This window comes from Dermacentor andersoni, unplaced genomic scaffold (assembly GCF_023375885.2).
Source record: "Dermacentor andersoni unplaced genomic scaffold, qqDerAnde1_hic_scaffold ctg00000079.1, whole genome shotgun sequence".
In the NCBI taxonomy this organism is placed as follows: Eukaryota; Metazoa; Arthropoda; class Arachnida; order Ixodida; family Ixodidae; genus Dermacentor; species Dermacentor andersoni.
This window is the reverse complement of record NW_027314790.1, coordinates 125,975-198,063: the sequence shown is the minus strand read 5'-3', so window position 1 is coordinate 198,063 and position 72,089 is coordinate 125,975. Positions and strand designations below refer to the sequence as shown.

Sequence of the window (72,089 nt, the reverse complement as noted above, 5' to 3'; positions counted from 1 at the left end):
GAATACGCCTGTGCCGTATGGAGCGCTCATCAAGCATATCTAATCAATGCACTTGAATCGGTGCAAACCCGTGCCATAAGGTTCATCCGTTCAACGTATTCATACGATGTCAGCGTATCATAATTGGAAAAAGAATCCGGATGGTTCACACTCGCTGATAGCCGTCGCATCTCAGCTCTCTCTTTCTTTTTCATAAGTTTTATCACACCTCACTTAATCAACCACAATACATTATTCCCGCTGCCCGTACATCACTTCGCACTCGGCACGTGTACCAAGTTGGCCGCCCTCGAACTCATACTACTACTTTTTCAGGCTCATTCTTCTTTCGCGCAGTAACAGATTGGAACAACCTGCCCCACCAAATCACCGCCATAAGCTGTGCACCTACATGCATGCAAAAACTAACACACCATTTTTTCAGAATAAGAAAAATGTACGGGATATGCTATCTGTGTGTGTACTATATGGAATGATGTACCTAATTTTCACGGGTGTTGTAGCTTATGCTCTGTTATTCTAACTTATGCTCTGCTATTTGTAAACTAATGTATAATAAATATATGTATGGCCACCCGTTATGTAATGCCCCTGTGGGGCTTTTAAGGTAATAAAATGAAAAATGAAAATGAAAAGGGTCGGCAACTGTTACGATTGTGATATTGCGACCGTTATGACACAGCCAATGACCGATACGGTTGCGGTTGTCAACAACCGGTGACGAGACGTCCGTGCTCCCGTCTGCAGACAGCCCAGGGCGCAGAAGTGCCATTCCATGCGCACAATTAGGATGGCTGTGTTGGTTGCACCCAAGTTCGTGAAAATTTGTGCAGTGTGCCTTGCGAGGCTGTTTTCATTTCATGTGGTTGATTCGCTGTGCGTTTGTGCGCAGTGTAAAACTGTGCAAGATGGATTCACTGGCAGGCGACGACTTGTTAATTGAAGAAGCGCGTCAGCGACCCGTGCTTTTTGACCAGCGTCTGAGAGCGTACAGGGACAAACAACGTCAACAAGACGCATGGGAGGAGTAATCCACAGTGCTGATACAAAGCGGTAAGATTTAATTTAATGTTTGTGGGCTTGATGGTGACGTTAGTAGAACCGCTGAAGTGTATCGAAACGAGCCTCTTATTTCGGTGAGAGCGTCGCCCGGGAGTGTCTGCGCGGCTGCGATCTGCCGGGTTGCTCCGTGGCGCGTGCGTCAATTCGCTGAGCGGCATGCTGTCTCCCTGGGCGCTTTCTTATGCTAGCGAGTTTTCAACCATATGACATCTTGTAAAGATTGTGACACGGTCTAAATAGTGAAGGCTTATTCAGACAAGGCCGACACGACACCGATTTTATTGTGCCGACTGTGGACGACAGAAGTTAACAGGACGGCAAACGCGTGGCCAACGGTTTAAAAGAAGGAAGAAGTCGGCAGACCGAAATTGGTGTTGTGTCGGCCTAGTGTGAATCAGCCTTTAGGAATAGTATATACGAACACCATTGTGTCTGATCGCTGCAAGTGAATTTGGTATATGCTATGAAAGCTATCCTGCACAAAACACAGCGTTAGACTACCAAATGGGATTAATGAAGTGTGCATAATGCGATATGACTTTCAAAGTTGTCACATAAATATTGTATTGATACTTTCCCATTCGGTGAAATCATGTTTTCGTCGTGTTTGAAGTATTTGAGATTTCGGATTACATTTCACGGATAATGTTCGCTCCGTTTCTTGGAAATCAAAATGGCGCAAGACCCGGGAGCGTTTTGGCAAGTGTAATACCGATCTTCACAACAAAGCGGAGCTAGCGGGCTGTATTGTTTTTCTACATCCCGCCAGTATATTTTAGTACATTTTGTCTCTTTTCTTCAGATGGACAACTTTGAATTGTAGTGTGCCGATGAAGTACCCACTGGCGAATAAATTCATTCGTTTTTAGGAAATCAGTAACAGAGTACCGTGTATTTTTCTCTTTTCATCCACGCAGTGCCTGATAGTCAACACAGATGGCAGAGCCTGCGACAGAAATTTCTTCGGCTGCGCAAGGCATACGTGAAGTCTGGAAGCAGCTCCGACGCCGTAAAGAAGAAATGGGCACTCTTTGACAACCTGACATTTCTGAACGATGCAATTCAGAGCTGAAGGTAAGCTACCTGAAGTTTGCGTTTTAAATTGCTCATTGCAAGTCGGTGCGCTAAGCGCCTGCTATGCAGTGCTATATCTGTGCATGCCCCGATACTTCTCTCGTTTTCTCTGCCCCCCTTCTCTCTGGAATAGTATTCTATTTCAATTCATGCTGTTCCTGTGCACATGTTTGTTTGGCACGCTGAAGTGGAAAAGTTGTTTTCAGCAGCCTCAACATGTCGTTCGACACTAACAGTTTATTTTAAAAATATAATCGCGTCCATTTCAACGTCAGTTTAACTCAATGTTTATGTTTGAATAATTTTGAAATCCTTCAGATCCAAAAAAAAATTGCACATGATGCATAGCATCTTTCTATTTTGAGTGGACACCTAATGCTGGCGGTCACAGCTGTTGCTCTCATTTTGTTTGAAGCAGCGCTGTGTCCAACATAGAAAGAGGACCCAGCCATGTGGCACCGGAAGTACGACGTCCGCGTACCTTTATTCCAAGCAGTGATTCGAGCATGTCGGCAGAGGCACAGTTTCAGTCATTGTATGTGGACAGCAGCGAAGATACCAATCTAATTGAAGGCGTTCCCATTGTCCAAGCTGCAGACGTCACAGAAGTCGGCGACACACTAGCTCCGTAAACCTCACTGTCCGACAATGATTTCGCTGAAGGTAATCACCAAGGACCTCCTCCAAGCAGGGCCGGTTGAAGTCCGTGTGTCGTTGCACGCCCCACCCCACATAGAGGCCACAAATAAAGGACTCTCCCAGAAGAGGAAGCAAGCCAGCGTTGATGAGCTAATGGTCACGGCCTTATAGAAAATAGGGAGCGGCTAAATGAACTAAAACCATCATGGAATACCGATCCAGACGAACTATTTTTTTGTTCAGCATGAAGCCGCTTTTAGCGAGACTGGAGGACCGCAAGAAAGAAATGAAAAAGCTCCGAGTTCACAAGTTGTTAATGGAAGCTGGTTTCCCATCTTGTGTGCCGGGAAGTGGCAATAAAAATATTTGAAAAAGACACAGGAAGTGCTGCAAACAAAGTATTTTATTGCCATGTCTTTGTTTCATGGAAATTGTGATATGTTTTATGCATGAGCTCAGCTGCGCTCTTCTACAAAATACACACTGCTTCTTTCTTCTGCGGTTCTTTTGTTGTGAGCGAAATAAATAATTGTTTCTTGAACGCATGAAAATAATTTACCATGCGTTCACGGTGAAAGTAGACAGCACTTCTTCATTAAAGGAAACTGCCATGGCAGGGCGCCAGGTCTATGGAAGTGGGTGACAAAGCTGTCACGCACGTCTGCTGCCCTCCTAGAGTAGGTATTAGAACCTTGCGGTACGCTTGGGGGAGTGGTGGGGTGGATTTCCTCCAGTCACCTGAAATAAGCTCTCCTGAGCTTCCACTGGTGTCTGTAAACTGCAGAGGACAGTAACCACCAGCCTGTCTTCCCTCCTGTAATAGGAAATTGTTCAGGCAACAGCAGACAGCTACTGCTAGGACGGCATTGTCTGGTAGAAGGCTCATCCGGTTCCTCAACTCCCTCCAGCGCGCACACTTAACGCCGAAAGCATTCTCAATGCACCTACGAGCTCTTGAGAGCCTGTAGTTATAAATCCGTTTTGCACTGCTGGCCGCTTGCATCCCAGGGTACGGCTTCATCAAATTTGTCTTCACAGAGAAGGCGTCATCGGCCACGAACACATAAGGGAGCACTGGGCCTCCGTTTGGAAGTGCACAAGGGGCGGGCAAATTCTGGTGACCATTATCTACAAACTTCCCCAGCTCTGACGCCGCGAATACACCACCATCACTTTCACGTCCGTAGCATCCTATATAAAGAGAAGTGAACTTGTAACCGGCGTCACAGGACGCCATCAAATTCACTAAACCCTTGCTTATAATTGAAGTACAAGGTACCGGAGTTCGGTGGTGCATCTAAGTGAATATGTTTGCCGTCAATTGCGCCCCGCGCAGTTTGGAAAGTTCCACTTCCAGCAAAATTCTTCGGCAATGGCCTTTATGCTTTGCTCATTTACTGGTTTCAAAAATCTAGGCTGAAGAACGATCCATACCGCCAGGCACACCTTCAGAACAAGTGTCGAAACTCTCGATTTTCCGACCTTGAAGATGTATGACCGAGACTGGTAGCTGTTTTCAGTGGCCAGGAACCTAAAAAGAGAAAGTGAAAGCATGTATGAAGGTGGGAAAAGTGGTAAAAGAAGGCAAACTTCAATATAAGTAACAACACACGCAAACGATTTAGCGAAACAGTGCTCTGTAGCGAAACGCATATGCAGCGCACAAACTCTTGAGCGGCTCGGTACTATGCCATGATGGAGGCTAGTGTGCCGACTACAGTGTGTCGACCGAGATGGATTTATGTGCGCCGCAATATGATTCCTACACGCATCTCCTTTTGCTAGAGGAGTACTGCCTTTAAAGTAAAAAAGGAAGGCTTTGCCTGAACTCCCACACCGCAGTGAGTTCTGTTTCCACAGAAATAGTTATCGTGATACTGGTACTCTGCAATATTGTCGTACAAATGCCGCTGCTGATGAACGTCGACACCAATTATTTTCAGAAGTATGATAAGATGTCGGCAGAAAATATTGAGGAGCTCCGTGCTCTTGTTGAGGGGCCGCTCACGAAGCCCTTCGTTGTATGGGAACCCATGCCGTCACGCGCAAGACTTGCAATGACTCTCAGGTAGTTCACCACTTTCCATTGATGAACTGCAAATGCGAGTAAGCCAAGCTGACATTACTTCGGCGTTGCCCCCCAGGTACATGGCAACAGGGATGCAAATTCAAGAGGTCGCCCTGGCAATCTGTGTGGCCATCTCCACAGCTGATACTAGCAAGTAGCAAGTAAATAAATATCGTCCTATGCGCGGGCTTTCCCGCGCTAGACGTCCATTGGTCACGTGGCGAGGCGGGCCGTCATTGGTCCGGAAACGGTGCTGCCCCCGTGATGCAATTCCAACTTGCCCAAACCTCGCCGCTCTAGCCGCTAGTGTCGCCGCTGTTACTCGAAAGAGGTTTTTGTGTCGCAGCGGCTGGAAGCGCGAGCATTTTCGCTTTCATGTGAAACAGGCTCTAGGCTTATCTTCCAACAGTCTTCAATGGGAGCGAACATTGTCGGATTTTGTGAGGTCGTCTACGGGCACGGATGTAGCCTTGGCTCCTATTCTTGCAGGCAACGCTAACCGAAGTCTATACCTCTCCTACTAACCGTAGCAAGTCCGGTGACGTGGATGTGAGCGCAGCGTCGACCAGCAGCGGCAGCGTTGCTTTCACACTGTGTGGTACAGCGCGAAGCGAGACAGCGCACACGTACAGGAACAAAACGGGGAGAAGCGCCTACTGCCAACTGAAATATTATTGCCTCCTAGAAGGAGTTATATAGAAAAATGGTCTGATTGTTGTGTTCATATGGAAGGTTGTGGCCAAGTACTGCACCAGGGTGGCCAATCCTGCTCTGGTGAGGGAGTGCGTTACCGATTCTGGTCACCGGGATCAGGCCGCACTTCAGGCCTGTTTGTGCAATTTTATCAACACACGGATTTTTCTTTCTTTCATTTTTTTAAATCCTGTGGAATATTGCGCGGCGCCGCGACTCGAACCACCGTCCGCTTGCACGCGAGGCGGATGCTTTACCTCTACACCACCACTGGAATCTGAACCTGGCAACGTTTAACGCTAGAACGTTATCTAGTGAGGCGAGTCTAGCAGTGCTATTGGAGGAATTAGAGGGTAGTAAATGGGATATAGTAGGGCTCAGTCAAGTTAGGACGACAAATGCAGCATATACAGTGCTAAAAAGCGGGCACGTCCTGTGCTACCGGGACTTAGCGGAGAGACGAGAACTAGGAGTCGGATTCCTGATTAATAAGAATATAGCTGGTAACGTACAGGAGTTCTATAGCATTAACGAGAAGGTGGCAGGTCTCGTTGTCAACCTTATTAAGAGGTACAAATTGAAGGTCGTACAGGTGTTCGCCCCTACATCCAGTCATGATAACCAGGAAGTCGAAAGCTTCTATCAAGACGTGGAATCGGCGATGGGTAAGGTCAAAACAAAATACACTGTACTGATGGGCGACCTCAATGCCAAGGTAGGCAAGAAGCAGGCTGGTCACAAGGCAGTGAGGGAATATGGCATAGGCACTAGGAATAGCAGCGGAGAGTTATTAGTACACTTTGCTGAACAGAATAAGATGCGGATATTGAATACCTTCTTCCGCAAGCGGGATAGCCGAAAGTGGACGTGGAGGAGCCCGAATGACTAGACTAGAAATGAAATAGACCTTATACTCTGCGCTAACCCTGGCATCATACAAGATGTGGACGTGCTCGACAAGGTGCGCTGCAGTGAAGCAATGAGCGACAATATTGTGGGCATCATTACGGAGTCTGCAATAGAAGTCGGTGGCAACTCCGTTAGACAGGATACCAGTAAGCTATCGAAGCAGACGAAAGATCTGATCAAGAAAGGCAAATGTATGAAGGCCTCTAGCTCTACAGCTAGAGTAGAACTGGCCGAACTTTCCAAGTTAATCAACAAGCGTAAGAGAGCTAACATAAGGAAGTTTAATATGGATAGAATTGAACATGCTCTCAGGAACGGAGGAAGCCTAAAAGCAGTGAAGAAGAAGCTAGGAATAAGCAAGAATCGAATGTATGGATTAAGAGAGAAAGCCGGCAATATCATTACTAATATGGATGAAATCGTTCAAGTGGCTGAAGAGTTCTATAGAGATTTATACAGTACTAGTGGCAACCACGACGATAATGGAAGAGAGAATAGTCTAAAGGAATTCGAAATCCCACAAGTAACGCCGGAAGAAGTAAACAAAGCCTTGGGAGCTACGCAAAGAGAAAAGGCAGCTGGGGAGGACCAGGTAACAGCAGATTTCTTGAAGGATGGTAGGCAGATTGTTCTATAAACTGGCTACCCTGTATACACAATGCGTCATGATTTCGAGAGTACCGGAATCTTGGAAAAACGCTAACATAATCCTAATCCTTAAGAAAGGGGACGCCAAAGACTTGAAAAAATTATAGACCGATCAGCTTATTGTCCGTTGCCTACAAAATATTTACTAAGGCAATTGCAAACAGAATCAGGAACACCTTAGACTTCCGTCAACCAAAGGACCAGGCAGGATTCCGTAAAGGCTACTCAACAATAGACCACATTCACTCTATCAATCAGGTGATATATAAATGCGCGGAATATAACCAACCCCTATATATAGCTTTCATTGATTACGAGAAAGCGTTTGATTTAGTCGAAACCTCAGCAGTCATGGAGGCATTGCGGAATCAGGGTGTAGATGAGCCGTATGTAAAAATACTGAAAGATATTTATAGTGGTTCCACAGCCACCGTAGTCCTCCATAAAGAAAGCAACAAAATCCCAATAAAAAAAGGCGTCAGGCAGGGAGATACGATATTTCCAATGCTATTCACAGCGCATTTACAGGAGGTATTTAGAGACCTGGATTCGGAAGAATTGGGGATGGAGAATGGAAAATACTTTAGTAACTTGCGATTCGCTGATGATATTGCCTTGCTTAGTAACTCAGGGGACCAAATGCAATGCATGCTCACTGACCTAGAGAGGCAAAGCCGAAGGGTGGGTCTAAAATTAATCTGCAGAAAATTAAATTAATCTTTAACAGTCTCGGAAGAGAACAGCAGCTTACCATAGGCAGCGAGGCACTGGAAGTGGTAAAGGTATACATCTACTTAGCGCAGGTAGTGACTGCCGATCCGGATCATGAGACTGAAATATTTATAAGAATTAGAATGGGCTGTGGTGCGTTTGGCAGGCATTGTCAGATCATGAACAGCAGGTTGTCATTAACCCTCAAGAGAAAAGTATATAGCAGCTGTGTTTTACAAGCACTCACGTACGGGGCAGAAACCTGGAGGCTTACGAAAAGGTTTCTACTTAAATTGAGGACGACGCAACGAGCTATGGAAAGAAGAATGATAGGTGTAACGTTACGGGATAAGAAAAGAGCAGAGCGGGTGAGGGAACGAACGCGAGTTAATGATATCTTAGTTGAAATCAAGAAAAAGAAGTGGGCATAGGCAGAACATGTAATGAGGAGGGAAGATAACCGATGGTCATTAAGGGTTACGGACTGGATTCCAAGGGAAGGGAAACGTATCAGGGGGCGGCAGAAAGTTAGGTGGGTGGATGAGATTAAGAAGTTTGGAGGGACAACATGGCCACAATTAGTACATGACCGGGGTAGTTGGAGAAGTATGGGAGAGGCCTTGGCCCTGCAGTAGGCGTAACAAGGCTGATGATGATGATGATGTTGATGACGATATAGAAAAATTGAGGGAAAACGCCATAAAAATATATACGTAAACTTCAAACAATACGGATGAAAAAATAAAGAAGAAAAACACTATAACGGTGTCATCACCGCTCACTGCTCGCGCTGCCATTTTATAAGAATTCGAACTCCCTTCGCGATAAGGCCTGGGATGGCTAACGTATGCACAGGTATTCTTCACGCGCCATGCTAGCTGATTCGACAAAGATGCGCGTTCGATCATCCCTGTACGTAAAAAGCCCTTTTTTTCTTCAAACAGATTGATGCATCCACATGCGCTGCAATGCAGGGCTAAGAACCGTTGCTTTCGATTCTTAACATTATTCGCATGTTCACGCAGACGATCGTTTAGACACCTCCCTGTCGGATGTACGTAGCATGCGCCGCATTTGAACGGGATTCTGTACGCAACCCCCTGCATATACAATCCACGTAACGGTTGCGGTACCTGACTTAGCACTGTGCTTTTTGTTTCTTGATAGGGGTGCTGTTGCTTGATATCGAACAAAGTTTGTGTGGGACAGAGAAAACTACACGTACACCAACCCGCTCACCGATTCTTTTAAGTCGATGGGCCATTTGATGCTTGGGTGGAATCACCGCGACCTTAGGGTCCTTTGATGCTTGTGTGGGCTACTCTTCGGTGACCATGGTTTCGCCGTTAGGTTGTCTTCTTTTTCTGTGGATTGCGTCAGCTACTGAGACAAGTAATCCGTCAGTATAGCACGAGGTTTTCAGGCGTGCAATATGAGCTTGGAAACTGCCATTTAGTCTGTGGTGGAAGGACCAGTCTAAAGAGTTAGAGAAACATGCCTGAACAATAGCCATCTGTACTAGCTTTCTCTGTGCTGAGAAGTGCAGGAGACGTTTGTGCGCACGAGTTCATATTGCTACACGCGTGTGGCAGTTGATTGTTTGAACGAGGCGCGTGGGCGACATCACCCGAGATAAGAGAAGGAAGAACGAACTTGTCTCGCGCGGTGAATCTAACCGGTCAGCGCTGCAACCGCTTTTGTAAACATGACCTGTAAATAGTTGCTCGCCTTACTGACTCGTCCTTCGCGTAACAATATGTCCAGCGAACTTGATCATTAGAAAACACAAGCTTGAGGACGAGGAAACGCATGGAATCATCTTGTGGCTTTTCCTGTGTTGAGACCAGGAGGGATAGACATACTTAGAATATGCCGACAAGTTGTGACGAAGCGGGAAACAACTCCGAGGCAACACAGTGCAAAACTACCAAAAAGTCGTCCACGCATCAGAAGGTTCTTAGAACCTTAGTTCCTTCTAGTAGTTGCTCCAAGACTCTGTCGAATTTTGCCAAAAGCAGGTCGCTCAACAAAGGCGCAATACAATACCCGATGGACACACCTTTGTTCTGAAGATATATTTCATCATTGCATTTCCCGTATGTGGATTCAAGGTAAAACTGTACCAAGCTGAGGAAATTTTCGGAGCTCAACTCTGCTCTGTTTTCATAGTCAACCTCACCTAAATGTAACACGCAGTTCCATTTAAAGCAACACTGCCTCCCTGCGAAAACCTACTACCCGACAGAATACAGACGCACGCCGCATAAAGATACCAAATAAGCAGTTCAACAAAGGTGTTATTAGTGCTCATTAAAGGGAGTAAATATTTTCGGAACCTCTGTCCAGTTATCCTATGAAGTTCGTATTTGCTATTAAATTGTAACGATTTGCACTCTAATAAATAAATGATACGGTTTAATCCACTGGTACGTTGTTCAAATTATACCCGCCGTGGTTGCTCAGTGGCTATGGTGTTAGGCTGCTGAGCACGAGGTCGCGGGATTGAATCCCGGCCACTGCGGCCGCATTTCGATGGGGGCGAAATGCGAAAATACCCGTGTACTTAGATTTAGGTGCACGTTAAAGAACCCCAGGTGGTCGAAATTTCCGGAGTCCTCCACTACGGCATGCCTCATAATCAGAAAGTGGTTTTGGCACGTAAAACCCCATATTTATTTTACGTTGTTCAAATTATGAATACTGTCTACGCGTGAAAACGTTGCTCATCGCCACCACAACCCGTGCATGAGCTATGCACATATGTAAAAGGCGCGAAGCAGAAGCAGCCCTGTGGCTACTAACGTATGCTGTCTACATAGTTGGTACATGGCTTTTAGAAACGGTTTTAGGTGCAAAAGATAGGACACAGACAATCGACAGGCGCACACTCGCAAGTGATTTTTATTTTCCCTGGTGATTCACCTATATACCCTAAGGCATGCGCACAAGAACATACACAGGTGAGGTCACGTGAGATACAAACCAAACCTAATAATACCCTATCAGCCAGGAAAATAAACTCGTATCGTGAAGTGACAATGGCTTTGCTGAAACAAAGCTTTGTTGAAGAAATTTTGGCGTGAGCCTACCAATGCTTCAGAAGAATTCGAAACGAAGCAGAAAACGCGCCTTGCTGCCGTTCCCTATATACACAAAGTTGCTCATTCGCCAAGGAAAGCAGCTTCTAGGTTCGATCTACGGGTAGTGTTTTCGGCGCCTCTGAAACTTTCGCACATTTGTGCGTACCTGTCTTCCGTAAATATGGTCGAGTGTGTAAAGAACCACTTAGAGTGTTTCTTGAAAAAATGCTCCGCTGGCGTCGTGTATAAGATTTCTTTAGACTGCGGCAAGGTATACGTCAGCCAAACTAGGCGTTGTATAAATGATCGCCTGCAAGAGCGTGTGCTATCACTGAAGAATGGGACTGGCTCACATATTCCCTATCACTGCAATGTGTGCAAGTGTGAACCTTTGGTTGAAAACACATGCATGTTACGAAAATTAAAGATACGATGGCAGTGGAACTAGTAGAGGCGAAGTATGTATGAGAAAGTGTCACGACCAGTGTATCAGCATCGCGCCAGTGTCTCTTAACGAAAGTGACTTTAGTTTCCTGGCTGATAGAACATGATTAGGTCTCGTTTCTATCTCATGTGACTTCAACTTTCTACGTTCTTCTGCACATGCCTGAGGGTATATACGGGAAGCATCGGGGAAAATAAAATTCACTTGCGAGTGTGCGCCTGTCCGTCTTCAGCTCGCATTTTTCAACCAAAAAACGTCGCAACCTTTCATCCGCCGGCCGACCAGGACTATAATGCAGGTACGTGAATGAACCTACGAAACCACGAACACGTACTTTCACGCAGTCAAAAGCTGAAACTAAAGTAGTTACGCACTTGTTTGAGCACACCGTGTGTATGCGCCGTGTTTCAGCAACACGAAATCTCAACGTACGGGCGTTTACGCCTTAAAAAGTAGTCCTTTTCTCTATATTTTTGCGGAATTCCAACGCGACATTATTAACGCCATTCACCGATTGACGCCGCAAAGTCTCGCCCCAAGTGCTCAGCACGGCTCGGACGAACTTTTCCGCCGATTTGCTTCGGTAACCCGGCAGTCGTCATGCGCTACGGTAGGGACAACATAAGCGGCGCCATTGTCGAGGTCTCGCCAAGCGCGGGAGTGGAGCGGAGATAGAATGTGGTTGCCGCTAAAACCCCACAAACTTCGTAAACTAGCGACATCCTCCGCCTTCACTACCCTCAGTTCTCCTCTCGTTCATGCTGCTTCCTCGACCACGGCGCCGCTTACGCCGCTTTAGCGTAGCACACGGCATTTCGCAGTGTAAATGCACGCGTGGCAAGGCGGTGCGCTTTAATTATTTGCGGTGGCTTTCTAGCTCAGAGTAACTTCGTGTACAGCATATATTTTCTAAACAGATGGTTATGCAAATTAAGTGACGACAGCTTTTTCTAATCTTTTGATAGCTATTTTTCGAAAACAAAAGTATCCAAACGAGCATTCACGCTATGCAGCGAAGACTCCGAATGTATCGCGCGCGCTTCAATTCGGTAACTAACCTCTGTGATGTACTTGTCGCAAGATTTTGTTTCGAATAGTTGTGAATAACACATGCACGATCGAATGCCAACATCCTGACCTCTAGAAAGCCCTCAGCAGCCTAAGTATTCCGCGCCATGCTTACCGCGCGAATTCACAGCGTGTATGAGCTATGACGTACAAAGGACGACAGAAGGCACGAACGAAAGCTGCTCTGAAGGTTCGAAAAAGTATTACAAGCTACAGTGCCGCCAACGTGCGTGCTTGCCCATCTTCAGAGCACGCGCAAAGGCTCAGAGCTGGGCCATTGGCCCACCTCTGAGGTGGGCCAATGGCCATTGGCTCAGTGGCGCTACCTTACCAAGTTTAAGGGGTTTTAGTTGGCGCTACTTTTAGAGATCGATGGGTTTTAACAAAATGCACGCACGAGCGCAGCAGACAAGTCGATTGTCATGGCGATGTGCAGATGGGCTACTTCGTTGCCATGGCGTTCGGGCTTCTGCGATGGCTTTTCGCTGCCGTAGTCGCTGCGCTGCGGTTCGCGTTGCGCGGTGTCCGCAGCGACCCCTTCAACGTGGCAGCCGAAGGCCAGCTGTCGGCGCCAGCCAACACCTGCGACGCAGCTGAGGAGCCCGACGTCGAACTACTAATCAGATTGAACAAGCACAACAAGAGAGCCCTACAGTACCTGCGAAATGCCATCGCATACGATGAGGAGAATGGCGGTGAGTCTGAAAATGCTGCCAGCGTGCTTTGTTTGTGCTGACCTGCGAGCAAGCTGCCCTTCGGAGGGCAAACGGGCGCGTCGGAGCGTAGGGCTAGTCTTTAGCGGAGCACTTTGCTCACACGTTGATTAACACTGTGGTATAAGATACTGTCATATGCACGTCTCTTCCTGTTCGCTTACTCGCGGTCCTGTAGCCCGTCTCGGTTCTTTGCCTCAAGGGCTGAATCTGCGCATGGCTGCCATTGGCTGTTTTTAAGCAGACGCTCTTCCGATGCTAGTTCCAAGGCCCCTTCAGTTACGGCCCTAGCAGGAGGGCGATACTTTGGTAAATTGGCGGCGCACAGGAGCCGCGAGTCGCTTCTTCGCCCTAGCGCTGTTTTTTCTTTTTGCTTTATTATTACGGCCAGCTACGTTCCCTTTCCACCAATACCATGCCCCTCTCCTCATTACTTTTGCTTTCTTGCTGCCTGTCAGCGGCGCGTATTGTTTTATGTCACGTGCGCGCTCTACGCCCGGCACTGGCATGGTAAACTGGTGCGTGGTGTGCCACTAGTTATTTATATTGTCGCACGCATGCAGCTTTGTCCATACTTTGAGTATGCCAGCATGTGCACCAACACTCATAAATTCCACTTCCAACACAACAGATCTTTGGCCTCATTTTATTGACTTCCGTTTCGGGGAAAAATTTTTTTCGCATAACTTCGTATGATACACCCTCCGAAAATGAACAAAAGGGAAAATGCATGACATGTACATTATAGACACGAAAGTTCAGACAGTAAAATAGGGAAAAAAATAACTCAAGCAAACGCGAAGGCCCTTTCATGTACCAGCAAATAAAAAGAACATTTTCCATTATGCCATAAAGACAAAAGTATAGAACAGCTTCCGATGTACTCTCGATATATTGCAGAAAACTGGACGATGTTTAGAGCAGGCATGACGCCTAAAGAAATCGCTTCTAATGGCGTAAACAATAACGCGCGAAATGCAAAGACTGTCTTACTGACAGCTAAAAAGAAAAAAGGAACTTACACAGGTTGTCGCTCATAAATTGAGCCAATGTTCTAAATATGACAGGCACTGCGGACGCGTATGGAACCGCATGCGTAAAGATTGCACTGGCCTAGAATTACTGGCCTAGTTAATTTTTTATTTTCCCTGTAATTAAAGCATTATAGTTTTGTTTAACTAGCAATTTCACTGTTGGTTGCAGACCCCAAGTGTGATAGCAAAGTTATAGGGCACCTTGAGAAACCTCTGAATAAATTGTTTCTATCGCGATATATATCACTTGGACCTTTCCTCCGCGTTCCAAGGAAAGCCGAGAAATATGAACTTACCACGTGACGGGCGATTGTGCACTGTTGTGCTGCTCTCTCGCGTGTGATGGATGAACAAGGTCTGCTGCTGCGAGACTAGCCCGGGCCAGGGCGTTATGCCTGGCTTAGGTATCTGGACATGCAGCTTTTATCGGATGACGGCGCAAATGCGTGCTGCTGGCTGAGAGGCAGGGTTGCCATGTTTGGTGATTGTTCTCCGAATTTACTATTTGAGGGGCTCCTGGGGACTGAAAATCGTGATTGGCAAATTGGCTACTTCCTGGGAACATTTGGAGTTGGTAATTGGTATAGGCAGAACCCTAATCACACTCCTCCCCTGACGAGCAACAGCTGCAAACGCCACATCAGGAAGGTCGTGCCTTTGTTTATTGGAAGCGCCTGAAGCAAATTCAGGAGCTGAAGATATATCATAGCCGCCGTGTGGTCCGTCCTTCCTGGGCTGTCCAGGACTGCCCGAGATGCGACATATGCAACACTCGTTGGCTCACATCAACGTTTCGTGCAGTCTGCAAGTGTTGTGGACGCATAAATTGAACAGGCACAAGCAGGCTTAAATAGTCTTCAAGGAAATTCTTTTACGTCCTTCGTAAAACTGAAGTCATATATGGGGTACTAATATAACTACCAGTGACTCTTACATCTATAGAGTACCTCGAAGACAATGGTTCTTAGTACCAGAAGCGGCTGCAACCGGAAACGCGTCAAGGCAGCTATGACGTTACAGATGTCGATCTCTGACTATGCAACTGTGTTCAAGGGATAGAAGCATCTGACGTCACACACTTCACACGGTGACGATTGAAATCAAGTCGTAGGTGTGTCATCATTGAAGCAGGAAACTACAGATCTTTCTCGTTTTTTTTCATTTTTCTATTGTGACAAGTTCGCAATTGTTAGTTTTTCGCTCCGCGCCTACTTCTTTGGCTACCAATTAATGCTTCGCTGCAGTAGGCCACTTTTCTGGCTACTTTTCGTAATATTTCAGCACCTTTTCTCCCGAAGACCTGGCAGCCCTGCCGAGCAGTTCCTGCCTGTTAGTACCAAAGCGATAAAGCGTCTATGGAGGCTAAATAGAACAAGAACATTGCTTTATTTCTTGGTGGTTGAAATGGGCAATAGGTGGCCGCTTGCCGATGGAGCGTAATGAGGGTTGGGTGGGGAGGCGACGTTAGGGCTGGAAGGATTTTCCAGTGATCTTAAATCCGAAAATCGCCCTTTGATGACAATGTGTCTCCGAAGGGATTCCCATATGCTGCAATGCACATTGCCGGGACATTTTCCGGGACAATGCACATTTTCCGACGAGTCCGTGATCGTGGTATCGTGGATGGAGTTGCAGACTTGTTTTATTTTCCTTTTATGTTATCTGATGTTGTGGTTGGCGTCTTTTACACTTGATACATGACGTAGCCCTAGAAAAAGAAATCGAATGCAATTAAATCTGGTGACCATGCCGGCCAAGCAATGGGTCCATGCCTTTCAATCCACTTCTGTGGGAATACTTCATGCAGCCATTGGCAAGCTTGGCTGCTGCCATGCGCGGGAGCACCACCTTGCTGATACAAAATATCCTCGAACCTAGCCAGTGGAACTTCACAAAGAAAATCTTAAAGCGCACCATCAAGGATGTGGTTGACGTATCTTTCAACCATAAGCACGTTATCAAATAAAGGAGGTGCCAGTGATAGTGCCACCGTAAGTTCCCCAGCACTCGTTACCCGACCGTTGATATTGCTAATATGACTTCGAAACCCCTTGAGGGTTTTCGTCGCTATAATAGTGAGCGTTGAGGATGTTCACTTGGCCATTAGAGGAGAAGCTAGCTTCATCGGTTCACACTTCACTTCACTTCACTTTTATTTCCTTAAAGACCCCTCAATGGGGGTATTACATAAGGGGTGGGGTTTACAAATGTGCATTTTAATTGGTGGCCCCATGAGTTCAATGAAGAATATTAGTATTAAGCTTATCAGCAAACGTCGTTGAACAGGTGATTTCGGTTATGTGATAGGGCAGGCCGTTCCAGTCGCTTGATGATCGGCAAAAGAAGGATGCAGACAGGGTTGTAGTTCGGCTGCGTGGACGGGTTACTTGCAAGGAATGCCCTGTACGCAGGGAATGGCGAGGGGGTGGGGCCAGCACATATGGTGCATGATGAAGCGAACTGTAATAGAACTTGTGAAAGAGGATTAACGAATCAATGCGACGCCGGGATGATAGCGTGTTTAAGGCGGACTGTGTTTTAAGTAGTGATACGCTAGTGTTATAAGAATACGAAGAATGAATGAATCTTGCCGCACGATTCTGAATTCTTTCAAGTGCATTGATAAGGTAAGTTTGATGTGGTGACCAGATGGGGGATGCGTATTCAATTTTTGGACGTACGAGAGTCTTGAATGCTAGTAGTTTGACGTGTTGCGGTGCATGATGCAGATGGCGTTTTAGGAATCCCAGTGTTTGGTGAGCGGATGCAGTAATGCGCGTTACATGAGCAGACCAGTCTAAGTCGTATGAAAGGGTGACGCCGAGGTATTTAAATGTGTCCACTTTTTCTAAGGTAGTCTTAGTAATATTATACGGTGAGTATAAGGGCTGATGGCGGCGAGTGAAACACATTACTTTACATTTATTGGCGTTAAGGGTCATTAAGCAGTCGTTGCACCAGCCTTGCACTTTGTTAAGGTCATTTTGTAAAATACCGTGGTCAGAGTCATTAGTAATTGTGCGGTAAATGACACAATCGTCAGCGAACATACGGATTTGAGAGGAAACATTAAGGGGAAGGTCTTTAATATAAATAAGAAAAAGTAAGGGGCCTAGAACGCTACCTTGTGGGACGCCAGAAGTTACAGGGAGGGGCGCGGAGGTGCGATTGTTGACATGCACTGACTGTGATCGGTTAGTGAGAAATTCAGTAACCCAATTTAAGACGTCAGGGTGCAGGTTCAGCTGAGAGAGCTTGAGTATTAGACGTTGGTGAGGTAACTTATCAAATGCTTTAGCATAATCCAGAAAAATGGCGTCGATTTGGGTGTTAGCATCAAGATTAACGTGTAAGTCATGGACGAACATAGCAAGTTGCGTTTCGCACGAGAGACCTTTGCGAAAACCATGTTGGGATGGGTGAAAGTAGTTGTTAGTGTCAAGGAAGTGCATAATTTGGGTGAAAATGACGTGCTACATTATCTGGCAAGGTACGCTGGTTAGGGAAATTGGTCTGTAGTTAAGAGGAGAGTTTTTGTTACCTGATTTGTAGATTGGAACGACCTGCCCTTCCTTCCAGTTGACGGGGATGCTACAGCAAGATAAAGACTGTGAGAAGATTAATCTAAAGTATGATGCGCAGATGAGTTTAGTATTTTTTAACAGTTTAGAGTTGATGCCATCCGCCCCCAGTGACGATGAAAGCTTTAGCTTTTCAATTATTGCCGTTATGCCATGTTCAGTGAATTCGATGGGTGCCATAACAGATTGCACAGCTGACGGTGGTATAGGTAACAGAGCATCCGGTTCAGTGGTGAATACTGATGAAAACGCGCGGTTAAATGCATCAGCACACTCTTCTTCGGGGATTACTATATCGTTATGGTCGGCGATAGTGATAGCATTCGGTGGCTTGGGGTTTAGTAATTGCCATAATTTCGGGGGGTTAGTGCTTAGTACGCGAGGCAACGTGTCATGAAAAAATGAGTGTTTTTCGCGGCGTATAGCCGAGAGATAAACTTTCTCTGCCTGGTAATATTTTTCCCAGGCCACAGCACAATTGGTTTGCTTTGCCGACCGAAAGAATCGTTTCTTCCTGTTTTCTAAAGTTGATAATTTTTTTTTGTGAACCAAGGTTTATTGCTGTTAGTCGGTACTGAAACAACTGGAATGTGGTTATTAGCAAGGTCGATGATTTTTTGTTGGAAGATCGACCAATTGGCTTGAATTGTGCGGTTGTGGAATTCATCACTGAAAGTGGGGTAGAAGAGCATTAGTTCGTTGTTAATGGCTTCGTAGTTGCCTTTATCGTATAGGCGTATTATTTTATTCCACGATTCTCGCTTTGGAAAGGTAAAGTTAAAGACAGTGTGGATTATTTTATGGTCGCTAATTGCCGGGAGATAGGATATCGAAGATAGGCTAGACGGATTGTTAGTTAATATGAGATCTAAAATGTTGGCCGAGTCGTTCACTACGCGTGTTGGTTCTAAGACTAGCTGGGTCAAGTTGAAATTTAAGCAGACTTCGAGGAAATCATTTTCGATTGTACTATGTGACGAAGGAGGACATTTATCCCAATTGATATTAGGGAAATTAAAGTCTCCAAAGAGCAAAATCTGAGCGTTAGTGTATTTATTCATTAGTACGTCTAGGACGTGGTTGAGCTTGTCAGTGAAGCTAGTGTCTGCTCGCGGGGAGGCGGTAGCAAACGCCAAGTAAAGTAGTTTTCGGGGTTGCACGAAAGAGTAGCCATAATATTTCTAGGTCACTTGGGTTGTGAACAACGGATCAGGGTATCGTATTACTAACGGCGATGAGCACCCCGCCGCCTCTAGAGTGCTGGCGATCGTTACGGAAGACGTGGAAACCGGGTAGGTCATCCATGACCTCCGTGTCGGATACGTCAGCGGTTAGCCAGGTTTCGGTAAGTATCAACAAGTTACATCCAGATGATAAAACCAGATTAGGTACAACGTCACGTTTGGAAAGCAAGCTACGTATGTTAGAATATATTGCTGAAATAGTACTGTTAGGGCGGGTTGTCGTTATCGAACGGTGTGTTGGATGACGGCGATGCAGCGATTGCTATTGGATTTCTTTTACACATTTTGTGGTTTCGTCGTACATGTACTTAGCAGATCCTATAAACAGAGTTTTGTAGCGTAATAAATATGCAGCTGACTTGGTCCTTGCAAAAGCCAAAAGATGTTTCCGGGCATTCTGCACAGTACGAGAGTAGTCTTCGCGAATGCTATAGTTAGTCCCTTTCAACTTGCGGCCGTTAGACAGAATTTTTTCTTTTGTTTTATAAAAAAGGAACTTTACGATTATAGGACGGTTTCGGTTATCAGCATGGCGGCCGAGACGATGCGCACGTTCAATCGCCTCAGGATGCACGGTTATGTTTAATTGGTCGGCGCAAAGCCGAATGATTTCTTCCTCTGCCTGAGCGGCGGATGCAGACGCACTTGGGTCGGGGATACCGAAGAAGACAAGGTTGTTGCGGCGAGCTCGGTTTTCTGCTTCATCGATGCGCGCTTCTATATCGGAGATTGCCCGTGTCGTCATGGCCGCAGAAGTCTTAAATGTTTCAACCTGTCGCTGCACGTCCTCTATGTGTTGACAGTGGCTGTCGACGGCATGCATTCTTCTGTTTAGTTCAGAAATCGAATTGTTAGTCTCGTCTAGTCCTCTTTTTAAACCTTTAATCTCGTTAATTAACTGTGATTGCCCAGCGGATAGCTTCTTTAGTTCAGTTAGTATAGCGTTAGAGTCAGGACCGGGATTATTTTCTATGTCGCCCGACAGTAGCAGCAAAGAGCGCGAGACATGAATACAATTCATTGCTATGGCAAACAGACACTGGGGGCTCGGCTGCAGTACCAAAACATAGTTGCTTGATTTCTTAGCGTAGAGACTATAGCACTGACTAACCTGCATGTTAAACAGCAGCAGTTTAGTAGACTGTATCGTGGCACAGCCACCGAGCCCACAGGTTGGCGCGTGAAGGCGTTGGTCTTTTATAGGTGATCTGCCAGATGTTGCTGACGCAGGCAGCTCCCTGGTGGTAGGGCTGATCACGCTCGTCACAGGCGGCGCTAGTAGAAGCGTAGGGGGCGCTAGCGTGACTTGGCGATAGAGAGCAGGGGCACGGCCAAGGCATGGTTCCCGGCAGGTTGAAGTTGCGTGTGCGACAGCCGAGATGGTAGCGGGCAGAGCTGCGCCGATCAGTGCGATGATGAGCACCTGCATGTTAAACAGCAGCAGTTTAGTAGACTGTATCGTGGCACAGCCACCGAGCCTACGATTTTGTTTACGATGCCTAAGTGCTCTTCCTTCTTGATTATAAGCCAGTTTCGGAAGTCCTTTCGATTATAGGAATGGCGGCGCTCGAACAACTCGTGCAGCTGCTTGTGGCTCTACACACTCTACACACTGAGGGTTTGGCAGTCCAGATTTAGCACTCGCACTACGAACACTTGCGCGTTGGTCTCAAGAAAACTTAGACAAAATATCAGTCTCCACGTCCTCGCCCAGTATTGAAGATATATGTTTCTTCGTAAAAGTCCCAATCTGTCTCAGTGTTTCGTATGCACGCCCAATCGTAATTGACTTCCGACGCTTATCTGGATGCCAGCGTTGAAATACTTCAAATGCACGCTTTCTATGTCGTTTTTACGCACATAAAGCCAAAACTATATCTGCATTTTCCTCATTGGAGCAAGCCTATCTGCTGATCAACGGCGGGCACGCCCAAATAGCGTTGCTGTGTGGGACACTCAGGAATACGGGCGCCTCGGGAGAAGTGAATGTGTTACAGTTCACTGGGATTCGTTTATACAAGGAACATAAGGTATGGACTACAACCGGTAAACTGCAACAGCCTGTGGGCGCACTCTCTCAGGGACTGACGCACCGGTTGCGCTGCACAAGTGTGAAGCCAGACGCGGCCACCGGATACTGCGCCCGCGAAGCGGAGTGCGATATCAAAAAGAACGTCTGGTAGACAGTAAGTGTGGGAAGCAGAGCAGATGGTGCCATTGCGAAATGAGTCATCGTGGGAAGGCATGCGCAACCTTCTTTGAATATGGCCAAGATTTTTTTTTTAGCATTAGTTAGTTTTGTCCCCGTGGTATTATGCGCCATTATTGGAGTCCTAAGGTCTAAAGTTGTAGCATCCTCGTTCCATTCAAAAACCACTACACGGTCATATGTGTACGACGGCAAATTTTTAGCAGCCGTCATCGCCTTCCGTCGTTCTCACGGCCTTCGCAATTTCATTCTTTCAAGCAGAATCGAAATGCTGCTTTCGACTTTTCTTTTTCGTGGCCTTAGATGCTTAATCACCTCGGCAACGCTTGGCTAGGAGCATGTGAGCACCAGAGCACCACGTGATGTATATCATGTTGGAAACAATTTATTGAAAGGTATCTCAAGGTGCTCTGGAACATTGCGTATCGCACTTGGCGACAGCAAGCAATACCTACGAAGTTGACTAATTAAACATTACTACTCCATTATTTAAGGCAAAAAATAAAAGCAATGGCCTGAATAACTCTAGGCCAGTGCCAGCATTATGCATTTGCTTCACCTTGTGTCCAGAGTGCCTTCCATTCTTTAAAAGATGACTCGACGTATGTGGGACAACGTGCATAACTACACAAAAGTATATGAAATACGCGACATGTTCATTACTTCTAAACAAAAAGAATAAAGACATGGCAGAAAGAAAATAACATTGTACTAAAAAGATAAATGCACATTATCACATTATTTTGCAATTGTCCAGAACTGGAGTAACGGTGGCAAGGGGGAGGAGAAGGGAGTCGGCTTTTGCAGCAGCACATAGGTCTCATTAGCAGACAGGCCTATCGCTCAATCAAATACCAGCGGAATAAGCCAATTACACGACTTTTCTTTCACCACGAATGCAATGCTTAAAAGTAAAATTGCGTCAAATATGAGCGAACTGCTGGGCTAGGTGGTTATCCGACATAATAAACGAGGTTTGCGCCAAGCCACACAGAAAGAGCCCGTGTTCTCTCCTTTCTTCTGTGGGTGGTCGTGGTGAAAAACTCGTTTATTATGACAGTTAACGCACTAAGTGATACCCACTAGGTACTCAGTTGTGTAAAAATAGGAACTGCTAAAATCTGCATATAGGACACTTGCACTGCTCATGCTTTCAACAAAAAAAGAAGCGTGTCGTGCGTTCACATTTACGTTGTTTGCGCGGATTTCCGATCTGCAATTACTGAGCTAATACACAAACATGTGCATAAATTTTTCAGCTGTTTGTACGTTGGTACAACGCTGACACGCGGAAAAAGCACTGGGAGTGGAATGGAAACCCTGGCGAGGTACTGAAGTTGCACAATGAGACTTGGACCCAATCGGATAAATCTAGGCGATTCTACAGGTCCCTATCTTCTAAGGATTGGTGCTGGTTAGGTAGCACCGGTTAATACAGTTGCCTAATTAAATCTCGGTACCAAAGAATATTACTGGAAGCTACTCCACTAATTAAGGAGAAATCGCACATCCACCCGTTCGTAGCAATTGCTAGATAGGAAATCCAAAGCAACCTACAAGGGTATTTTTCAACTGAAGCTTTTCTTTCGAGGAACTCGATTGTGTTTCCCTTGTAGCAGTTACTACGAGCGGGTAGATGTCTGGTTTCCCCTTTATTAATTATCGCCACCTGGTGGGCTTCCGCAGAACTATTACTTCATCTACTCCACTGTACTGTAAGCAATATGCGCCACGTTTTCTTCCAGTAACGCATTTCTCCTCTTTTTAAATCTTGGTGGGCGATTGTTAATTGGGACACGCTGTATATATTTGACAGTTGAATGCTACTGACGGCGTTTCCATCCCTAAGAAATGTTGTAAATTGTTAGAAATTTTTTCTTGAGTCATTGGCATTGCTTACTGGAAAGTGAAGGAATACTGACTCGCAACGTGCACGTGCATTTCGCCCACTGCTGAACGGATTACTGAAGTCTTTGTGTTTTTCCATGGTAAAATAAAAGCACGCAAAGCTGTTCGACGCATGGGGAACATACAGCAATACATTCTTTCTCTAGGCACATGCTACCCATATCTTTAAAAATAATTTTTATTCGCTGCATAAGTCTCTTTAGAATATATATTGCACTTTGTCTTGTGCGTGTATTTAAATATATTGTGTGTGTAAGCTGTTTACAGTGGAAATTTAAAACCATATTGGAGTTAAAAATATACGTATGAGGCAGCCGCCGCTAGTGCTTCTAATACGCGTGTCCTCCGATAATGAAGAACCCTCAAATGATGTAGGCGACAAAGCCGTGGTAATGTCACTTCAGTTGTGACCAATGGGCTCAGCGCTCCCGGAAAACTCTGGAGGGGGATCGGGCCCCGGAGCATTGTCAGCATTGTCAGTGTCAGCATTGTGACACTGAGTGCTTCCAGTCATGAAGTGATAGCCAAATGTGCCTGTGCATCCGTGATACCATGCTTAATTAGCGTTATTTTAACCATTGAATGTGTACTGCTACCCTATTTACTATAATCTAGGCCAGCCCCGATTCGAAGCTGAGCCCCGAATGTCCAAAGCCAGAAGAAAGCTTACCTGAAATGTAGGGTGCACGAAAAAAGTTCGGACAGCGTCCGCGAATTCATAACAGCATTTACTTATTATGAACATGCCGAGCTCACTCTACGTCATCCCCACCATCAGCCTCGTCCCTATACCCAGACCACGCGTACCCTTGTGGACGCGCGCGCAATTGAGCGTCCACGCCCATGCATGCGCAGACAGTGCGGCGTCGCATGCGTCAAAACGCGGCGTGATCTCGGTGAACAGCTCCTCACTGTAATTGCGCACTTATCCTCCTTAACTCTGTGGTCTACATGTTGCGGCACACGCAAAAGCGCCTCCCGTTGCTCCTTCCACCGACGGGCGTTCTTGTTTTAGGTGATGAACTCCTGCCTGGCTTGCTATGCATCTGCTGCTTGTAGTAGTAGTTGTAGTAAACTTTATTAATAAAGGAATCGGGAAGAAGGGTTCGAAGAGCGATGTGTGGCTCCCATAGTCCAGGGCTCCACTGGCCTTGGCCGCCTGCTGGACTTGTTAGAGGAGCGTCCTCTGCACCCCCAGGTCCGAGCTAGCGAGTTGTACCTCCCACTGCTCCGCTTATGATTGTTGTTTGTTTATGCTAGGCTGAATAGCTAACTCCGGCCGGCACTCTTTCACATGCCTGCGAGATGTGGAAAAGGGTTGGTCTACCACCACACTGCGGGCATCTATCTTGATATTGCCTAGGGTAGCGTGCGTGTAGTTTTCGGATGTGTGGATAAACATCGTTCTTGATGTTTCGGAGGTTTGTGGCCTCTTCCCCGTTGAAGGATCTGTGCAGGGAAGCGTATTTTTGGCCTGTTAATCGCTGGTGTTCCAACATTGTTTCGGCATAGGCAATGCCTGTGAGCTGGGCTGCTCCGCTTGGTTACGAAAATCACGAGCTAGATCATCAGCCCCCTCGTTGCCTACGAGGCCTGAGAGTCCTGGGCACCATATTACAGCCTGGTAAAGTTGTAGCTTACGACCTAGCAACCTAAGGGTAGTAGAAGGTGAACGGCCTGTCATAAATAGACGGCACGCCTCTTGAGAGTCAGGTACTATTGTTGAAAAGTGGCGTCTCCTCTCCTGATTTTGGATAGGTAGGACTGTCGCTGCAGTCTCCGCAAATGTTATGCAAGGTGTGGTTAGGAATACGGTGACAAGGGGCTAGTGGTTTTGGCTACAGGTACTGCTGTGTAACGTTATTTTGCGTATGTAGCAGCATCTACATATGTTGCATGTGGTTTGAGTGCCAACTGGTGGCGTAGCCATTTGACCCTGGCCGAACGACGAACTTGGCGGGTATCATGATGCATATGCTTGGAAACGGTATGGTGCATATGCGCTTGCGATACTCTTTCGTCATATCTTCTAAAGCATCCTCTATACATATAGAGGGTGGCACTTTTATGCGGGCTAACATAGTCCTGACTTCAGGGGTAGTGCTGAGGTGGTCTCTCTGCGAAACCAGTACCGCAGGTTAAAGCTCCGCAAAGTGTCATGTAGGCCCAAGGCCTAAAGCCTCTTAGCTGGAGTTTGTATAGGGCAGCACTAAGGCAGCTTTATACGCGCTGGGAATTATAGCTTCTACTTCGTATTCTTCGGCCTTGCCCAGGGGGTGGTAGTGAAGCCCGTACGATATTAGATTAAGGACGAAAGCTTAGACTGGCCGTACGGTGTCTCATTCCTTTATGGTGGTCAGTCCAGCGGCGTATCATCTTACAGATCTGTTTAGCTCTGCTGCATAAACTTTTGATTGTGCGTCTAGCCTTGTCATTGCTTTTACTGAGAAACGCAGAATTCGGGCTTGGGTGACTTCAGCAATGGTGCGGCGGTCCACGCTGAGACTTATTTGTCCACTCGTTCTATATCGAGGATTGTGAACACCGATAACGTCTTACTTTTGAGGGGCGCACATAAGTCCGCTGTTCCTAGGGAAACTAGACTATGTCGGCCGCCTCCTGAAGCGTTTGCTCTTTTTGCGCTTGAGAGCCCTATGTAGCCCAAAAAGTTATATCGTCCGCATATCAGGTGTAGCCTAATTCCGGGACTTACTCTAGGGTATGAGCAAGTCTGCGCATAGCTGTTAAATAGAAGTTCGATGCTATTCCTCCTTGAGGAGTTCCTTTGTTAGGCATGTCTATAGGATCGGACCAGGTCTGTCCAATGCCTGTTGCTGTTTGGTTAGTGAGGAAGGACTTGGCATATGCAAATATCCGCTCACCGCACCCTATGGCATTGATTTCGTTGTGTATAGCCTTATATAAGATGTTATCGAAAGGCCCTTGAGGTCGAGGTCAAGAATTAGGTGCTCGCTACCCCTAGGTATGCAGTATTAGATTTCTTTTAGAAGAAGAAAGGCGTCCTGTGTGGACAGTCCTGATCTGAAGCATAGCATGGTAGGTGGGAAATGTAATTTAAATGTGTACCGATGTAATTTTAAAGGCGGTTCTATATGACTCTTATAGTTTGCCCATGCAAGAGGTGAGCGAGATGGGACGCAGGACCTCAATTGCTGGAGTTTTTTCCTGCTTTAGGTATAGTTATATTTGCTTTCTTTCACTCTGGAGGTACGCAACCTTGCTCCCGGCAGTGTTGGTTGAGGTAGTCGGTAATATAGTCCAAGATATCTCCACTGAGATTCCTAATAATTGCGTTTGCAATTTTATCTGGCCCCGACGCCGTGGTTCTTTTTCTGCTTGTGCAGCTGTAAGAACTTCTGCTTCGGTGAGCGGAGTATCCAGTTCTGGGTTGGGTGCCCCACTATACTGAGCGTTACAAGCGGGTGAGGTTGGTCTCTTATATAGCTTGCGACTAAGGCTTGGATCAGCTCTTGGTCTGTACCCGGGAACTCGTCCGCTATTCTTTGTAGTGTTCTACTCGTAGCTGTTTTGGATTTGTCGCGATCCAGCTTGTTACGCAGAACGGTTCAGGTTTGTGCTGTGCCAACAATGTTCTGTGAAGAGCTACAGAATTGTACCCATCCTTCGGTAACTTCATGGGGTGCATAGGCATCGGCTTCTTATTTGAGGGCCGCTAACCAGCGTAACAGGGTGCGTTTGAGGCCTTGGGCAAGCTTTTGCGGCTCTCCCACAAATGAAGTAGGTCGTGGTCTGCTGCTGGTGTTTCCAACGAGCGTTCGAGCTATTTGTGTTTGGTCGTGGGTCTCTTTCATATGTTTCATGTTTGTTTCATTCCTGGACATTGCTCGGCATGTGGTCAGGTAATGGGTGGGAGCGAAAGGCAACCCAGTCCGTTAGAATGGCGTCACCTATGGCTCTACGGAGCTTAGAAGATATGGATACTCTAAGGATTCGATGATCGCTTCCCAAGTTCTCTCCTAGGTTGATCCAAGTTGCTTATTTAATGTTGTAAGTGAAGGTGAGATCTAGAAATGTGTATCTACTTATATTGTTGCCTAGGCGTATGGGTGTTGTCGGTATGATAACTGTTTGTAGTCTTAGCGTTTCCTCCATGTTGAGGAGGTTGTCTTCTTTGGCCGAGTCCCTATGATAGCGCCACGTGGTGTGGGGAGCGTTGAAATCTCTGACAACCACTCTTTTGTCTTTGGCGCCAGTAATAAATTTAGTGGGGTTTAGGAAGGTAGTAAAGTGTCCGTGTTTCACCTGTGTCACATTTGAGTTTTTTTTTGCGACTGTACACATTTAGAACGACTGAAAGGCTCTGCCACTTTTCTCGGGCGTAACCACGATTGTTTGGTGATTATTTTCTTTACGACCATAGGAATAATGGGCAGTGGCAGTTATAGTTTTGAATACCAGCGTAGCGACACAATGGTATTTTGCATTGAAGAGCGTATAATAGCACAATAGTGTTCCTGGACGGTAGTCCACTTCTTGCAAGCAGATTACGTCCGGTGGGCTTAGGGAATTTTATACAAGGTATAAAAGGTCGGTGACATCTGTAGCGTTTCTAATGCGGCAGTAGGCTGGAGCTGTAGAGTTGGACAAGGGTCCTGCATCTGTGCGCTTACGAGCTTCACGTCGTGCGGTCAAATAAGAGTCGTTAAACATAGATATTTGCTGTTGTATTTCTTGCTGCAGTTGCTGCATCTGTTGCATTATGCTTAGCAGCATGACCTCCGTGCCTGATGGGGGTGCTATGGGTTGTGGTGGGGTAAGATTAGCTGCTCCCTCCAGCTTACTAAGCCTCGCACTGAAAACACTCTCTTATTGCAAAGTGTTGCTAGTTCTTCTTAGCTGTCTATTCTCGGCTATGATTCTCTGATACTCAGGGTGTTCTGTAGTAGGAGCAGTGCGAGATACAACTTAAGCCCAGCTCACCTGTTGGGTGTCGTGTGGCCCTGGATCTATCTTCTTAGCTTGGATCTTCAGTTTCTTCAGCAGCTGCGGCGGCCCCGGGGCTCTAGTCTTGGAAGAGAAGGGCGACTCCGTTGAGGTCACGCGTTCAGAGCTGAACCACCTACGTCCTTGCTTTCGTCAGGGTGCTTGGTCCTTGCGACTTGGTAGGAACCTTGGCTTTCTAGCCTATAGCCTTGAGGTGACGTATACATATCTTCGCGCCAGCAGCGTGGCCTTGCCAACGTTTAGTTTGAAAGTGGTACGCCACGTCTCATGCCGATAACAGAACAAGCTTCGATACGACACAGGGGAAAACAACTTCGCTGGTGTTATTCAGTTGGCGACTGGCCGGGCTAGTAGCGGCTACGATACTGACTTTTCTGGATGGTGCTAGCTATGGACCACATTAATAAAAACAGGGGCGTTTTTTTAAATCCTCGAGACTCAGACATACCTAGAGTTTTGTATATGAATATTTGTAAAAACGGCCGGCCTAGATTTGAATATATATGGTATATATAACGCTTACATATCTAGGACCCTTACTTTGTGTAGTTGGCTGCTACTTTGCAATCACTATGAATGCTTCGCCCGTGAAGTGAAACTATACCTTTTTCTTCACTGAGAGCCTGGAGGAATCCAGTGTTACAAAGTTCGCTTCTGAGATATATCTTGGCAAATGCAGGTCCTACCTGGGAGTGGGCAAATACCCTGAAGGAGAAGATGAGGGCCAACCTTGAGATCGCCCAGGACAGGCTCGACTTTCTAGGTTGGTGATGGTCCCTTCTATTGGCCCTAGTTTGTCTAGTGATCCTGCAACTGCCTCGAGGCACCAAAAATTGCAGAGTTTCTTGGTGTGCAGCTTTATCCAGTACGAGGGATGTTAAAGTCTTCATGAAAATTTTGTTTTCATACCTTTACTATTGATTTAGGTGTGATTGCGGAAAACAAAAAGGGTACTTCAGAACGACTTCCTACTTGGAAATTCGAAGACATTAGAAAGAGAATAATTGTGAATCAGGCTCCTGTTGTGTACATGGCATTAGGGCTCAGTGGCCACGTAAATTTTTAGCGGGGCATGACGGCAATCACATTCGGGTGGACATGGAATGCAAAAAAAAACTTGTGAACGAAGATCTGGCTGCTTGTAGATAAAGTGGTCAATCTTAAGGTGCAGCCCTCTGCGGCAGCAGGTCTCGTAGACACTGTTGCTATGAAATGTCTGACCGAATCAATCAAAAATCCCCATTTGCTGAAAATTGATCAATTGGTAGTCTCTGGCCTTCAATAGTACTTGTGAAGCTAACACAACTGAATGATCACAATCTCTCGAGCTGTCTACTTCGAGGCTTGTGTGCCTGATATTTAGTTGTGTTCAGTGCTGAATGTGTTGCTCTCTCTCACCTTTGTGGTCACGAATGTGAACTTGTCCGCACACGGTGTATTTTTGCCTCTTTACTGCATGTCTTTCCTCATCTGATTGTGTGTGGTAGGACTTGGCACTAATGACTTCCGTGTGAGCTGGTAGTCAGTTTGCATGAAGCGAAGATTTCATTGTTGAAAGCCTGCAGTACATACACACAGCACCTACTGTACCACTCACTGCACGGAAATGTTGTGAAGTGAAGCGTGCTGTGCAACTTTGTACAAGGGTGGCCCAGCTGCACCTGTGCATTGCTTTCACCAAACATTCAAAAACAAAATTGGTACGTAGTGGATTGCCGTGAAGTGCCATTGAAGCCCAACGCTTACCAGATTAGCAATGCGGCGCCATGTCACGTAAAATTATTCACAAATTTCTGCACGAAACGGGCCTCGCACCAAATTTGAGATTCTGATAGCTTTGTCTGGAGTTCTTATAATTCAATGTATCACTGCATAGCTTGCGAAAGGTACTGCAGATAGAAATTTTGAACTGATTGCTGCGTACCCAGACGTAAGCCTCTGTGGCCCGTAGACTTCTGTGGGCAGCATCATATTACTGGCTATCTCTGAGGCCCCAGTGCGACACATTCAGAGTAAAAGGGGGTTTTCAGCTGCTTAACCGGCACATTTAAATATGGACCTTAACTGTAAGCCCTTCATCAAACCACAATACTGGCACTTGACTGAAGAGAGTGCTGTGCTTCAACAATGCCCAGGGTGCCCCAATGCGCTCTTTGCCCGCTGTTGCGGACAGGAGGGGGCGACAACGGTGTCGTTTGCTACGGCGCGTACTATGTTCAGTCTCGCGCCACAGTACTGTGCGCCTAACACGCGAGGTGGTGTTTTTGTATATATACCTTGCTGCACCTAATAACAGTGCGAAACTTTTGAGAAGATATGTTGCGTTACGTTTTGCAGTTCAAGTTATCTGCCTGTCATCTTCGTCTTTCTGTAACTCGGAAGCAGCTCAATTTGGCTCTGGTGACTTTGTTTGTCGAGTGCATCAAAAAACGGCTGGCAGACAAAGGTTTTGTTTTCATTGACTGATCTGACGCTGACTACATCTACCGTTGATTTATGCCTATTTTTAACCTATGATTGGTTACTGAATAACACGGGTGCCTTCGACCTTTCTTTTAGAGTTTGACCAGGGGATTTGCCGTAAAGAATATGCATAAATGATTTAGTAGAAGTCAAAGTATTATCAAACACTTTACGCATTTCGAAACTTAGAGATTGATAATCGATTTTTAACGAGTGGTGGTGGTGTTGACGGTGGTGTTGACGGTGGTGTTGTTGGTGGTGTGTGGTGGTGGTCGTGTCGGTGCGGTTGACATCTGCAGCGCGGTACTTCGAAAGCGTGTGAATATTTAGTAAGGATTTTTGGACATCAGCAGCCCCTAAAAAAATGTCCCACCTCCAGCAAAGACAAAATTGTCAGCGTTGTTGACAGCCTGGCTCACAAATTGCGAAATGTTCTGCATGGTTGGTTCTGCATTCACAGGAGGAATTGTAACTGCGCTTAACTACCTATACTTTGACCTTTACGACCCCATTTGAAAACAAGAAGGCGGGCGAGTTATGGCGTGTTGGGTCCCATTGTCGCTCTGTCAATAGACGAGTCAAGCTAACTCGTGAGACACGAAGGCAGCACCACTTTTCTGTGCACTGCAAACAAAGGCTTATCTGCAAATTGCAATACTAAAAAAAGACCAGGAACTGTGCAGACAAGCAGGTCACGTGGACTCCTTACGCAGCCTAAATGTTTTTTTTCCGTTCGGGCTGGCAAAGGTTATTTTTGGTGACTTTTAGTGAATAAGTAAAAATGTAAATCAACGTTTAACGCAATAACATGGCTTGTTTTAGCCACTACGACAGGGAATCATTCCATCGGCAGGATTATCTCGATTCATATTCTAAGCGGTTGTATGTTCCGTTGTTCTTGTACCTCTCTGAGGGTGGTAAACATTCAATTAACTGCACAACTGATGCGCGCAAAGACAAGCAAAATCAAATATCTGCAGTGCGTTTAAAATGGTGCTCAACGGTCTCTGGTTAGGTACGTAAGCTAATCCTGCTTTATTTGTAGTAATAAACTCTAAGGCATGGACAGACCCACTTGACAAGTCTTTATGAGTTCGAGTAATACTAATTGAGTGCGATGGAGATCATCATCGAATCTCTTGGCATTCAGTTTGCACAGGACCTGTTGACACTAGATGCTCTCAAAAAAGTAGAGCGCAAGATTAAAGAAAAAATACGCGTAAAACAAGCAATCTTTGGTCCCACGAATATTCTGGACCAGGTAGATCGACAATATTGTTAGGTGAGAAGACGCAGATGAAAAGCTATATACAAGTATATTTACAACGTAATACGCCGCACTTGGACAAGAGGCAACAGCCCGCGCTAGCCTAGCAATAGCAATATTCCGTAGCAATATGAGCTAAAGAAATTGTAGCTGCAGCTGATCTTTCGTACCAGGGTCCTTCCATTAGTAATTCATATTCCACGGCGAACGTAAGTCTGAACTATGGAATTCCGATTAAAACGAATGTATCCGAAACAGATTTCTTTTACGTCTTAAGACCCCCCTGCAACAAAGTTCTCGATTCATTGGTACATGCACTTCGCTTATTTCTGGCATTTTCCTGCTGCACGCCCATGCAACGACTTGAGACGTTCGACTCAGATCTGCCTGTGAAGGCTTCGAAGCACACGGCACATTAGCATCCAATTTAGAGTCGCTGTTTCACGGTGGTAGAACTTGCACAATTATTTTGTCATCGTTCAGTACGGCACACTGCGACACCACGCTGTAGACCTCTGCTGTCTTCAAATGCAACAGTGGCTCACTGCAGCCTTTCAGGTCATCAATGGTATCCGCATATGAGCACGTTGTGATAGGCGGTAGGTTCAGGCTGTTCAGTTGTGGAGTCATCTGGGCTGCGGGGCACCGTTGGTACCATTTACGCGGCCTTTCAATAAGTTCACGAGAAGGACTTCCTGGAGCCTGCAGTGCGCTATCTTGAACGCAAAGTAAACAAACACACAATAGTGGAACGCTGTTCCAAAGGCAAACTCAAACAGTATGGTGAGAGTAGCGCATGGGTGGAGTTGCTGTGAAATAATCTCATGATCGCGATGTTGACGTGCCGTACAGTTCACGCAAAGCCTCAAATATAGGCATTGCAGTTAACTCTCTAGCCTAGTGCTGCGAACAAGGCAAGGCCTCGGCGACGGCAGTCTAACGTGCAATCTCTGATGCCATAATTGATGTCTCGGATCTCAGGCCGTACTTAGTGCCTTGTCAAGGGTGCCAGAGGAGGTAATGCCAGCGAGCCAGCGTAGGCTACATCCATGGAGTCCAGATAACCGAATGTAGAGCTGGCTGCTGTACGAAATATCGGTTGTCTTTACAAATGAACTCTACGAGGCCATTGGCAATTCCGCGATGCTGTATGAATTACCGTGTCGTGTCTCCTTTCTTGTCGCTGTCAAAATACGCGCTCTTCTGCTTAAAATGGCTTACCAACTCGTCCAAACATCCGTTTGAACGAATTAGTGATCACGTCCGGATTATCGGTGTCCGATATATTAGTCGGCACCCGTGTTAGCAATGTCGACATGCACGCACAAATGTAAGAACTGACAATTTACTTGACTGGCGTTTCGCATTGACATTTTAGTCAGCTTGTTAGAGTGATGGCATGTTGCCTGCGCTCTGTATTGCTGCTACATTTGTCTTGCATTTGTATGCTGCGCAGAAACAATGGTGAAGATACAACACCTCGGTGATCATCTGCCCTGGCATGCGGGCGTGGCCCGGCGCCAGGCCACACCAAAGCGGCGGCAGTGGGAAAAGGTAGCCCGGAAAGGCGCCGTCAATAGTGATGACGGCCCCTCGTGGCTAAAGAGGGCCATGAACGGCGTCAGAATGACCAGCCAGGCAAGTGGGACAGGCGGCGCATGTCACCAGCGCACTTGCCCAAGACACAACTTGGGGGTTTAGTGCCTTTGTTATGCAATCTGAACTGCCTGGCACCTGAAAGTAATTCGTTGCTTTGCAGCAGCAAAACACATGTCACCCTTCATTAGGAATGGTAAATGAGGCCTTGATAAGAAGTGGCCAGTGTTTGTGGTTCATTGGCAATGAAAAGAAATGAGTACTAGTGACCCGGTATAGGCGAGGTAATGTAAGGAAAAATGGCGATGCATTTAACATCTTTGCAGCGAGAGTGCCAGGCTGTTTCCACTTTTAACACTCAAATGTTGTTGGGTAGACAAATGCACTTTTGTATGGTCACCATATGAATGCAAGTTGCAACATGACTGCTGTAATACTGCTCTTGTGAATAGCTACCTAATTCCTCTGTATCACTAGCATTGTAAGAGCCTAAAGTGTTATCTGCCTATGCTGCACTGTCAAGCGCACCGTCGCTTGACTATTCTGGTCTCGTGCTAGACTTTTTATTTCATTGGCGCTGTAACAATGCCCAGCCATGTGGCAAGCACAGAGGCTCTCTCCCTGTCACCTGTATTACCATTAGAGCATTTCCTTGTTGTTACTTAGGTGTTCCCTTTACTAGTGGTCCATACTTGGACGCTACAAGGGAGTCCACCGTATTCCAGAGCTGTAGTAGTGCTGTAATGTGCAATGGGCATTCTCAATCTGGTGAATTCACATGTGCTGGTGCACACAAACGAAACCTATTTTCGTTAGAGAGCCTACGCTCATTACAAAGGACCCATGTACAACAGACTTTCGATTATAACGCGCCATACTTTCACATTAGTGTGCTCTACCTATCTCATTAATGCGACGAAGATCGCTTTTAACGGTCAGCACTACAACGAACTATCGGCTACAGCCAAAGAAATTAGCGGTATTGTTCTTCAAAATCGGCGGTATAAAACGGACTTTGCCGTGTCGATACGGCTCAATATTGTGCCAGTGAGGGAGGGGGTGGGAAGCAGGGCAGAAGTACGCCGTCTTTCCTGCGTGATGCACGGGGTTGGGGAGCGATGTGGTTCTGCTCTGGCGGCTGCTGTTAACGGTGCAGGCACTGTATATTGAAAGCGAACTGTGATGCGGACAAAGTGTACCCAGTGCCGCTAGCTTCGTAGGCCTTGAAGGGAGACAGCAGGAACGTGAATTCGCTCACTGTTGCTGCCATGTTTCCTCGCTCCAACGTTTCGGCAGTGACCTTCCGCGGTCATCGGGTGTGATGTGTTCTTCTTTACATGTGCGCACGTGACACCGTGCTTGTTAACATAGTTGGTAAGCTAATCTTTGCAACTTTACGGGCTATAAAACTACTCTCCTTACTTCGAATAGCCGTCTACTAATTTGCTACCGAAATCGATGCTCACCTTTAAGGTGAAACTGGCTTTATTTATTTATTACTTAGGACTTTCGTCACTATATTTTTACCGTTGTTACGCATCGCGACCAAAGATATGAAAGTGAGGCGTTTAGGATATTACGAACTTCGGATAGCACAAACATTTTTGTAGCAGTATCAGGGTCCATTCTAATGATAGCCGTGTATTTGTGGTAAATACGTTTGATATGTGATGTGCAGCCGTAGTGTTGCCCATTCACTCACTTCTTTCGAAGCAAAGGGAAATGTAACCTTCGAATGAAATGCTTGTTTCGTTTACCAGGGTGAGCAGCCGCCTTCACGGATACCGCGACCCGTCGGGAGGCACGGGCCAAGGTTCTAACTTTTCCGTCTAACTACTTTTCCGTCTAACTACTTTTCCGTCTAACTACTTTTCAGTCTAACTACTTTTCAGTCTAACTACTTTTCAATGTTAGTTTTCAGCGTTATTTTTCAGCGTTAGTTTTCAGCGTTAGTTTTCAGCGTTAGTTTTCAGCGTTAGTTTTCAGCGTTAGTTTTCTGCGGTAATGAGGGGGGGGGAGGGGTCAAACAGGTTGAACTAATGGAGCAACCGTGATGCGCCGGATCGTTGAAATGGAGGGTGAAAACCGAACGCATCTCGAGTTAATCGCGCGGGCACCTAATTGATGTCAAGACGCGTTCACGCCACTGGAGATGCCGATAACTACCACCATCCAAAAGGAGCGAGAACTGCAGCAAAATGTTGAGCGCTGAATAGCTGTCAAGTCTCAAATTGATTTGGCAGTGCTTTAGTAATGTTTGTGAGGTGTGGCGGCACACTTAGGAGGGGCATGCCTCTGTTTCGGGAAGGGCGCCGTGCCCCCTCCTTACCCCCCTTGGCCCGTGCCTGCCCGGCGGAGGCTCCTTCCGTGGCAAATAAGAGAGGCGAGTGTCGTATCAGCGCTGAAGGGTGCCGACTCTCAGCTGGCGCACATCATCCTGGAGGAGATCGTGGATGGCTGTCCCGAGGTGCTGTTCAGCGACATTGCTGGCCAGAAAGAGGCCAAGCAGGCACTCAGCGAGATGTTCATACTGCCTACAGATCAGCCATAGGTGAGTTGGCAGCGGTTATGTTACTAAGGATGTGGACAGCAGAGGTACTGCGGAATTTTGCTTGAACTGTTTGGCCGAACGTGCTAGTATAAATACGTACTATACCACGCACGAAAAATTGCGAAAGAAGATACATGCATTGTCATGTTATAAACCAACTAACGCCAACTAATTTTATTGTGCTAAACGCTCACCTGTTTCTAGCAATGTAAGGAATGAGTGTTATGGAGCAGCTGTGGGGCTCTTTGGTGAAAAGTGAGAATATGTGCCTCTGCTAGCATGTCAAATGAATCAAGGAATTGCACAGAAGAGTATTTACATCGTGTATTTACAAAGATAGTTATAGTTTTGTGCAACTTGGCTGACAGCTCATCAAAGGGCCACTTTCTCTTCTTTGGGTTGACTGTGCTCATCTTTGAAGAAACACACGTAGAATGAGTCTAGCAATATGTAATTGTGTCGACATGTTGCATTATGTAATTTCCTCCACATACACATTCCTTACGTGACAGCAGATTGGAAACTGCGCTACTTCAACATAGAGGTAGCCGTGGAATCCTACCCTCAGAGGCATGCAGCTGCAAACACCTGCTTACTACAGCCAGATGACTACGTCGGCACAGGGACCATCGCAAGGCTACTTAAGCAGGGTGCATCGCTGTGACGTGCAACTTGACGGCAGCGGGGCCGCTGAGAAGCACGCTCGCTAAAAGTTATCTCCCCGTTCATGCAGGTTTGGATTTTTTTACATATTTCAGCCTATTTCTTTCTGTGTTTTATTCTTGCTGCCTTTGCTGTTGCCATTATCTCTCCATGGTGTGCCTCATCTATGTTCTTGTTCGACTGCACTGATTGAAGTAGAATGACTCCCGGTCTAGATAACCTCTGGGAGGAACTTAACAACGAAGTCAAGGAAATAAAATAAATAATTGATAGACCTAAGAAAGGAACTCGGAGACATGAAGAAAAGTGGTGCTTTCTATGACAATGTATGAGAAAAAGGAGGAAGTGAATGAACGACTCGTAAAAGGAAATGTTGCGCTAAAGAAAGCATACCCAGCTGTAGAAAACCAATGCAAAAGTATGAGAACGATGCTAGAAGATTTGGAGCAGAGATTCGCAGGTAGTAAGCAGTATTCCAGGAAGTGCAATTTGGAGAGTAAAGGAATTCGGCAAGCAGATCATGATCTAATAAAGACTGTTTGTCGAATTGGCATTCTCGTTAATGAACCACTCATGCCAGATGAAATCGAAGTGTGCCATAGGGCTATGGGTCGTAACAATTCTAAGCACCAAACATAATTTTTCAGTTGAAAAGACTTGTATGAATAACGTGTAATGCACATCACATCGAATGCTTTCTTTTCGTCTACCATAAACTTGGCAGTAGTTCATCGCCCACCAGGTGGAAATGTGGATAACTTCTTTCTCTCAATAAAATTTTTGTTTAATTATGTAAAGCAAACCAGCATATGCTTGTTCAATGCGATGATCCCAGCCACGGCGGCCGCATTTCGATGGGGGCGAAATACGAAAAGACTGATGTACTTAGGTTTAGGCTCACGTTAAAGAACCCCAGGTGGTCAAAATTCCCGGAGACCTCCACTACGGCGTGCCTCATAATCAGAAAGTGGTTTTGGAACGTAAAACCACATATTTTATTGCGAAGCAATACTACATTAGGTCGCACTTCAGCCCGTTCCATGGCGAGGCGGTGGTAGGCACCATTGACCTTTAGCGTGACCTCGCTGCGTGACGCTACACCACGTGACCTAGAGTGACGGCACACCAGCTGTGTTAAAAACGGGGCTCCATCTCACGCCGTTGCGAGGCGAGGCGGTAGCCACCAACGGCGGCCTAACTCCCGCTCCTCTCACCAGGGGCGCTAGGGTCGGTGTGACGTCACACCAGCTGTGTAAAAACGGGGCCCCATCTCACGCCGTCGCGAGGCGAGGCGGTAGCCACCAATGGCGGCCTCACTCCCGCTCCTCTCTCCAGGGGCGCTACGATCAGAGTGGGCATATCTTACGACGCGGAGAAAATGGAGTGTTACCGCACCGTCGGCCAATCGATACTGGAAGATTTTGCAATGGGCACGCTGGTGAGGGAAATGTTTGTCGGCATACACGGATTCGACGGATGACTCCCTCTTAGATGATTCATTGTAAGCCGTAACACTAGCATAACCCAAGACTGCCACCAGCCATACTACCAGCTGATCCGAGAATAACACACTATTGCTTCGCAATCACCAGGCTTAACCAAGCTAAGCCACGGCCGTCTTTTCTCAATTATGACACACAACTTTAAAACACTTCTATACTCACATGGATTTAGTAATGTTATTTAAGACGCCACACGGACCACAGAATGGAGAAGTACCTTGATTTACCTTTTTAAAGCCAACCAGCCACCCGACACAGTTGACACTTGCTCGCGCGCTTGATGTAAGCAACGTTCTTTTTCATAGGTTTGCACGCTCAGGATTAAAGCCATTACTATACGTGTCTTTCTTAGCTTCTACTTTTTCAACCCGACGGGATGTCGTGTTGCAGAGACGCCCTCCAGGTAATTGCAGACGTGTTACATTGCTGTGGCTCAAAGTAGTCTTAGATGTCAACGTAGACTGCCTACAGAATAAGTCAGAATGGGAGCACACCCATACTACTCACGCAGTCATTGTAGCTTGCTCACGAAGACGCGTAAGCCACTTACATTCAGCTGAGTGTACTGCTCTCTTCTGCAGCTCCACACTGGTAGTGAAGAGCGGATTCTCGTAATGGGTGCCACAAGCAGGTCTCAAGAGTTGGATGCTGCTGCACTAAGGTGAGTACATAAATATCTTATCAGTGGCATCAGCACAGACTTATTTGAGAAATGGTGGTCTATAGTTACGTTAGCATCGGTCACTGCAGCGATGGAGTAGACGTAGAGCATCCAATTCGCGCGCAAGATGACCGTGGTTCAAATAACGGTGCCCCGCAATTTTCCGCCTGGAGGGCAGGCCTGGAGTGCGGCCTGATCCCGATGACCGGAAACGCACTCCCTCACCAGAGCAGCATTGGCCCACCCTGGTGCAGTACTTGGTCACAACTTCCTATATGAATACAAAAAAGAAACCCCGCAACTCAGTCCCCAGCAACTACGACGCAACTAGCCCCGGCGGCGGTCACACCGGTGACGTAAGAAAGGGTGATAAGAATCTCTGGATCCAGACAGGCACCATTAGAATCTCAACCTGGCAACGTTCAACCCTACAGCGTTATCTAGACAGGCCAGTCTAGCAGTGCTCTTGGAGGAATTACCGGGTATTAAATGGGATATAATAGGGTTCAGTGAAGTTAGAAGAAAAAATAAAGCATATACAGTGCTAAAAAGCGCGCACGTTTTATGCTACCGCGGCTTAGCGGAGAGACGAGAACCAGAAGTAGGATTGTTGAATAATAAGGATATAGCTGGTAACATGCAGGAATTCTATAGCATAACGAGAGGTTGGCCGGTCTTATAAAACATAATAAGAGGTACAAATTGAAGGTCGTACAGGCCTACGCGCCAACATCGAGTCATCATGACCAGCAAGTCGAAAGGTTATATCTGGAGATGGGTAATGTCAAAACGAAATACGCTATACTGATGGGCGACTTCAATGCCAGGGTCGGCAAGAACCAGGCTGGAGAAAAGTAAGTCTGTGGGCGAATATGACATAGCTTATAGGAAAGGCAGGGGAGAGCTAGTAAAGTCTGCAGAACGCAATAATTTGCGGATAATTAATACCTCCTTCCGCAAGCGATATAACCGAATGAGGACGTGGAAGAGCCCGAATGGAGAGACTAGAAATGAAATACACCTCATACTCTACGCAATCACTGGCATCATACAAGATGTGGACGTGCTCGGCAAAGTGCGCTGCAGTCACAGTAGGATGGTAAGATCTGGAATTACCCTAGACCTCAGGAGGGAACGGAAGGATCTGGTACATAAGAAGCCGATCAATGAGTTTGCGGTAAGAACGAAAATGCAGCAATTCAGGAGCAAGCTACAGAACAGGTATTCGGCTTTCACTCAGGAAGAGGACTTTAGTGCTGCAGCAAAGAACGACAATCCTATGTGTATCATTCAGGAGTGTACTAAAGAAGTCGGTGCCAATTTCATTAGACAGGATACCGGCAGGCTATCGCAGGAGACGAAAGATCTGATTAAGAAACGTCTCTTTTTGAAAGCCTCTAACCCTATAGCTAGAATAGAACTGGCAGAACTTTCCAAGTTAATGAACAAGCGTAACATAGCTGACATAAGGATCTATAATATGGATAGCACTCAGCATGTTCTCCAGAACGCAGGAAGCTTAAAGGCAGTAAAGAAACTAGAAATACGCAAGAATCAGGTGTATGCGTTAAGATGAAAAGCCGGCAATATCATTACTAATATGGATAAGGTAGTTCAAGCGGCTGAAGGGTTTTACAGAGCTTTACACAGCACCAGTTGCACCCACGACGATAATGGAAGAGGGAATAGTGTAGAGGAATTTCACATCCCACTAGCGATGCCGGAAGAAAAACAGAAAGCCTTGGAAGTTATATAAAGGGGCAAGGCAGCTGGAGAGGATCAGGTAACAGCATATTGTTGAAGGATGGGGGGAGATTGTTCTAAACAAACTGGCCACCCTGTATACGCAATGCCTCAATACGTCGGGCATACAGGAATCTTGGAAGAACGCCAACATAATCTTGATCCATAAGAAAGGGGACCTACAAAGTATTTACTAAAGTAATCGCATTTAGTCAGGAACACCTTAGACTTCCGTCAACCAAAGGACCAGGCAGGATTTTGTAAAGGCTACTCAACAATAGACCACTTTCGCGCTATCAATCAGGTGATAAAGAAATATGTGGAATATAACCAACCGTTTTATATAGCCCTCATTGATTACGAGAATGCGTTTGACTCAGTCGAAACCTCAGCAGTCATGCAGGCATTTCGAAATCAGGGTGTACACGAGCCTTATGTAAAGATACTGAAAGATATCTATAGCGGCTCCACAGCCACCGCAGTCTTCCTCAAAGAAAGCAACCAAATCCCAATGAAGAAGGGCGTCAGGCAGGGAGATACGATCTCTCCAATGCTAGTCACAGCGTGTTTACAGGAGGTATTCAGAGACCTGGATTGGGAAGAATTGGGGATCAGAGTTAATGGAGAATACCTTAGTAACTTGTGATTCCCTGATATTACCTTGCTTAGTAACTCAGGGGAACAATTGCAATACATGCTCACTGACCTGGAAAGGCAAAGCAGAAGGGTGGTTCTAAAGTTAATCTGCAGAAAACTAATGTCTCGGACAAGAACAGCAGTTTACGATATGTAGCGAGGCACTGGAAGTGGTAAGGGAATAGATCTGCTTAGGGCAGGTAGTAACCGCGGATCCGGATCATGAGACTGAAATAATGAGAATAAGAATGGGCGGGGGTGCGTTTGGCGGGCATATTCAGGTTATGAACCGCAGGTTGCGAGTATCCCTCAAAAGAAAAGTATAACAACTGTGTCTTCCCTTTATTCAGGTACGGGGCAGAAACCTGGAGGCTTACGAAAAGGGTTCTCCTTAAATTGAGGACTACGCAACGAACTATGGAAAGAAGAATGATGGCTTTAACGTTAAGGAAGAAGAGCAGATTCGATGAGGGAAGAAACACGAGTTAATGACGTATTAGTTGAAATCAGGAAATGGGCATGGGCAGGACATGTAATGCGGAGGAAATATAACCGATGGTCATTAAGGTTACGGACTCGATTTCAAAGGAAGGGATGTATGTGTAAGAGGATTGCATGGACAACATGGCCACCATTAGCACATGACCGGGGTTGTTGAATTATGGGAGGGGCCTTTGCTCTGGACTGGGCGTAGGCAGGATGAATATGAGTTATCTTCGGTTGCTACCAGTGTTACGTTTAGCATACGACGCGCGGTATAGCCGGCGCGGACGCAACGGACGCCGGGGCTTCGTTCAAAGCGGCGGACATTTTGGCCCGTTCAGCGCTGCCGCAACGCCTCCCCGCCAAGCGCGTCCAGGCATGTTTCAATGCCACGTGTCTTCGGGTGCGCGTGTGTGTGTGTGTGTGTGTGCATGTTGGTGCCCACGCTTGTCAAAGCGTGGCAGCCGGGGAGAGGAGCTCTCCCAACTGTGAAGCGAGGAGGTCTGACCGGCGCCGGCCCGGCGGATGCGTCACCTACTCGTCCCAACGTGCCCGAGCGGCGCCGTCACGTGCGCCTCTATCGAGGCGTTCCCTCATGCCCTCAACTCCGAGAGTATAAAAGCAGCTGCCCCCCGGACGCCGAGAGAGGCTCCGATTTCTTCTGTTGAGTAACGTGCTCTCCCTTTTCTCCACTTCGGTTGGCCTGACCGGCCGCTCTTTTGCGATGCTAGAATAAACAAGTTGTTCTGTTAGCAGTCGACTCATGCTTTGCCAGGACCTTCGGATGCTTCCAGTTGTGCCCCAGGCCGCCAGGCCAACGCTACCCTTGGGGCTTACTACCCATATGCAACAACTCGTGCCAGCGGTGCGATTGCAACACCAGGTGGAATTCAAAACGAGATTAATGCTGCTGGCAAATACCATAGCCGTGGTGAGAAGTCCCAGCAGGAACCGGTTCATAGTCACATTTCTAGTCAGTCCACATCACGAAACTGACCTAGTGAGCTTAATACCCTCCCTGTTTGCTTTGGTTACCTTGTCAGGAGGTAACAGTGGCAGTGAAATTCTTCTGTAGGCTGTTCTTTTTCTTCTATATTTCAAATTGTATCGCAGCAGTATAGGTGATCCAAAACAAGCCCCTACAAGAATCATAAGGCAATACAAAAAAAGAGTTACCAGTCCCAATAAGAACCAAGCTTGTGCTTCTTTATTTAAAGCAACACGGTTAGGGAAGCGCGGTTTAACAAAATTATCATCCTTGCTATATCCCATGCATTATTTATGGGTAAGGTTAGCATGGGTACCTAAGCAACAAATGCAACAATGGGTACCTAAGCAACAAATCTCAAAGTGGAAGGTGCTGCAAATGTGAACTGAAAATGGCCATGCGTGATGGTGTTATCTGTATTACTCTTTGCAGGCATTTTAAGAAGTGGGTGTATGTCACGCGTCTGGACGTGAACACGCGGATGGTACTCCCAGAAAAGCTGCTGAGTAAGCACAGAGAGAGAGAGAGAAGGGAAGAGAGAAAGGCAGGGAGGTTAACTAGACTGAGTCCAGTTTGCTACCCTACACGTGGGGAGGGGAATGGGGAGTGAAAGAGGGAGAGAGAGAACTTAGGTATAGGATGTCTACAGTCTGGCACTCAAGTCTGTTTCCCTCAGGTAGCGAAAAAGCGCTCGAACTGCTTTCTGGGCCAATGAACTATGAGGCCAGGCCCCCAAGATCTTCGCTTCCGAAAATAGCCTGTCATCCAGTCTATTTAAGGCACACTGGAGAGTCTCGCGTTGATTATCGAAGCGAGAACAGTGGCACAGAAGGTGACTGATGGTCTCTTCACACTTGCACTTCGCGCACATTGGTGAATCCGCCATTCCAATTCGATAGCTGTAGGAGTTGTTGCATGCTACTCCTACCCACAGCCGACACAGCAGTGTTGCGTCACGTCGTGGAAGGTTCGCTGGTAATGTAAGTTTCAGTGATGGGTCGAGGCTGTGTAAACGACACTTAGAGTTCTGAGGTGTATGCCAGCAACCTAACGTGATTGTACGAGCGAGACTGCGAAGCTCTCTTGCAGCGTCGACTCTGGATAAAGGTATAAGGAGTGTCAGTGAGCCAGCCTGGGCACGTCGGGCAGCGTCATCGGCGAGGTGATTACCAACGATGCCACAATGTCCCGGCAGCCACTGAAATATGATATTATGTCCTCTTTCAGAAGAGCAATGGCAGGTTTCGTGGATTTGTGACACCAGCTGTTCATAATTGCCACGTCGTAAACTTCTCAAGCTCTGGAGGGCTGCTTTCGAGTCACAAAATATTGTCCATTTGTTGGGCGGTTCTTTTTCAATGTATTCGACAGCAGCGCGAAGAGCGGCCAGTTCAGAGCCTGTAGATGTCGGTACGTGTGATGTCATAAACTTGATGACGACCGATTGAGATGGTAGAACAACGGCGCCCGTAGAATTTTCCGAGACGGAACCATCCGTATAAACATGAATTCGGTTAGAGTATGAACAATGCAGAAGTTCCAATGTGATCTGCTTGAGAGCCGCGGTGGTCAGGCTAGCTTTCTTCACTATTCCTGGAACAGCAAGGTACACAGGAGGCTTCTTCAAGCACCACATAGGGGATGGCGTTCTTGTTGCGGGTGAGTGCCTCAAAGACAAAGAGTGCCGGTTAGCCGCAATTGATCTGGAGAACGCTGCCCTGGGTCTTTTCTCAGGCAATCGAGCGAGATGGTGGTCAGGGACTCGGGATATATGGCGAACATGCACCCGGAGCGCGTCGATATCTATATAGGTCCTTATTGGGTGGTCTCTCGCGGTGGCAATTGTTGCCACGGTTGAAGCATTTCGAGGTAGCCCCAGACATGTTCGAAGGGCTTGGCCTTGAATGCTCTGTAGGACATGGATGTTAGTTTTGTTAGCGTTCGACAGCACTGGTGTGCTGTATCGCAAGTATCGTAGGAAGAGCGTCCTGTATAGTTGAAGCATAGATGCCACGGATGTGCCCCACGTTTTACCGGCGAGAAACCTTAGTATATGCGAGATAGAAGTAAGCCTCTTCTTCAAATATGTGATGTGGGGGCTCCATGAAAGGTCTCTGTCTATAATAACGCCTAGGAATCGGTGAGTTTTTGCGTAGGAAATTGGTTGGTGGTCAATAGAAATGGGGTACCAGGTCATGGGCTTGTGGGTAAACGCGACTAAGGCGCACTTCTCGGTCGAAATGCTGAGGCCTTGCGCACGCAGTAAGCACAATAGCCTGCTGTCTCTAGTCGAGCTGAAGTACTTGGGCAGGTATGTACGGTGCGGTTATGCTTTCTTTAGTGTTGCCTCAGTTGGCTAGGGGTGTGCAAGTATTGTCAAACGAATCGAACATTGCCTTATTCGATTCATAGTTCCCATTGAATATTCGCTTTATCTAAATACGAATATTTGTTGGAGTCGTTTTCTCAAAATATAAAATGTGAAGTTTGCCCGATCAAACTTAGATTTCGAGCAAAAGTACAACAATTGTCATCCCCAAGGGATGAAATTGATATAGTATACACTATTGTATACTATAGGCATAAAGCATGAGGACTTGCATAGTGCCGCGAGCTAGGACACTCAATGAGCCGTACTTAACGTCTATCTGGCGATCTCTCATCCTTGCAAAGAATTTCTTGCGATAAAATAAGAACACAATGAGAACAATATAAAGTTTCAATTTGCCCAGTATCAGCTTTGTTTGATTGAAGTTCACTAGAAAACGTGATATAATTTCGTAAAATCATTATGTAGTCAATCGTTGTGTTAGGTGGAGTACATTTTGTTGTAGCTTAGGTCACAATGCGAGCATGCATGTGTACTGACCTAAGTGAAATGCGAACATGCATGCGTACTGACCTTTAGGTGCACGTCAAAAAGCCCCATGCGGTCATAATTGAGTCCCCCACTACGACATGCCTCTAACATGTCCACGTTTTGCCATGTACAATTTCAGATTTTTTTTTTTGATGGGTGGGTGCAACAGGAAGAAGCTGAATATATGTTATAATACCGAGAGCGACCCAGTTGTCCAACGCTGTTTTTCAAAAAAAAAGGCAACACCCCAGCTCATGGGCGAAAAAGTAGCACAGGAAAAAGGGTGATGGCTATGTACAGATCAAATCGACTAAGTACGCTAATAGTGCTTACACAAACTTCCCCCCGTCATGGAAGTGACCAGCCTGGCCGCAGATTAGAGATAGCGTAAACGGGGAGTGAAGGGCTTAATCCGCGAGACGTGAACAATTTCGGCATTCCGGCGTCGCTGGTCAGTGACGGAGTGTGCTGGCGGGACGAGATAGTTCACTGTAGTTGTTTGCTGCACAACGGTGTATGGGCCAATGTACCGTTGCAGGAACTTCTCACAGAGGCCTGGAGTGCGGACTGGAGTCCAAAGCAGGACTTGGTCTCCAAGGTGAAAACGTAGGTCGCGGCGGTTGTTCTCGTAGCGACGTTCGCGCTCAGCTTGGGTAGCTTCTGTATTTTGCTGGGCGATTTGACGGCAATGTGGAACTCGGGCACCAAAATATTCTGGAAGCGACGCGTCAGGCGAAGAAGGCGCTAAAATGAATTCTCTGTCGAATATGGTCGAAGGAGATCGTCCATACACAACGAAGAAAGGGCTGTAGCCCGTAGTCCATTGAGTAGCTGTATTATATGCGAATGTCACAAAAGGAAGAATTTAATCCCAGTAGTGTGGTCAGGACGCATGTACATGGAAAACATCAGACAGCGTACGGTGGCAGCGCTCAGTAAGGCCATTGGTTAGCGGATGATAGGTAGAAGTAGATTTGTGGACGGCATTAGTGGCCCGAAGAACTTCCTCGAGAACTTGTGAATTGAACGCCTTGCGACGGTCACTGAGAAGAACGCGAGGAGCCCTGTGGCGCAAGACGATGGAGTGCAAGAAAAAGTCGGCGACCTCAGAAGCGGTACCAGATCGCAGAGGGGCAGTCTTGGCATATCTTGTTAAATGGTCGACCGAAGCGACAATCCAACTGTGATGGGAAGGCGTCAACGGCAAGGGACCATATAAATCAATACCAACAAATTCAAAAGGTGCGTCAGGGCAAGGGAGATGTAGTAAACCGGCAGGAGGTAATGTCGAGCGTTTGCGGCGCTGACATGACGCACAAGAGGCAATGAATTTCGCCACCGTTGTGAATAAACCAGGCCAGAAGCAGCGGGTCTTTATGCGGTCATAAGTCTTGTGGAAGCCTAAGGGGCCAGCCGGTACGTCGTCGTGAAGTGCCTCTAATACCCGCAGGCGAAGGCAGCGAGGTAGAACTGGGACCCACCGGTGACCTATTGGGTGGAAAACGTAGCGGTGTAGCACGCCACCTTCAAGGTGGAATTGTCGAAGTTGGCGTCACAGGCGGCTCTTCGGTGTTTCGGCGAACCCACTAAGGCGATCAATGAGAGCTCGACAGTAGCAGTCGGTGCGCTGAAGCGAGACGAAATCGGAACGTGATGAAAACGTAACTTGGTCCAGGGGCGCTATCGAGAGCTGGTGTGAGGCAGGCGTAGCATCGGAACCACGTGGTGAGGAAGACGACGGCGCGTTACCGGGAGAGAGCGAGAGTGGGCAGCGAGACAATGCGTCTGCATTGTCTTGTACATTTTCCAGACTAATACATTATTGTAAAGTCATATCGCTGCAAGCGGAGTATCCAGCTTCCTAAGCGTCCTGACATGTTTTTCATTGATGACAGCCAACACAGAGCATGATGGTCGGTGACGATGCTAAAGTGGCGGCCGTAAAGGTATGGGCGAAATTTTTGAATCGACCGAACGATAGCGAGGCACTCTTGCTCTGTAATGGTGTAGTTCCGCTCAGCTGGAGAAAGTGTTCGGCTGGCATATGCTATGACTTGCTGTTTGGAGGCAGCATTACGTTGCAGAAGTACTGCGCCAATACCTTGTGCGCTTGCGTCAGTATGGAGTATGGTGGGAGCTCGATTATAGGAGTGGCGAAGCAGTGGTCTGGAAGTAAGATGTCACTTAACAGATTGAAAACCCAAGTCACAGTCTCTAGTTCACGTGAAAGATGCACCATTAACCAGTAGAGTGTGTAGAGGAGCTGCTATTGCAGCAAAGTTGCGTAGTTGCGTATAAATCGACGAAAATATGACGCCAAGCCGAGGAAACTACGTAGATTTTTCTGTTGCGGGGGGCGAGGAAACTGGAGAACACTAATCTTTTCGGGGTCTGGGTGCATGCTATCTTTTGAGACGACGTGGCCCAATACGTTAATTGTCGTGCTTGCAAATTTGCATTTTTGTATTGATCTGGAGGCCTGCATTTGCAAGGAACTTGAGAACTTCGTCTAAGCGATGATATTTGGTGAAGTCAGATGAAGAGGTGACGGTATCGTTCAGACAACAGAGGCACGTCTTCCATTTTAAACCACGAAGTATATTGTCTGTCATGCGCTCAAATATGGCAGGAGCATTACAGAGGCCAAAAGGCATCACGTTAAATCCATGAAATCCGTCTGGTGTAGCGAATGCGGTCTTTTCTTTATTAATCGCGTTCATCGGAATTTTGCCAATAACCTGATCGAAGTTCAAGGTTGGAGAAATACTCCGCCCCTTGTAGTGTCTCCAAAGCGTCGTCAATTCCAGGTATTTGATATACGTCCTTACGTGTGATCTCATTGATAAGCGAACGCATAAGCGACCGGAGCCATCGTTTTCATTACCAGAACCACGGGAGAAGCCCATGGGCTAGATGAAGGTCGTATTATCTTCCGCGCAAGCATGTCAGCAACATGTTTTTCAATGACCATTCGCTCAGACAGCGATACACGATAGGGGCCTGGTCGTACTATAGCGGAACCATTGGTTTCGATGCGGTGTGTAGCCGCAGAAATTTGGCTCAACACAGGAGAACATCTATCGAAACAGCGCATGTGCTTCGCCAAGACCACCAGTAAGGCTTCGCACTGCGCGGCTGTTAGGCCAGGACCAAGAACGCCTGGAGCAAGGAAAAAGTCACGCAAACCTGAGGTTGGTGCTGGCGATGAAGAAGGGCAAAGTGTGACTATAGAGATAGGTTGAGTGTCAGCGAGGGTTGCCAGTCATCCCTTTGGGCAGCATCACAGGATCTGCGGTCATGTGGCAAGCAGACAGATGGGCGCGGCCACGTGAAAACCGGACGAGACAGGTAGCAATGAGAATTCCGCGGGAAGTACCGCGTGAACAAGGGGCGACTAGGGCGTCCGCGTCGGCGATATGGCTAGATGTTATGGCTACAACGTCTTCGTTACCGGGACGCAGGACGTAGTCTGCAGTCATGGCGAAAGTCACGCATGAAAGTGAAGAGTGTGTAACAGGTACAAGCGCTGTATCCATGACATGGACAACTTCCTCTCGACATGAAATGATGGCTGAAGCAGAATGTAGGAAGTTCCAACCCAGTATAAATTCATGGATACACGTCGGAAAGATGAGCTCAATATGGTGGCTTATGCCGTCGTTGAGAACACGAGCAGTACTGTCCGTCGGGGTGAATGAATGCCTTATTAGCACCACGCAAAATAGGTCCAACATAAAACGTTTTCACTATCTGGAGCTGGGAACAGATCACTACGAAGAACAGAAACGGTGGCCCCGGGATCGATCAGAACTGACTCGGAAATACCTTCGACAGGTACAGAAAGCATGTTGGCGAGGCGAACAGGACGAATTTTCGAAGACCGATAGAAAGCAGTTTTCTCTCCAAACACTGCAACAGTTAGTTTTCTGAGTGCTGGTCAACAAGATGGGAAGTAGGGTGAAGCAGTGATGTAGAGCACCGGTAAGGTGATGGAGAACGCCGTCGGCCCGAACGGGAGCTATGGGGTAGGTTGGGAGCAGTTGGAGGAGACGGAGAACGCTGTTCAGGGAACGAGTACAATCCGGGATAGTAGATGTCTGGTCGGCGAGTGCGGTGTCTCTCGTGCTCAGCATAGCCTCGTCTTTCATCCTGCTGTGGACGGCGGCGGAAGCGGGATATATGGCCGCGTATATGGCCGCGTACTAAAAGCAAACCGGACGAGGTGAACGCCACTGAGGGTAGGATGGCGCAGCAAGTGCTCTTGTTCCCATCGAAGCCAAATGGTCATAGGAAACGTCAGTAGGCACGGAGGTCACGGTAAGGGTGCGTAGCGAAGCAACATACGCGTAGGTAGGTGTGGGGCGCGCTACTGGAGCGAGATGCGTCGTGGGTGTAGTCATCGCTGTCAACTCTTGCTTTACGACCTCGCGCAAGTCGATGGTAGGTTTGGGGCACAGGCAGCAGCTGCACGTCTTTGGTCTCGTATTTGAAGCTCTTCGCGGATGATGGTGCGGATAAAAGCACGTAGATCTGGGGAATGGGGAACCCGACGATTGCTGCTGTCATGTTGAGAACGAATAGACTGCAGCTCCTCTAGGCGTTGACACGATGAAGGGATGTCTTGGACAGAAGCCGGATTTTGCACGTTAAAGGCATTGAACGCGACAGACCCAATGCCTCTTAATATGTGGCGAACGCGGTCGGCTTCCGTCATGCTAGGGTTGGCACAGCCGCACTGAGTGAAGACATCCTCTATGTATAAGGTGTAAGACTCTTGTGAAAGTTGGAGGCGCGTGACCAGCTTCTGTTTGGCGACTTCTGCACGACCAGACGAGGAAGCGAGGATTTGCCGCAGCTTGGAGGCAAACGTGGACCAATCCGTGATGTCGGATTCGTGGTTGATATGCCACGTCTTTGCAAGACCGGTCAAGAAGAATACGACGTGCCTCAATTTCTGGGTGTCGTTCTACTTCTTGCAAGAAGTCACGTGGTCGTAGTGGTCAATCCAATCATGGACGTCATCACCGCGGAGTCCCGCAAAGACGGAGATCGCATTGAGGGTTCGTCACAGTCCAAAAGGGTACCGCAAGCGGAGTCGTCCGTGTGGTAGGGCTAGAGGCGCCGGAAGGGCCGGTGTTGGAAGTGTCCATCGTTGTAGGGGTAGCCGGGCGCAGGCGGCGACCGGAACGTAGCGCCAGGGAGGACGGGAACGCGAGAGGACGTCGGGATCTTGACGTACCTCCACCATTTTATAATATCGAGACCGACGAAGTTGTCCAGCGCTGTATTTTCCCAAAAAAGGCAACGCCCCAGCTCATTCGCGGAGAAGTGCAAGAACAGGGAAGATGATGATGGCTATGTACAAATGAAAACAAAGAAGTACGTTAGTAGTGCTTACAATATTTAAAATTAGCAAACTGAAATATATAAACAAACTAAAATAAAGTTCTTAAGTGCACGGTCCCCCTGAAATTTTCAAGAGTTACTTATTGAGGCCTCTGACATATTGTTCTGTCTGTTTGTTCTGTTAGGCAGACTTCTGAGTTGGGCTCTGAGTTAAGCAAAAAGTGAGCGAGGAGGTGCGAGGTTTGCTGCTCAGAAGGAAGGAGCTTGGCATGCAATGTACTACAGTACGGCTACAGCACAGTACATTGCATATACTGCTGGGCTTGTCTCTCTTTGCCATGTGCCTTCAAGCTGTGCGTCGCTATACATGATCATGGCGATAGCGACCACGGATTTGTCAGCAGTGGTTACGGTGAGCAGTATTTGCGTTCGAAAGGTGCTAGGCATGTGCAATGTCACAATGACTTCAGAAGCCATTGAGGAATGATTGCGTTTCTGTGAAGCCTGCGCACGGGTGTCAAACATGCAGGCTACGTCGCGTTGACTGGATGAAAATTTTCAAGTTTATTTGAAAGTTTATTTCACATAATGAACGTATACAATGGCAAATAACACACTTTCGGGGCCCAACAAACTTGTTAAGGGGTGCCTACCAATTGTTACTAGGAAAAAACATTGCTATGGCAGGTGTTTTCTTTTGTACAGTAAAATAACATAAAACTAAGATAGCTGAATAAGTAAAACAAGAAAATACAGCAGTAAAAAATTTTCACAAATGACATAGTTTTCTAACATTCTTTCTTGTTACGTCATCGAAAACATCGGCACAGGAAAAGAAAAGTAAAAAAAGAAACGTGAGGAGATGTGCAAGCATGCGCAGTGTTACGCATTGTTAATAATTCAGTGTTTTAATTGTTGAAGAAATGTGGGCAATGTTCTTAGAGTGGTTAGGTCACTCTCAAGCTTATTCCAAACGGAGGATCCTATAAATCCTAGCGACGGCAATTAGAATTTACCTCAGCCAATAAAAAACGACAGCGAGATGGGTTCCCAACATTGCGAAGTGAGGGATGGAGCGAGACTGTTGTCAAGGCTAGTTTTTCATGAACTGTTCGATGCATCACGGAAGCGATGTTGTGTGTTCTCAAATCGTAAATGCGTAGGGTGTTCAGGGTTTTAAATAAATTTTCACTCTTACTATGCATATTGTTGGGTGCTCAAATGCGATGATCCCTTTTCTAAAATGTAAACACCGGTGACAGATGAGTTTTGTATGTGAACCCCAGATCGCTAAGCAGTAATTAATGTGAAAGTGAACAAATACGTATAGAAGAATTATAAGTATGTGGGGAGGGAAATAGTGTCGACATTTCGACAGCTCATGCAAGCCATATGAAGCCTTATGAGCTACAGAACGCACATGCAGGTGGAATTTTAAATATTTATCGATAACAGCAAGAAACTTTGTCTCACTAGATTGTTTTATCGGATGGTTATTGTAAACGACATCTCAATGAATAGTCTTTTTTTTTTCCTTTTTTTCAGAGTGAAATAAGATAAAAAAGCTCGTTGTTGCTTTCAGATGGAGGGAATTCAGTGTACACCAACGGTGCAATATTTGTAATTCAGAGTTAAGCTTATTAATTAGGTTACATTCTTCACGATCAGCTATAGTTAGGTTAGTATCGTCTGCATAGAGTACAGCGGCAGCACACACAAGCTGCGAAGGCAAGTCATTTATATATTGTGAAAAAAATGTCCAAATATGGATCGCTGGGGAACGCCAAGTTTAATAACGGTGCTGTTGGACATAAAATCACCTAGTTGAACAATTTGTTGCCGATTTTCTAAGTAACTGTGAATTAATGCCAAAGGTATTCCATTAATTCCGTAACAATTTATCGCTGAATATAAAAGGATTCAGAGAATCGAAAGCTTTCGCAATATCTATGAAGAATCCCGCGACTAAACACTGTCTGTTTATTTTGTAATTGAGTTTGTAAATGTTGAGGCTGCAGTTTGTGGGGAAGGGCCGTTTCTAAAACCAAATTGGTGCCGAGAAAGAACGTTGTACTTGTGCAGGTAGTCATTAAGGCGCCTCGTAACTATTTTTTTCGGGTATTTTGCTGAAGAACGGAAGCACTGAAATTGGAATGATCTCTTGCTACCTAGTTCGTTGGTGAAAGAATATTCTGTTTGTGCGCATGGTAAAGAAAATGATGCCTACTCTGATGAAGATATTGGTCTCGTGCAACTGCCATGTGAAGAAAGTCGCTTGGCCCTTATCACTGCGAGTGCTAATATTTAATGGGATGATATGACTTGCAGCTTCCATGCTGATTTTATGTGAAATTGATGTGGTATTCAGGGATTTACAGTAAATTAAGGCGTATTGACCTAGTTATGTTTCGATACTCAGTGAATGTGGATACTTCGTCCTGCTCCTTGGAATCTGAATTATTTCTTTAAAGACGAGACAAATAAATACCTACAAAATGTTCATTTTCTATCGAAATGCGTAAAACTTAAGATTAAGCGTAATAAGCAAAGAAATATATTTTGCCGTAAGTTTGTTAGCAAAGTGCGGAACACCAGGCAAAAAATTGAAACTGGGCTTCACCTCAAGCCACCTATGGCTTCGATTGGAATTTCTAGACAGCTCTTGTCATATTTGAACCACGTGCATATAGCATAATTATACTCTTTAACCAGGATTACACACGTAACAATAATCGCACGAGAAATCAAGATGCATCATGCACTAAAAATTTACGAAACATTTGAATAATTCCTTAAGGGATATAGTGAAGTTGACGGATCTTAGCTGGTTAGTTTGAAAGCGATATATCCAGTTAACATAAATTTTGATGATTGCATTTGTTCCGACATGTGTGCCATGAAACTTGAAGCAAAAAACGCACTATTGTACCTATTTCTTGCCAAGCGCCCATATTATGAAACCGAAATTTGTCCCAACTGAATACAACTTGCGACCTCGCCGGCAGCAGTTTGTAAATTGCAATATGCGCCGTCATGAGTTGCACTAATTAGATAGCTTCTGGTAATTAGTTTTACTTAAACCGGTGGTTACACTTTTAAGTAGTTGTTTGAACTAGAGGAAGATGTGAATGGAGTAAACTTACTAACGAAGCCCTTTTAGTGCCAGGCTTACAGCTGTTTGACTTATAAATTTAGCAGTGATTTTTCCCATATGTGCTACATTTGAAATGTTTGGTTCTGTAGAAGCGTTGTGTTTCTTGGACAAAATATGTACTCGTATTCCCTGTTTCCTTCTTAGTGAATTTGCAAGACCCAGCTCACGTTAATCTACCCTGCATAAACCCAACATAGAGGAGGCAGTATTTATGAATAAGTGGTCCGATTTCTTGTGAGAGTAGTGTCCGCCGCTTTTGTAATCCAATATGAAGACTACAATTAAGCTATCTATCGTCGCGAATTTTCGTAAGTCATGTATGGTATAAGAAGACTCGGTATGGAATTCAGTAATTTATTACTGCGCTTATCACATAGTGCAATATGGTTGGGTAGGATAGGTGTATTAATTCTGGTGACCACAACAAAATAGTGGTTTTTTGTAGGTCTCGCAGAAAAAATTTCGCCACTACGAATAACATTCCCGCAAATATTGCAGCATAGCAACTTGCACAAAACGAAGTGCTCTTTCCAACAACACATGTTCAAACCAAAAAAAAGGAAATATTGGATAACCTATTACAATTCTAAAAGTCGCCGTTTTTGTGGCCAGTTGATAAAAGCAATAAAGAAGGCATACCTACAAAAGCATTGGTAGCAAAGAAAATTCAGAATATACATTTGATAAATATATTACCTAGGAATAACGACTGAAAGAGTGCTTGGTACACTCTATTTGTCGGATACAAAAAATAAGACCACGAACAACTTCATTGCTCCTGCCATACGCTGAAGCAGTTTCTGGATATTCTGACGCATAGATGCACGTATAGTCGCACAATACGTTTTGTTTCAGCTTTGCGGCCCTCAACACATTTTACGCTTGCAACTTTTCGGCATCTTCTGATGCAAGTCCCATGAGAAGTTCAATAATTATCACCAATTCATCAGAAGTTACCTCTTCCAAGAACCCAGCTTCTCAGCGTTGCTGAGCTACTCCAGAATATGCATCCAATCATATTTGTTTCTATTTATTCAAGTGGGTTTGTCTCCTCCGTAGTCAAGACCACAAAAAAGCCCCCGCCATTGTACACTGTTTTGCGTTGCTCTGTAAAGCGGGGCTTAGCTGTACCTGGCGCTGCACTCTTGGTGTAAATTTGCTGCCGGTGGCAGCGCATCCTGACCAGTCGAAGTACGCACCCTGTATATAACCGTTATAACGCTCTGGTTCCACACAAGGATTGGCAGATAAGCGCGCACAATAAAGACCACTGAAGGCCATAAACGAATATCCCCGAATGAATAGCTGAGGAAGCACAGGGCTAACTTAAGACATTATGGCCGTCGGAGTTTGAATATGGTTTGCTGTTATCTTCAGACTGATTATTGGCGTCCTAACTAAATTCTACTACGCGTGTAGCATAGTTCCGTGTGGAACGCTTCTGTCGCTGCATAGTTGTGCCACACGCCGATGCCATGAAAGCAACTTTCGATACACGCATAGTAACACCGACAGCACCTGGATTTTGCAGAAGCGAAATGAAAATTCCTTGAAACAAACTATAAATGCCAAGTTCACATGTTGGAGCTGCATAACAAATGCCTCCAACATGTCAAAATGTGAAATTTCACGTCACTGGTAATAAATCTGGACAGGTGTAACGAAAGTGTTCAGCCGACTGCATGAGGCATGAATGGGACAGCACTAACACTATCAAGTGATCCATTGCCAGTAGCGCAAAAGAGGCAGTTGCAAAAAAGTGTTCCTTCTCATGGGAAGGCATCGGCAACCAACTAGTATTCATCAACTTGAATGTTCATATTATCGACCGATATCAATTTCAATTTGAATGTTATTCTTTATGTATGATATTCCAAGGATGGCTTATGCTCATGCTACTGCACTTATTGAAGTGCATCCTTGTACCCAAATCAATTTCACCACATATTCTTGCCAACTCGCTCAGTCTTCTGTTCTAAAGCTGTTGGATATGGATTACTGAACATTTTTCTTGTTTTACTTGGTCGTGCTACATGTGTAAACTTTTTTTTTCATCTGCAGCTGTTCCCAGCTATCTGCGCACCACCCAAGGGCCTGTTGCGCATTGGGCCATCGGGCAATGGCAAGATCATTGTGGCCAAGGCACTGCCTTGGCCCACGAGTGCCACTGCACATGCCTCAACATCAGTGCAGCTTCGCTCACTTCTGAGTGCGTACCTTTTCGTGGAGAATCTTGTGGCTGCGCTTCAGTAGGTAGGAATAGTTTGGCTAGGTAGAGTTGTGACAGGCGTTTCAAGGAGCGTTGCTCAAAGGTGCACTGTCACCTGCAATTTAATCAAAGGGGCTTTTGCCCACAAGCATGTGCTGTTTGGAAGAATATGTGTATTGGTGGGCCACATTGTGAAGTGTGGTTAAGCAGAAAGGAAGGGGACAGAACTGCGAGGCAGTGCAACTGATTGGGCGGACAGTTCTACGTCCCATGTCTTTCCTGTTGTCAAAGATTGCTCTTGTCAACGCGAACCTGCCTTTTGTTCATGCACCCTTTTGATCTTCCCTTCCATCGACCATGCCAGCAGACGTTTAGCACTCTTTCCACCGTCTCTTGAGATCTGTTCTTCGTGTTGATCAATAAAATTTTTATTTTCCCTTAAATGGCAGCGCATACCGAACAGCGGCTGCCTAAAACAGCACTTCTCCACTTTACCTGCCATTTAACAGGGAAATTAGCTAGGCCCCTATCTCAAAGCTTGATTTCCGATTGGCAGCATTCTCTTTGAAATAGCCAGTGATTGTGCTGTTCGTTGTTGGTGAGCCTCTTTTCTTTATCAATTCAGGTTGCCGATGGTGAGAAGCTGGTGCGAGCCCTATTTGCAGTTGGACGAGAACTGCAACCTACCGTAGCCTGTACACATAGGTAAGTGATCAACAGAGCCTCCTGAATGCTGCTCAAAAGCTTGCTTGGAGGGACGCACTCTCCGGCACTCCTGCACGCGCGCACCCGCCAGCACACTTGCACGCGACACTCGCGCCACGCATGTGGACTCGCATGAACACAACGGCATGCACACATTCGCCCACAAACACACTTGCGCGCGTTTGTGTGAATGTGGGCGTGTGCGCCCACATTAGCATGCGCGTACATACACTCGTGCACACTGCACAAACATTTAATTACCTTTCACCACTTTCCTTTCTATTTACGAGTCCTTTAATTGAGCTATGCAGGAAATACTTTTCCCTTTGTTCTCAATGATGTCATTGTTTGTTGATATATAATGATCCGACTAATAATCGGCCCCTCGGTTGGCTTTTTTGTTTCGTTGAGTAAAACTGCACATACAAGTAAACCTCGATATTACGTACGCCAAGATGATGGATTCTGGATATAAAGAAGTATTTACCTTCTCACAACCTCTTGTCCATCGAACACCATGTATATATGACCTCAACATAACAAAATGTGGTGGTATGCGATTTCAATATAACGAAATCTCGATTCCAGCGCAAAAGAATGCCGAGATAAGCAATGGAACCTTCCGCGGACGCAGATGGTCAAGTGATTGAATTACAAGCGGCTGCTTGCAAACACACCCCCCAAATTGCGCGCAGCGTGACAGGAGCGACCGCCGAAGTGGAGTGCGACGAGATCCTATTGCGGTCTGCGCGCTATGTGCTTTAGGTGCGAATGAATGTTTGCAAGGGTAAGACAAGAAGGTGGCTGCACATGCGTCTCCTTCCCGCACAAAGCGAAAGAAAGAAGGGGAGGTCAGCGAGCTCTCGGTAACCCGATCAAGCACGCGCGAGTGGCAGGGTGGTGAACTTGGCGCGATCGCGATTTCTGGCGCGTGCTCGGCCCTTGCTGCACATGGTTGTAAGCACGGCTGAGCGCATGTGCAGCCACGCACTCTAATTTAGAGGTAATCTGCCACGTGTGCAAATAGTGGGCGTACCGAGACGGCGTCTCCTTAGGTAAGCTGTCTTCCCGCGCGTTTAGTATTGGAGGATGCGGTGACCCGCTGGAACGAGAGGCACACGAAGCATCCGCTCCCTGTTGCCCGCGCTTTTCATAATAGCGTTGTCCCATAGTGGGTGACGTTACCTGCTGGGGGTGCGGAGCGCATGTGAAAGTGTGGCTGTTTTGCTTAATTCGTAACGCCGATTGAAGAGATCGCAGACGTGGAATGAAACCGCATCATTTGTCGCCGACTCGCTTATTCATTAAAATGAATTGTTTTCTTATTCGAATTTGCTTTTTTCAATTGCCTGATAATTCGAAAAATTAGGGGCTTCTTTCTGTATATGGAAAATCGATAAGCGGCTGTACCTAATTTTTAAATAGGTCGAATTTCTATACGGCAAAATTTCAATATAACGAAGCAGATTGCTGACTTCACGCACTTCGTTAAAAGACTTCTAACATTATATCCGCACACGCAAAGTTACTACCAATTTGCTTGGTTGCTGCAGTTAAGGTATGCCGTCTGCTCTGTACACAGATGAGGTTGACTCTGTGCTCAGCGAGCGGAAGGACAATGATCACGAGGAAACGCGGAGACTCAAGAATGAACTCCTTGTTTGATGGGGTGAGTGGGCGTTTAACAGTATCCATTGAATTTCATTTGCTTGTTTGACAACATTGGTTTGGTAACTGCAGGAACAAAAACACTGCTCTACTTTTCTGTGAAGCTTGTGGCTGGGCTACTAATTGGGTGGATAATTATTAGTTGGTATGTCTCGTGTAATACTTCTGACGATAAAGAAATTGATAATTAATGCGTATGTTAAAGGGACACTAGAAGATTCATTCGAGGTGAAGCAAATTATTTCGAACACTGATCAGACCATCAGTTCTGAGGACAGTGTGAAGGCGAGAGAATGGGGTAAACTGAGAACAGGATTGGGGTTGCCACTGTGAGTGTGCGATGCCTGCTCCTCTGACATATCTCCTGTTTATGATTAGTTAATTGCAGCCAACTATGGGTTGCCAGGGTACTTATTCTCACATCAGTGCGAGACAGTGTTCAGTATGGCCGGTCCAATTCTTTATTGAGGCATAAAACATTCTTGGCTTGTTTTCAAATGTAACAATTTTACCTAAACTCCACTTCCAATGTGTGTTCTGTCCTTAATTTCAATCCTCACAATCTCCTTGGTGCATACGGAACTCCGAAATGATTTTCTTGTCAATGTACTTCTAAACTCTGATTGCAGGAATACATATGTAGCTGCTGTATTTACCCTAACGGCTTCTTTGCTCTCTAGACTTCTTTGAGCCTTTGAAAGGATGGCTTAGCTCAGAGTCCAAATCCAATTTGCCTATTCAAATGCATGTAAAACGCAGGAAATCATTTTTTAGATAACGTGTTGGGTGATCTTATTGAAATTTGTTACATACGATAAACAAATTTAAATCCCAGCGACTGCTGCAAGTGGAATATTGATGTAGGACCGGAATTGATTTTACGAGAAAACTTGAAAGTTCGTAAGTTTGAAGACAAGACGGAATTACCCGGTTGACATACCCTGAACTATGTACGAAGAACAGATATCAGAGTTCTGTAAATTGCATCTATGAGAATATGGAAAGTCGACAAGTTTGACGTAATAGATAGATATTACCTTGCGCGAATTTTTTAGTCTTTACAATGGTTTCTTAGTCTTAATCACTTATTAGTGGTGTATATTGGGGCACAGAAGATGCATATTTGCGACTTTTTATGCAAAGGCGCAGCAACCGGGAACGGCGAGACAGCCCGAAGCACTGTCCAAAAAGACGCCAGCAGTTCAACAGAGCGAGCCGAGCCGCGCTTTTGCTAGGCAGCTGTGCCGCTAGACACGACTTCGTCTTCTCAATTTTCCCCCGGATGAAAAGAATCATGCTGGCGCCTTAAGAATCGGGAGGCAGAAGGTCGTGGTAGGGCTTGAGCCATGGACAATGTCACGTCCATGCCGGCGCCGCAGCCATCACGCCCTGCCCGTAACCTGAACACAAGTCGAGGGGCGATAATTCTGCTCCCTGAAGACTTGTGGGCGTCGTCGATGCACGGCAAAGGATACAATATTTCCGCGTTACCTTATTTAACCGACGGCAGTCGGCGTAAAATCGAATACACCCATACTTCTTGCGAACGAGAATGACAGGAGATGCCCAGGGACTGTGCGTATGTTGAATAACGTCATGGCGCAGCATCTCTTCGGCTTGGGTGGTAATAACACAGCGTTCTCCGGCAGAGATGCGGTAGGGTCGTTGGCGTAACGGCTGTTGCGTATGGGTCGCAAGCCCCAAGGGTAGCGTTGGCCTGGCGACCTGGGGCACAACTGGAAGCATCCGAAGGTCCTGGCAAAGCAAGAGTCGAATGATAACAGAACAACTTGTTTATTCTAGCATCGCAAAAGAGCGGCCGGTCAAGTCGACCGAAGTGGAGAAACGGGAGAGCACGTTACTCGACGGAAGAAATCGGAGCTTCTCTCGGCGGCCGGGGGGGGCAGCTGCTTTTATACTCTCGGAGTTGAGGGCAAGAGGGAACGCCTCGATAGAGGCGCACGTGACGGCACCGCTCGGGCACGTTGGGACGAGTAGGTGACGCATCCGCCGGGCCGGCGCCGGTCAGACCTCCTCGCTTCACAGTTGGGGGAGCTCCTCTCCCCGGCTGCCGCGCTTTGACAAGCGTCGGCACCAACATGCACACACACACGCGCGCGCACACGAAGACACGTGGCATTGAAACATGCCTGGACGCGCTTGGCGGGGAGGCGTTGCGGCAGCGCTGAACCCGCCAAAATGTCCGCCGCTTTGAATGAAGCCCCGGCGTCCGTTGCATCCGCGCCGGCTATACCGCGCGTCATAGGCGAAACGTAACACGGCTGATGAGAACCGGTGTCAATGAAGGGCTGCACTTCCGATGTGCGGTCGAGTTGAGGTAGTGAAACGCCAAATGAATTTATAAAGTGGTGCAGAACATCAAGAAGGTCGGCGCGTTCGCAAGGTGTGAGGGTATCGGCGATGACACTCGAAACGCATACCTGGACATCAGAAGAGTCTCCAGGGACGTCAACCAAGTGCGAAGAATCGAGGAGTTCCACAAAGCCAAGGCATTCCCCGACGAGTAACGTAACAGGCGCACATAGTGCTTTGGAGAAGTATATGTTGCTGCAGCTGCCGGCGACGTAAAGCGTTGCGAACTGTAGTGGGAGACTTGCGGCTCATGAAAACGTCGGACGGTGTGAAGAGGACCGTTGCATCATTGATGGTATCGAAAGAAACGGACACGAGGGCGAAGGAGCCAGGTGGAATATATGTCGTCGCGCACGGTAAGTTTAAAAGGGAGATCACGATCTTCGTGGAGTGGTGCGTCACACAAAGGGGAAAATTCAGCTTCGGCGTGTGCGCTGTCGATCACGGTTTATGACAGGTTCAGAAGTCCTATCCGAGGATGACGTCATGCGACAAGGTGGGAAGAACAATATAATCAGTGATGTAAACAATGCCGTGAATAAGCAGACGTACAATACAGGCTAATGCAGGATAAGGCAATCAATAAGCGTAAGACACCTGACATAAGGAAGTATAATATGGACAGAATTGAACGTGCTCTCAGGAACGGAGAAGCAACTGCGCAACGGAGAAGCAACAGTGAAGGAGAAACTAGGAATACGCAAGAATCAGACGTCTGCGTTAAGAGACAAAGCCGGCAATATCATTAGTAATATGGATGAAATCGTTCAAGTAACTGAGGAATTCTATATATTTATACAGTACCAGTGGCACCCACGCCGATAATGGAAGAGAGAATAGTATAGAGGAACTTGAAATCCCACAAGTAACGCCGGAAGATGTAAAGGAAGCCTTCGGAGCTATCCAAAGGGCGAAAGCAGCTGGGGAGGATCAGGTAACAGAAGATTTGTTGAAGGATGGTGGGCAGATTCTAGGAAAAAGTGAACACCCTGTATACGCACTAGTTCATGACTTCGAGCGTACCGGAATCTTGGAAGAACGCTAACATATTCCTAATCCATAAGAAAGGGGACGCCAAAGACTTGAAAAATAATAGACCGATCAGCTTACTGTCCGTTGCCAACAAAGTATTTACTAAGGTAATTGCAAATACAATCAGAAACACCTTAGACTTCCGTCAACCAAAGGAGCAGGCAGGATTCCGTAAACGCTACCCAACAATAGACAATATTCGCACTATGAATCAGGTGTTAGAGAAATGGCGGAATATAACCGACCATTTTATATATAACTTTCAATGATTACGAGAAAGCGTTTGATTCAGCGGAAACCTCAGCAGTCATGGAGGCATTACGGAATCAGCCGTATGTAAAAATACTGAAAGACATCTACGGCGGCTCCACAGCCATCGTAGTCCTCCATAAAGAAAGCAACAAAATCCCATTAAAGAAAGGAGATACGATCTCTCCAATGCACGTCACAGCGTGTTTACAGGAGGTATTCAGAGACCTGGATTGGGAAGAATTGGAGATAAGAGTTATTGGAGAATACCTTAGTAACTTGCGATTCGCTGATGATATTGCCTTGCTTAATAACTCAGGGGACCAATTGCAATGCATGCTCACTGACCTGGAGAGGCAAAGCAGAAGAGTGGGTCGAAAGTTAATCTGCAGAAAACTAAAGTAATGTTTAACACTCTCGGAAGAGAACAGCAGTTTACGATAGGTAGCGAGACAGTGGAAGTGGTAAGGGAATTCATCTACTTAGGACAGGTAGTGACTGCGGATCCGGATCATGAGACTGAAATAATCACAAGAATAAGAATGGGCTGGGGTGCGTTTGGCAGGCATTCTCAGATCATGAACAGCAGGTTGCCGTTATCCTTCAACAGAAAAGTGTATAACAGCTGTGTCTTACCAGTACTCACGTACGGGACTGAAACCTGTAGGCTTACGAAAAGGGTTCTACCTAAATTGAGGACGACGTAGCGAGCTATGGAGAGAAGCATGATGGGTGTAAGAAAAGAGCAGATTGGGTGAGGGAACAAACGCGTGTTAATGACATCTTAGTTGAAATCAAGAAAAAGAAATGGGCATGGGCAGGACATGTAAAGAGGAGGGAAGATAACAGATGGTCATTAAATGTTACGGACTGGATTCCAAGGGAAGGGAAGCGCAGCAGGGGGCGGCATAAAGTTAGGTGGGCGGATGAGATTAAGAAGTTTGCAGGGAAAACATGGCCACAATTAGTACATGACCGGGGTAGTTGGAGAAGTATGGGAGAGGCCTTTGTCCCTGCAGTGGGCGCAACCAGGTTGCTGCTGCTCATGATGATGATGACAATACAGGCTGCTTGCGGAGTGACGTGTGGCGCACTTGCCATACGAAGCTACAGTGCAGATAGTGGCGTGGTCACCTTGGGCAGTGAATGACACTGTTTGGCGTTCATCACAGAAACGGCTGCGCCCGTATCCACAAGAATGAAAGCACAAATTTCGACCACGTTAGCAGGACAGGCCCAAGGACTTAGACCATTCGAATGGGACGCAGTTCTTGCCTCTTGAACTGCGACATTCAGTTTTCCTTGTCAGGCGGTGCGGTTCGCCGACGTATTGGGGAGAGCGAGCGTCGGCAATCGGATGGTGAGCGACGCTACGGAAATTCTGGGAGGTCAGCACGAGCATACGGTTGGGGGGAAGGAGCGGCGTATTGGCGAAAGGGCTGGCTGCCATACTGGAAGGGCCGAGAGGCGTCGCCGAAAGCTTGAGGGAGGCGGCGGCAATATCGGGTGACGTGTCCGGGAAAGCAGCAAGAATAACAGGTGGGAGGATTGTCAGGCGTCGTCCAAGAACTAGCTGTCGGTGCGGTCCAAGATGCAACATAGGCTTCCGGTGGCACGGGTTGGGACTGGGCCAAGAAAGACTCCGTCGGAGGCCTGCGTAAGTAAGAGGCGCGGCCACAGGCAATACTGGCTGCGCATAGCTGAGAGGCGTGGCGACAGGCTGCACTTCGGCTGGAGAGTTGAGATTCGAGGTTCCAGGCGGCTGTTGCTATGCGGAAAGGACAACTTGAGCAGCCTCTTCGGAAACGAGGATGCGGAGCGTGTTTGGAAGACCGGATGTGGACTCCTGAGTAAAGGGGCTAAAGAAGGTTGGCGGGCAACTTCCTCACCCACGAAGTCCTTCACCCGCTGAACGAGTGAGGAAGGGTTGTACATGCTGTTAAGGCTCGCCAACGAGTCGAGTCGTCGCTTCCCGGAACACTCAAAGTGGAAGCGCATTGGTTCCTTAACTCATCATAATTTTGGCATCGGCTGACGACTTTGGAGACGTTGTGCGGATTCCTGGCTAGGAGCATCTGGAATGCGCCGTCATCGATGCTTTTGAGTAAACGGGGAATTCGCTCAGCTTTGGGCATAGCGGCGTTGACCAGTTTATAAATGTCCACGATTTCTTCAATGTAGCTTGTGAACGTTTCTGCCGTCTGCTGTGCTCGGGCGCGCAAGCGTTGTTCAGCGCGTCGCGTGGGGTCCCGTTGTCGTGGAATGCCGGTGTACATGACGGACTGTGGGGTCAGCGCCGTTTGGGATGAGCTGTCGCTCATGGCGCGCAGTAGCGTTTTAGATCGCAGCTCCAGGGCTTGAAGCGACGGGATTTTGGTTCCCGCACCTCGACCAATTGAGAAGAGCTTCTTTTGTGGCTCGTTATGCAAAGGCACAGCGAGCGCTAACGGCGAGACCGCCCGAAGCACTGTCCAAAAAGACTCCAGCTATGAAGAGCGCGTGCCGAGCCGCGCGTCGGCGATGCGACGGTACCGCGAGGCGCGTCTTCTTCACAGGTCCATTTATATTTCATCAATTATGTCCGCTTTAGATGTACCATTAGCGACAAATAACAAAATTGGATTGTTTTTCATTGTTCAGTTGCAAAGCTGTAGGCTTGGCCGTTTTATTGTCTGAAAAATGGCAAATTTCACCATTTATTATGAAATCGAATCGGCAGCCTAAATATGAAATCTGCTTCAAATGGCCACTAGATCTAAACTTCCTTAAATGCAGCAAATATCGTGATGTGTGGTGCAGTGGTTGTCACGAAAACCAATTCCTCTTTTGCCATGTGTTTAGGTAGGAGCCCCTGTGCTAAAGCTTTCTCTTAGAGCACTGAGTCTTGGATGAGTTCGTAATTCGTGCAGCGCATTGATGCACTAAACGGCATGGACTATAAGGCAGTAATTTTAATGAGTTGGGTCGGGTAGATTGGAAACGGTGCTACATCAGCATAGTCGTGGCACTGGAATCATAGCCTCAGAAACATGGCGCTGCAAACACTGGCTAACTACAATCAGGTAACCGAAGACGCAGCCTCATTGGTAAGCACGCAGTGAACAATTTCTCAGCCCTTGTCGTCGCTTTGGGCAATAAGCTGTTAGGGCTGCTGGTTTTGGCCAGCGATAGTGAATGGTTACGCACATAAACACTCCTTCCAACGGCATTCTTGTGACGATCTAGAAAGTTCTTGTACACTACCTTTTCTTGTCATTGTTTTGACTCCGCACATCTTTACTCGTTTCTTATGCGCTGGAACATGTCCTTGTCTAAATTTCAACTAGCCCAACCGCCTTACATGCATTTATGTGAACCTTATTTATTGTAAGGCTCCTTCAGTGTTAGCCATGCACTGTATTTTTGAGTCTTATGAACTCTACTGCAATACTGTCTAACAATGCTCTCTAACCAAGCTTGTGTCCCAGTACAAGGTTTAGAAACATAACGAGGTTGTCTACTCGCAGGAAAACACACTGACACTTTCTTACGCGATTTATGTAGGCAACATTCTTTTTCATAGTTTTGCACGCACAGCGTTCAAGCAAATATTACTAAGTGCCTTTCTCAGCTTCTCCTTTTTCATCACGACGGGATGTCGTGTTGCAGAGACGCCCTCCAGACAGTTGAAGGCGTGTTACATTGCTGTGGCTCAAAGTGGTCTTAGCTGTCAACGTAGACTGCCTACAGTACTGGCAAGAACTGGAGCACGCCCGTACTATCCACGCAGACATTGTAGCTTGCACATGTAGCTTGCTCACGTAATCCACTTCAGTTTGGCTGAGTGTAGTGCTCTCTTTTGCAGCTCCACACAAGGAGTGAAGAGCGGATTCTTGTGATGGGTGCCACAAACAGGCCTCAAGAGTTGACGCTGCTGCACTAAGGTGAGTACATCAATGCCTTATCAGTGACGTCAGCACAGGCTGCTTGAGGAATGCAGGTCTCCAGTTATGTTCAGTACATGAAACCAGGTGGATTCAAAATTAAATGATTGCTGCTAGACAAGACCAGCGCGGATCATACATTGCGTGATAACGATCGTGTTTGCAAAGTATTACATCGCTACGCGCCGCGGAAAGGTCTGAAATTTCAAACCGAACGCCTTTTTTCCTTCTCCTTTCGACCTCCGCGCTCCAAGCCGGATAATGACGTATTCGAGTCTTCAATGTGACGTCGCTCGTGGTGACACAAGACTTCGAGAATTATTGAAGGCGCTTCTTGTTATTTCTGTCATCTGTTGCTTGAATTGACAAATCGAAGTTTAGAGAAATAATAATACAGACAAAGGGAATATCTGCGTGTTTTCTGCTTTACTTCGCATAGAAGCAAGAGAGATGTATTTCGGCTTCGTCTGCTTGTTCCCACGCTTGTGCGGTGACGCACACAGGTATAGACACTATGCCATTTTCTAGGCTGTTACAGCACATGATCATGCTCTTCGATCCGTTTGTTCTGACTCAATATTTGTGCAGCGCTGAATTATACCGCTAGTCATGTTTCTAGTCACACACTTGTAGAGGCTGTAAATGCTAACACTAGGCTGCATTGTGAGGCTGCCCAGATAATACTTTTTCTCAGTGTATTGCGACGCCACCTACCCCCAGCACACAACAGCTGGATCCTCCTGCGTCTAACCGTGCGTGGCGCAGTCGTTTCCGGAGTAAAGGGTGTCGAGAGGTTGAGCCAATGTCGGGCGCTTGGACTTCCACGGGCCTTAGGCGGCGGCAACCATTATCGCACCATAAAAGACTGTCGCTACTCTTCACAGCGGTGACATACTCGAGGTCATCAGGAATGTCATGTCCTGATTCGTTTTGCGTAGCCACCTCGGCCGCCTCATCTTCCGATATAACGGTCCCACAGAGTCCCATTATATGTCCAAAGTCCACACCAAAAGTGTACTCCTTTTGCATCTCCGCGATCCTAAGCAGGCTTACCTCGTGGAACAGCTTGATCGCGTTGCCGGCCAGGAGATTCACCTCCAGTCAAAATCGAATAAACGGGAGCACATGTTCCTCCTTATAATCGAACACTGTGAAGAATAGCTGCTATAACGAACTATCATAATATCTCTAGCCACCTAAGTCTTTGAGGGGGTATTATAACGATATTTCGCTACGAATTCTGGCAAATCGTGTCACCCATGTAACGAGGCCAAGCTTCATATTTCTGAAGGAACATAAGTATACACTACATGCACTGGAGTGGAGAAAGAATTAACGACAGCGATTGTCATATAAATCAACTGCTTATGAGCAAGCGAACTGAACGTTTGAAATTAATAAGGATGACGTTTTAGCCTTGAAGGCTAGACTATGCCACGCTTGATGCCACTTAGCGGACCGTGCCCTCGTGGAGTCTCTGACGTTGAGCTGCGTTCTTGGCGTCATCGGCTCTTGCTCATCCTTTACGCGTCTTCGCAGGTATGCTCTGCTTCTAGGGCTGCCGAGTTGGCAAGACGTCGACGTTTCGCCTGTCGCTGCTGCTTTCCACATTGCACATCGTATAGGTGCTGGTCTTTAGGTGTACGGATCATGCGCGGCTTTCTTATAGGGAACGGCTGAGCAAGATGGTACCCAAATTCCCTTTGGTCGTCGTATCAGGCGCGCGCTACATCACGCACTAGGTCATACATACACAGAGCTACCGCTGAAGGGCTTTTACGATGCCGTTCTAAAGACACAGTTGTTGTAGACGCAGCTGCGATGGAGCGCCATTTAGACACAGGTGGCCACTAAACCGAGCCTCGACGTGAGCGACGATATGATTGGACGTGGGCGCAGTCCAAAGTAGTGCATGAAACATTTCTTTGCAATTTGCAATGGAGCATACTACCTAGTTAATTAGCAGAATGAAATGTGGAAGGACTAGTTTTATTGTAGCAGACAAATATGGGGCAGCCTATTTTCTTCCTTAAGGAAGCCCATGTATTGAAAAGAAACGGGAATTCCAAAATATTTAGAAATCCACTGTCAACTGCGTAATTATGAAAAGTAAATTAAACTAGGTGTACTGTTAGTCGTGTTCACGGCAATTTCTTCCATAATTTGTGTGGAGATAGTTTACATAAAACAAGAATTGCAGCCATGTTCTGCAACCATACTCCCTCCATAATTCCGCAACGTTTGCAACTTCGCTGTGAACTAATTATAACATGTAAATGAAACAGTAATGATAGTCTTCATAGGGGCCAATATCGTAACAATTTTTATCCGAGATGCCTGCATTAGATTGAGAGCTGCAGAGTATTCCCGATAAAGTTGGCTCTGCTGCAAGGCTGTTTATGTTTATGCCACAATTTCATTGGAGGGTAGGAATAGACAGCTTCGCTGTAAGAGTTTATTTTGCCACCAACTGAATAGTGGAGGGCGGACTGCGCGGTGCTGCATTACAAGCATGAAGATGCTCGCCCGTTTGGTCGCTGTGCTTTTAGGCTGAACAAAAGAATGAAAAGGTATATGCCCATGCAAACCAACACTGAACCAACAATTTCATGCTTGCACATTCTTTTTTCGAGAATCGACTTTCCCAGGAATTTAGTATCTTATACATGGCTAGCTGGAGCGCCAAAATGCACAGGTCCGACTGCACGGGGGTGACACGTTGTCTTCCTCCCATTAGTTTATTTTTGCCCAGAGTGCATTATGCGCCATAGTGATTGTGAGGTCATCGCTATTGGACTAAGTGGCAGCGACATTGCTCTGTGACTACGCTGGTTGTTCACAGTTGCTCCATGGGTTCGGCGGTAGTGTTACCGCTTTTACCACGCAAACACACACACACACCGAGGGGTCATCGCATTGAACTTATATGGGTAAAAACAGTGACGCTGACGAACCTTGGTCCGCGGCAAAAACCTGCGCATTCACACGAAGTCTCCTTCACTGAACGTAGCCACTCGATGCCAATGGTGAATGGGTTCCTGGAACTCCTTTCGTGCGGTCTGCTCTACAACAGAAGGCGTGACCAGGTCCAGCGTTGTCCTGAGGCATCTCTCTCAGAGCAAAAGCAGAGGGTGCCTCTGCAGTAGTTGCTTGTGAAGTGTTGCCGTGCAATACGAAGAAGCCCGAAAGGTGCGAAGGTGATGTGGATCCATTGGACTTCCAAAGCGTAGCCTTGAGTATCTGTACAAACCGTTCTGCCACACTATTGCTTCTTGGATGGTACGGAACCGTTCCCACGCTCTTGGTTCCGACTCACTACAGGTGCTCCTAGTAATCTGTGGAGGTGAATTGAGTGCTGCTGCCAGACTCTAAGGGGTTGGGAAATGTTAATTTGCAAAACAGTTTGTGCAGGCATGAAATGGCTGTTTCACTAGTGAAAGTTTGTATTGGCAATGCTTCTGACCAATTGGAAGGTGCATCGACCACCACGAAGTACGTCACACCGTTTGCAGGGCAGTCAAAATTGACATGTAAGCGTTCACAAGGGCTTATAGGTCATACCCAAGTATGTAGAGGAACTTCAGTGCTAATTTGCGGTTAGATTCACTAATTGTACTAGAGGTTAAGTGCTGAATGTCAGTGTCGATGTTAGGCCACCACATGTAGGTGCCTGTTAGTTTCGCGGTGGAAACTGCCCCTGGATGCGCTTGATCCAATTTGGCCAAATTTCCTAACATTTTCCAGGACAACAGACATGCCTATAAAAGTGTATCCTCGATGTACGGATAGTTGTAGTCCCCTGCAATTAAAAGATTTATCTCATCTGGGACACTGTGGCCAGCCTGGCAGAATATCCTGAGTCACTTAACACAAAACTGCATCACGTGAGGTCCCTTGAGCAATATCATTCAGTTTGAAGTCGCAGTGTATCGAAACGTAGATAACCAAAAATTATTCATGCTCGTCGACAGCCGGCTCGTTTATCATAGGCTTGAACTAGTACTTTTCGTCAGCATACTTGCCGCTAACCAGAACTTTAATGAAAACGAATAGGAGGATGATCGGAATATTGCGGAAGCAATTGCCACTATCCAGTTTTGGCATGTAAGATTGTAGCCAAAGTCTTGTGGTCCCTAAGCAAAACAAAATGTTTTGCCTTCAGACAGTGGAACGTTCACAGCTCCGAAAACAAGCGCTAAGGCTTCATTTTCTATTGACTGCACCCCTTCTCAACATGATAATGTGCCTGAAGCATACGCTAATGGCTTATACAGGCAGACGCAACGCAAGACAGTTGCAGCGGCAGGCTTTGGTCACCAGGATGGGGACAGACGAAAGCAGTTGGTTAATACGGTGAGAGGTATAGCCGCCAGCTGCAAGCCAAACTGACGCATCATGTTTACGCAGGACCATGTTAAAAGGAGAATGAACAGTCGACAAGTTTCACATCAGCTTTCGCTTGTAGTCAAGACCTAATAGTGACTGAAGGTGTGCTTATCAGCAGGTGCCGGGGCACTGGCTATCGCGGGCAGTTTCAGCACGACATCGTTGACCTCGTGTCGCAGAAATGCCGGAATGCAATTCATAAATAAAAACAACTTGCAAGATGGGCTGGGTGGGAATCAAACCAGGGTCTCCGGAGTTTGAGGCGAACACGCTACCACTCAGCCATGAGTTCGACGGTGCAAAGCGGCACAAAAGCGTCTCTAGTGAATGCAGTGTTGCCTTAGGAACGTGCTGTAGAAAGTTATACTGCGGCGTATATCGGTAATTAGGAGCATGTAAATTACAGAAGTCGCCGGTAAACGCGTAGCGAAGTACTTTTCCGCTACATTTCTTCTGCGCTTGGCGCACACGCAAAGCCATCTTCCGGCTAACACCGAAGACCCCCTCCTAGCAATGTACGGCGCTGCCCCGACAGGTGGCGCGCCACTCGCCCGCTTGTCCTGTCGTTTGTGTTCTTCTTCCTAAGTCCTGGTCGTCTGCGCCTTGCCTTTACTACTTCAAGCATGAACCAACTAGCCAAAGCAAGAGTTTTACTTGTCCCCTTCGTCTCGTTTGAACGCATCGGGGCCGTGTTGGGACCGGTGCGAGGATGCCTCAATACCTTTCCGTTTAATAAATTTTCTCGCCCTCTCCCCTTCCAACTTCCACCGTGCGTCACTCGAGCCCGCATGTTTAGGCGACGCGGCTCATTTTTCCCCTCACAGCGTGATTCCTAGGTGCAGCGTTCGATGCGGGACCGCTCTATCGTGGTCTCTCCGCCATAGCGCGCCTGGTGGGAAAGCGTCCCCTGCGATGTGTGCCGTGCTGCTGTCGAGGACTCATGCGTCTGCGTGGTGCTCCCAAGCGACATAGAGGACGAACCCATCGAGGCGTCAGCCCCATGATCGTGCCCGCCTTCATGGCGCTTCGCGGCCCGGCTGTCCGTGCCAATCACGACATTTGGCTCGCGTAGATCGTTTCTCCCTCCGAGACACCGAGTTCTTTGGTTCGTTCCACTTGCTCATGCGCACGTTTTGTCTTTGTGTGACTCAAGAGCATGCCGAGCGAATGAGTGAGTGGGTGGTGCTAACGGGGTGCGATAACTCTATCGCGTTCCACTCTTGAAGGCGAAGCTTAATCGTCCTTCAAGTTTTTTGAACCTTTGGGTGGATGCCGTACCGGTTATTCACATGACCAAATACTGAAGCTCGTTGGGAAAACATTCGCATTTGAACGGCTTTGTATGAATCCCACGTTCCGAGCCTTCTCAAAGCTAGGTCGAGGTTGTGCAAATGCTCTGCCCTTGAACCTGTCAGTCAGGATGTAATTGATATAGCAAAACAGAAATTTCACCTCCTTCAAAACATTGTCCTATATATTTGTTTAGTTTTGTGGGCACTCAAAAAATACCGATGGGCAGGCGATTCACAGCGTCAAGGCACCTGTGCTCGTTTAGCCTG

General features: G+C 46.8%; 1 protein-coding gene across 1 annotated transcript; it reads left to right on the top strand.

The window, feature by feature from the left end:
- Positions 1–12,851: 12,851 nt before the first annotated feature.
- Positions 12,852–56,238, top strand: LOC126535746 (spastin-like). Its single transcript, XM_072285829.1, has 7 exons — positions 12,852–13,092; positions 28,752–28,835; positions 33,259–33,444; positions 35,681–35,907; positions 38,696–38,775; positions 43,058–43,109; positions 56,047–56,238. Exons 1-7 carry the CDS (start codon positions 12,852–12,854, stop codon positions 56,236–56,238), a joined length of 1,062 nt encoding a protein of 353 aa, XP_072141930.1.
- The last annotated feature ends 15,851 nt before the right edge of the window (positions 56,239–72,089 follow it).

What these genes read in the sequence shown, in the direction of transcription:
- LOC126535746 (XM_072285829.1), top strand. Translation starts at nt 12,852, where the DNA reads ATGGCGTTCGGGCTTCTGCGATGGCTTTTCGCTGCCGTAGTCGCTGCG. An exon ending in CAGAATGACCAGCCAGGCAA is followed by an intron (nt 33,445 to 35,680) that starts GTGGGACAGGCG and finishes CGGCACACTTAG; the next exon opens with GAGGGGCATGCCTCTGTTTC. An exon ending in GCCAGAAAGAGGCCAAGCAG is followed by an intron (nt 35,908 to 38,695) that starts GCACTCAGCGAG and finishes TCTCTTCTGCAG; the next exon opens with CTCCACACTGGTAGTGAAGA.